This window comes from Helianthus annuus, chromosome 5, assembly GCF_002127325.2.
Source record: "Helianthus annuus cultivar XRQ/B chromosome 5, HanXRQr2.0-SUNRISE, whole genome shotgun sequence".
Classification (NCBI taxonomy): domain Eukaryota; kingdom Viridiplantae; phylum Streptophyta; class Magnoliopsida; order Asterales; family Asteraceae; genus Helianthus; species Helianthus annuus.
The window spans coordinates 103387305-103459393 of record NC_035437.2 but is presented as its reverse complement, the minus strand read 5'-3'; the positions used below and the strand labels follow the sequence as shown (position 1 = coordinate 103459393).

Here is a 72089-nt window from a genome sequence, read left to right as displayed (position 1 = left end):
ACCAATTGTAGGATCGTTGTGCCACCTTAACGAGTCGTTTAGAAGAGATCTCATCCAATACGAGAGGCGGAAACAGACGTATCGGAGTTATTTCAGCTTGTTTGCACAGAGAATCACTTAAACTATCTCTTGTATTGATTTGATAACGTTTTACAACCTGGAGATACTTCGGCAGAGCTTCGCTACCAGAATCCAAAACCTTACAAATGAAATGAACAAGCTCCCTATTTATAGAAGATCCATTTCGTGTGGAATGGACTCACATGAATTGACCATTGCCAATTCGTACGAAATGGACACATTCCATTTCGTGCGAAATGGAAAACCTTCTATAAATTTCCATTTTCTATTTAACCGAGCTTCGTTCTTTCTAATCTATCTACAAGACTCGATACAAGACGATGTCGACAGACATATGCACCAACAGACTCCCCCTTGGATGTTGACGAAGTCTTCGGTGTCGAGTCTTTAGAATGACAAGTCTCCAGTCTTTCTTTTCTTCTCTCTCTCTTCCAGAATCTCAATCTAACTCTATCTTCTCTTGATCAGATCTCTTGATTCCTTAAGTTCTTCAGTATCAGTAGCTGGCGTGAACATCAGGATTCAAACCTGGCTCTTTACCATTCAAACTCCCCCTTGAATGTTGATCTATAAACTTTATCTAGCTCTTATGACTTCAGACTCCCCCTTTCGATAAGCTAGGATCGCAGTCTGGAATTCACAAACTCAGCTCACACTTTGCAGCTTTTACAGACTCAGGAACATTTCCTGGCTCTCCGTAGCAACAGGATCTGAAACCTGGCTTAAATCTGCATATCCTCATGCTGAAAGTCCACAAGAATCGAAACCTGGCTTTCGCATGGCTTTCTGGAGTCGTAACCTGGCTACTTCTACCTACACAATCTCTTCCTCAAAATAAATTTCATAAATTTAAAATTTGACAAATTTATTCTCTACTTACCACTTGACAAAATCAATCTCAAACCATCATTTGTTAGATTTCGACAATTTTTCAGATTTTCTCAAACTTTATCTTTCATTTTTCATCACTAACAAACTTTTCCCATACCTGTTGTTCATCATGTTTAGCACTTGGAATTTTGAAAATCAGCTTTCCAACATCATTTGTCGAAAATAAGATGAAATAAAATCCTTTTGGATTTTCAAAATTTTATCCTAAAACTCACTGAAAATCTTTTTGGATTTTTGTTTTTAAATGAAAAGCAGTAAAGAAATATTTGCAGACAATATTTTTGTAAGTTTGTGTAAGAGGATCATATCAGTTTATGAGACAAATCACTAACACCATTAAGATTTAAACATTTTAAGTTCATTCACTTATATTGTCAGTATACTGATCCACTTAAATTTTCACACAAAGTTCAATTGTTTCGAGATACGAAATTAGTGTTTTAAGTACTAAAACTTATTCGCATGTCCCACCTCAGAATATACTCCCGTATCCAGACTTCTATATTCAGTCTTACAGGTGAATGTACACTAATGATATCTGTAAACGGGTAATGCGAGACCATGAGAGCTCAGGTTAGAACTTCCGTTCAGACAAAGAGATGATGGCTCGTCTTTAGGTGTGTCCCGTTTGGGGATCTTTTCTTCAACAGCACATGATTAGCATTTTTCAATGTTTCATCATTTTTTATGCTGAGGGTGGGCTTTAAGATTAAAGCAGTGCAGAATATTATACGAGGACTAGGCTATTGCTTCCGCAAAATCAGAAGTCCTGGTATAATACCCCAGATATCATCACGCACAAAGACCAAGTATGTCAGAAATAGAAAGCCCTTCAAACAAGATTTCATGGGTTACCTATATATCCAAGAGATGTTCCCCACGAAATAAGTAAGTATTTGATATTTAGGTTTGTATCTCGAAAACAATCTACTGAATGTATAAAAACCTACTGGCATATCCGCAGTGAGGTCGTTTATCACATTTGACTTTCCAATTCTTTAGCGTGTTGTGATTGTCCACCGATGTACTATCATTTCCTCTTTTCACAACAAAACTCTTTTTCATTTTTTATGTTTTTGGATTTTTCAAATTTTCTAATGTTTTTTGATTTTCTGAAACTTTTGAAGTTCCTAAAATTTTTACTCCCCCTAAAATTCAAAATCATTTAAAGAAAATTTGACAAACCGATGTGAATTGCTTCAAATCTCCATTCACTTGGCATAAACAATCAGAACTCCCCCTGACAACAAACTATTTTCCCATTATGATTTCAAAACAGTTAAGTTTGTTTTAATTAAAATGGTTTATCCAGAAAATTAGTTTTGTTGTTACCACTTGTAAGATCGGGGATTAATTCATCACATTGTTTTTCTTAACCATTTGTATGAAAGTTAAATCAAGTTTAACTTAATGACCTTGATTAACCACTTGTAGGTGAAAACCTCTTTTTCAACCACTTGGAGGTTCATTTATCAACAATACCATTTGTAAATTGAAATATGACAATTTTCAAGAATACTACCACTCGTAAGTCGAAATATCACTTTCGTGAATTTCTCAAGAAAGATGACGATTCATGCTCCACGATTACCAACTTGGGAGCTCCGGCAAGTCCGGATTTTACTCTGAATAGGTCCTATCCCATGACGATACGTACATGGGCGAACCATCTTCATCTGGTTTACTCTTTTTCATTTCATAAAATTCTTTCACCCCTTTGACCTTTCCGTCAATCATTTTTTCAAAAATATTTTGAACTTTGGGGTTAAAGGCTTTTTCAACATCAAATTCTTTCTTTTCAGAAAAGAATTGATTTGAAATCTCGACTTTTCCAACTTTTTGTTTAAAATTTTCAGTCCGCAATGGTGGAAAGTTGACATCATCCATTGGTGGAACTGAATTTTCACTTTTTAACTCAACTTGTGGCTCCTCTAACTTTGACGAATCAGATTCATTGCCAGAAAATAGCTCCTCTGACTTTGACGAATCAAAATCATTGCTAGAACTATCATCTGATTTCTTAACAACCCACTTTTGGTTGTTAAGTTTCACCTTCCTTTTGTAAAAACTTTTTAAACACTCACCAACCTCAAATTTTGAGTTCTTAAACACTTTAAATTGTTTGGTTGGTGGTTCATTTTCAACCATCTTTTCTTTCAGTTTTTCAGAAACTCCCTGTTTTATGTTGATTGCCTTTGGATAGTTCAAGGCAATGTGACCAACTACTTTGCATTGATAACATGTTCTCGTATCCTTTTTCTTCTGAGCAGCTTCATTCTTCATTCCTTGTTGCTTCTTAGCAAAGAATTCTTTGTTTTATTGCTTCCAGAATGAGCTCTTTTCTTCTTCTTCTGAGCTTGACCCTGAAACAAATACAGTTTTTGGTTTATTAATTTTTTCATTTTTATGATTTTCTAGAGGAATAAAACCTAAACCTTTCTTTTTGAAATTACCGTTATGGTTTGGTTTCTTTTGAAAACCAGAACTGTAACCTTTTTTCTTGTTTAACCTTTGTTGAACTCTTGAGGTGTATTTTTTTAGGTTTTTCAGAAAGATTTACATCTTTTATTTCAGAAATATTAATTTCTGTCAGTTTGAAAACCTTGTTGATCATTTCAGTTTTAACACCTCTTATTGGAAATTCTTCATCAGAATATAATTTGTCAGAATCATTCAAAGTATATGCCACTTTGAATGTTTCGTCATTCAAATTATTTTGTAATAACAGAAAATCTTTATTGTAAACTCTTTTGTCCCTTTTGACTGTTGGACTTGAAGAATCGGACTCGGACTTTGACTCTGAATTTGACTCCTCCGTTTCATCTTTATCCAACACCTGATCGACCACTTTCTTAATTATCTCGGACTCATGATCAGTGTCGGATGATGTGAAAGTAACATCAATGTTGTCTGGGAAGTTATCTGAATGCTCAGATTCCCACTGTAAATTGGTTACCTTTTTTACTCTTTCTGAATTAGGATTTCGTGGAGAATATCCATTTTCAAGCGGAGGTGGACACTTGTTAAAGTTAGTACTGTGTTTCTTACCAGAAATCTTCACTTCAGTATCCTCTTTTGTTTCGGAATTCTTCACTTCAGATGTTTCTTCTTCAAACACTTTCATACCTTCAACTGTCAGGTATATCCTGTCAATCACATAAGAAGCACATGAGTAACTTCTCAATAATCTATCAACCCTTTCAGTTTCTATTCTCTGGGTTTCCAATTTTCGTTCAAGTTCAGCACATTTCTCAATGTAATGATTGATGCCTTTCTGCTTTGACATGAACGCTCCTTGAAGTGTCTTCATAGTTGTTGCTTGTTCACTGCTTGATTCGTTGTATTGATTCATAGCTTTGTTCAGAACGTCATAAGATTCTTTCACGTTCATGTTATGAATCAATATGTTGTTTTGCTTTTTCACAGTCTCACAATTTTCACATTTCTCGGGCATCTTTGTTGTATCAGCTTCCTCTTCAATCTTGAAAGCTGGAATTTCTTTGACCTGCTTCTTTATCACTCGAGCATCTTCATCATCATTGTTATCTTTCTCGGCTAGAAATTTTAAGTGCTCTTTCATTCTTTCTGCATAATATGAATTATCATCATCACTATCATCTTGTTTTTTAACCTTCTTCTTTGTCACTCGAGCATTTTCAGCATCTCTCTCGACTAGATATTTTAAGTGCTCTTTCATTCTTTCTGCATAATACGAATTATCATTAGCACTGTCTTTAACGATTTGAGCAACAAAAACTTTAGCCTTTAAGATCTCTTCATCCGGACAATATTTGTCCCAGCTAAAACCTTCTGGCAATCGTTCATCCTCTTGATCTATTATACCATAACAAGCTTTTCTTGATGACTCTTGATCGCCTTCTTAGCATGAGCAATTTGTGGTTGTTGTTGATACGGCTGTTGAGCAACTTGATGATAAATCGCTTTCCGATAATAATCATTGTTTCCGAAAGGATTTTGAGCTCCACTTGCTTCGCGGTTTGTGCATTCTCGCTTGAAATGCCCTTTTTCCCTGCAACGATAACAAGTAACTTTAGATTTATCAAATGCTAAAGTAGAAACATTAACATCACGGAAATCATCTCTTCCCATAATTTGTTTAAACTTTTCAGCTCTTCTTAACACACTAGCCAAACACCACTTTATATCCATTAATTCCATCTCCTCAGCATCAATTTGATCGTAATCCTCTTTTGTCAATAAGACTCTAACACAGTCACCAACAAAGACGTATGACTTTTGGCTACTTCTTCAGAGTAATTTTGATCATTCTCAAGATTTAGTGCAATGTTGCATTGTAGAACTTTGCCATTATTGGTTGCTGAAAAATTTGGATCGAATGATGGATATGAAGAGAATCCCGTTTTGTTAATTGATCCTTGAGATGATTCTCCAAAAGAACTTTTTGCATTGAAAGGGTTTTCAATCTTTGGTGCAATGTGGGTCTTATCACTAGTACCTCCTTTGTAATACAGACCAATGTCTTGTTCACCATCAAAGTCCTTCATTCTCGCTATCTTTCGTTGTTCCATCTCTTAAGCTTCGAGTTGTTCAATAAACATGCTCAGCGTTAGATTGTCAAAGTCAGGTTTATTTTTCAACATCATAAGATACGTGCCCCAGATATCTTGTGGCAATGCATCGGCCAACTTTTCAATCAATTCTTCTTTATCTTTCATGATATTCAATCTCTTCATGTTTATCACCAAATTGCAATATCTTTCTATAATCTACTTGGTGTTTTCAGTTTTTAATCCACAAAATAGATCAAATTCTTTCTTCAAAAGCGACATTTTGTTCTTGGTCATCTCTTTACTTCCAATAAACTTTGATTTAATTCTTTCCATATTGAATGTGCACTTCCTTGTGTTGTAGTAAAATCAAGATTTCTTCCTTAATAGCTTACTGCAAGAGACTAACCATCATCTTTTCATTTTTGTATTTCTTTTTCTCATCAACACTTAGATCTTTAATATCAACCTTCTCTTCGTTATCCTTAACCGGTCTAATATATCGATATTCAGTACATTCCCATGCATCTAAGTAATATGCTTGAACCCAATTTTCAAAACGTTCCGCCCGTCCACTATACTCCTCAATACTCATTAGCTTAGGTGGTTTTTGCATGGTGCCCGTTTCATTTTCTAACATCGCATTCTGAGTCATAGTGATCGGGGTAGCAAAGGCATTGTAGAATTCGTTTTCCATGTTTCGGTTTCAAAACTTTCACAAACTTAGACTTTTAAACGAACTGGTCACTTTTCAAGTGAACTGGGTTAAAAAATGCTCAATCCGTGTGAACTGGAATGTTGTTTCAAACGAATTGGCACTTTCAAACGAAATGGAAATACTTGGTGCGAAATGGATGCAATTCGTGCGAAATGGGATCTACAATGTCCAATCCGTGCGAATTGAGATCTACTGAGTCCAAACCATGCGAATTGAGAGGTCAAATCGTGTGAATTGGATCCAATTCGTGCGAGATGGACTTGTTCAACTCGTGCGAAATGATGATGATGATGTCACACGATCGGATGGTTTTTGACAAAATTGATCAGGTTTTAGTTCGAATTAAGGTCTGATTCTTTCAAGGATTTGTTAAAACAGTATTTCGCATGTTATATGTGAAAATCAAGGCATTTTATCCGTAAAATTTTGATTAATTTTGAAAAATGTGAAGAAAGTGAGTAGAAATCAGAATTTTTGATGAAATCAAGCTGAAAATGGTAAGAACTCTTCCTCCTGAGCTCTGATACCACTTGTAGGATCATTGTGCGACCTTAACGAGTCGTTCAGAAGAGATCTCGTCCAATACGAGAGGCGGAAATAGACGTATCGGAGTTATTTCAGCTTGTTTGCACAGAGAATCACTTCAACTATCTCTTGTATTGATTTGATAACGTTTTACAACCTGGAGATACTTTGACAGAGCTTCGCTACCGGAATCCAAAACCTTACAAATGAAATGAACAAGCTCCCTATTTATAGAAGATTCATTTCGTGTGGAATGGACTCACACGAATTGACCATTGCCAATTCGTACGAAATGGACACATTCCATTTCGTGCGAAATGGACAACCTTCTATAAATTTCCATTTTCTATTTAACCGAGCTTTGTTCTTTCTAATCTATCTACAAGACTCGATACAAGACGAAGTCGACCGACATATGCACCAACACCAATACCTTAGTCTGGTTTCATGGTGTAAACAAAGTTTACAAACAAGTGATTAATCAAGAAATAGTTACCATCCCGCTAACCACAGATTCATTATCCAAGACATCAAACATAATCAGGAACTCAACATCAATGAAACATTCATTATATAATCATGAAGATTCAAACATGAAAAAGTACTAAGTTTCATACAAATGAGATTACAACATAAAGATTATTCAAGAAACAAGTTCATTACTACTATTACATAAACTACATAAAACAATAACTATCATCAGCTCATAACTTGCAAAATGATCAGAATACATGTTGAAGAACAAGGAATCGAACCATAAACAAGCAAGGAATTGATGGGTTGTGTCACACCCCCAAAATCCACCTGCGGAGTATCACCGCTTGGGAGCGTGACTGACCAGGATCAAGCCACCAATCATTATCGAACATGTAATTAATATCAAATATAATAAATGTAAACCAATCATTCAATACGATAGGTGTTCAAAACATAATCATAGTTTATAAGTATAGCGGAAGCATAAGTACGAAAGCCCAAATGTGTAACATAAGTTCAATAAGTTTCAAAACATAATCCATGCTCCACAACGACCTGCTCCTCCCTGTGCAAGCTCCATAAGAATCTAACGACCTGCAAGGCATGCAGCAGAGAGTCAACAACTAGTTGAGCGAGTTCACAGTTAACAGTTCAGTAATAGTACAGTGTGAGTAGTAGTATGTTCGTTCGTTATGTCATGTATCGTATTAGTTCCCATCGCGGCCTCCCAGGCAGGTATGCGAAGATATTAGGGGATGTTCCTCCCGAGTATTCTAGACTAGGTTTATCTGTATCGCGGCCTCCCAGGCAGGTGTGCGAAGATTAGTAAATTTCAGTTCGCGGCCTTCCAAAGGCAGGTGTGCGAAGTCAGTCATAATATCGCGGCCAACCCTTGGCAGGTGTGCGAAGATCAGTTCAATAAGTGTTACTAGTCTAGTCGTAGTTCTATCGTTAGGTTCTATCAACTGAGTATGTACAATAAAGTAATCCAAACCCATTCCCACCCTGGGAACCCCATGCCTTGGCTTGTGTGAACTCACCTTGGTTTGCTCGGTATGACTAACTACCCGTTTGTTACTGGATTACACACGCCCTATCATGGTTACCATCAATAATCAGTTTCGAGTGCACATGATCCACATATTTCACGTACAAATAATTCAGGCACACTATGCTTACATATCACACATTTATTGATCGTGTAACATGCAGTTCAAGTCATTCGTTCAAGCTAGCAAATTAATACTCAAAGGAGATCATCTAACACGTATTCGATTCATAATCCGGTTTATGTTTACACATACATAACTCTTTTACTCTTAATCACCAGTACATGTACAATTAATAAGTTAATATCTTATATGAGTTATGTACAGTCCAAGATAGTTTTTATGCCCCAACATAATATCCAATCCATGGTCCATTATTTACTACCCAAACCAACAAATCAGTTTATATGTGTGTGTCCAACATTTATATGCGGCCCAACTAAACAACCTTATAATCCAGTTAACATGTATCGGCCCACGTTATAAACAAATTCAATTAACACACTAAAACATGAGACTCGGACCTCATTAGCATACCAAAGTCGACCTCCTTTCATTTCTAAAGTCTGACTTCCTTCACAATATAAAAAAAAATATCGGACCTACATGCATATACTAAAAACTCGGACCACATGGTGGGGGGGGTTTCCCCTTTCCTAAAAGTCGGACAAGGAGTCCCCTCACAAACTCGGACAGGAGCCAAGCCCAAAACTCAGACCCTTATCAACATCAAAAAGGTCGGACCATTTGGCTTTGGGGAAACTCGGACCCTAAACAATCAAACAAAGTCGGACCATTTGCCAACCTTGAAAGCTCGGACCTAAACCCCCTTAACTTCTTCGGACCAAATTTTAATTCAATACAAACTCGGACACTTGATGTTGTGCTTATAAAAATTCGGACCAAGGGGAGGCTCACCAAACTCGGACATCACTTAACAAGTAAACTCGGACCTTCAATCATTCAAGAAACTCGGACATATAACATGATTAAAGGTCGGACTCTTTTTAACTTAAGAAACTCGGACATCAATATAAGCATGAAGGTCGGACCTATGCACTATGAAAAACTCAGACATCTTGTATCATATAAAACTCGGATCCCTTTTGCATTATACAAAACTCAGACTACAAGCACATCATATACAAAACTCAGACACTGAATACAAACTTCGGACCTTACATAACATACTAAACTCAGACTAACATAACACATTAGCTATTCGATTCCAATGTAACGATTATAGTAGTTACGTATCAAGAAACCCTAACTCTTGCTGTGCGTAGAAGAAATCAAATCAACGATTACCATTTTCATCATATTAGGCATATCTCGATAACAAGCAAACAATTACACAACTAGTCATCTTTATATCACAATAATCAACGTCAATTGAAAACACAGAACTATCATATGATGGACTAGGGTTTTCAAGAATACCAAAGCAAGAATCGATGATGATCAAGCAATCGATTAGGGTTTACAAGTATTACAACAATCAATGGCACTTACCTTGAATAATTCTAGAGGAAATGTAGAATCAAAGTGTTGAATGTCTTGTGCTAATGATGATGATTGCCAAGGGATTAGAGAATAATAGTACGTGCTTTGGTTTTTGGTGTGAGGTTTAGTGAAGGATTAGGGTTAATATGATTAGAGTTTCACTAATTACTCAATACACCCTGAATAATTATATTTTACACAAGCATACCATCTTACAAGCATTTCACAGTTTCACCACCAAGTTCACATAATTGACAAGTCTATCACAATTAATCACACAACCATGCACAATCACACAATACGATTTATTGTAACAAAACGTATACCCTTCCATAGCAATCAATTGCAAAATAATTAACTACACGAACAATTAACGTGCAATAAATGCGAAATAGAAATCGTGGAAATTCAAGTTGTCACATTATCCCCAACTTAAAAGAAATTTCGTCCCGAAATTTGGTACGCACTCACTGAGAAAGCTAGGTAAGTTATATCGTTCACTGGTTTTCCTGGGGTGTCACATCATCCCCCCGTTGATTTGGAATTTCGTCCCGAAATTCAGTAGTAGTAGCTTCAGTCTCAGTAGTGGATGCATTGGTTCTGAATAACTGGGGGTACTTTTCTTTCATTTGGTTTTCGCGTTCCCAGGTGTACTCTGGGCCACGTCGGGAGTTCCAACGAACTCGAACAAGAGGGATGCTCTTGTGTTTGAGGACCTTAACATCCCGGTCCGTGATTTCAACTGGTTCCTCGACGAACTGCAACCGCTCATCGATAGTGAGTTCCTTAAAAGGAACTATGGGGGTCTCATCTGACAGGCACTTCTTCAGATTCGACACGTGAAATACATTGTGAACTGCACCGAGTTCAGCTGGTAGGTTCAGTCTGTAGGCTACTGGGCCTATTCTTTCTATAATCTCGAATGGTCCACCATACCGTGGATTGAGTTTTCCTCGTTTACCAAATCGAACCACACCCTTCCAGGGTGAGACTTTAAGTAAAACCCGGTCCCCGACCTGAAATTCCAACGGTTTCTTACGCTTATCCGCGTAGGCTTTCTGACGGTCGCGTGCTGCCGCCATGCGTTGTTGTATTTGTGCAATCTTTTCTGTGGCGTCCACTACAATCTCTGGACCCGTAATCTGACTATCCCCCACCTCTGCCCAACAGGGAGGTGACCGGCATTTACGTCCGTACAATGCCTCGAATGGAGCGGCTTGTATGCTGGTGTGATAACTATTATTGTAAGAAAACTCCACCAAAGGGAGGTGCTTTTCCCAGCCGTTGCCGAAATCGATAACACATGCTCGAAGCATGTCTTCAAGAGTTGGGATTGTTCGCTCAGACTGCCCATCCGTCTGAGGATGATATGCTGTGCTCATGTCTAATCGTGAGCCGAAAGATTTGTGCATCGCTTGCCATAGCTCTGACGTGAATCGTGCATCCCGATCCGAAATGATGGAGATGGGCACCCCGTGCCTCGAAACAACTTCTTTAAGATAGATGTCTGCGAGAGTGGAGAACTTATCCGTTTCCTTTATAGCCAGGAAGTGTGCAGACTTGGTGAGTCGATCCACGATCACCCTTATAGTATTATTCCCACGCTGGGATCTGGGTAGGCCTGTAACAAAATCCATGGAAATCTCTTCCCATTTCCACTGTGGTATCCTGGGTTGTTGCAGTAGACCCGCTGGTTTCTGATATTCAACCTTGACTCTTGCACAGGTCAAGCACTTGCCATCATAAGTGGCGATGTGGGCCTTCATGCTAGGCCACCAATAAGTAGTTCTGATGTCGTGGTACATTTTATCCGACCCTGGATGTACCGAGTAGCGAGACTTGTGTGCTTCGTCCATCACAAGCTCTCGTAAACCGCCATAAAGTGGGACCCAAATACGCCCCGTTACATAGTAGGCGCCGTCTTCCTTTTGTTCCATACGTTGCCTTGAGCCGCGTAAGGCTTCAGCTTTGACGTTTCGGGTTTCAATGCTTCTATCTGAGCAGCTCGTATCTGTGCAGGAAGACTGGACTGAATTGTAAGCTGTAGCGCTCGCACGCGCTTAGGTAGGGTGTCCTTTCGACTGAGGGCGTCAGCCACAACATTGGCCTTGCCTGGATGATACTTGATGGCGCATTCGTAGTCGTTCAGTAGTTCAACCCATCTTCGTTGACGCATGTTCAAATCCTTTTGCTTAAGAATATGCTCGAGACTCATGTGATCGGTGTAAATCGTGCACCTGGTACCGTACAGGTAGTGTCGCCATATCTTAAGCACGAAAACAACAGCTCCCAGCTCTAAATCGTGCGTCGTGTAGTTCCGTTCATGAATCTTGAGTTGCCGCGAGGCGTAGGCAATAACTTTATCACGCTGCATCAATACACAACCAAGCCCCTGTATCGATGCGTCACAATAGACCACGAAATCGTCTATGCCCTCTGGCAATGAGAGAATAGGTGCGCTGCAAAGCCTATCCTTCAAGTACTGAAAAGCGGTTTCCTGGGAATCTCCCCAACGGTAGGTGACACCTTTCTGTGTCAGCATGGTAAGTGGCTGCGCGATCTTCGAAAAGTCTTTAATGAATCGTCTGTAGTACCCCGCCAAACCCAAGAATTGGCATATTTCCGTCGGTGTACGCGGTGCAGGCCAGTTCCTGATCGAATCTACCTTGGATGGATCGACATGAATCCCATCCCTGTTCACCACATGGCCTAGGAAATGGACTTCACGAAGCCAGAAGTCGCATTTTGAAAACTTTGCGTACAGTTGCTCCTTTCGAAGAAGTTCCAAGATAAGACGTAAGTGCTGCTCGTGCTCCTCCTGACTCTTGGAGTAGATCAGAATGTCGTCGAAGAAGACAATGACGAACTTGTCAAGATAAGGTTTGCACACCCTGTTCATAAGGTCCATAAATACGGCAGGTGCGCTCAATAATATCAAACCATCCATCATATCAAACATAAAGTATAGTAGTTAAAATAATTCATAAAACCCAATACAATTGATGTTCAAACCAAACTTTGTTTGAGTAGCGGAAACATAATAATGAAAACCCAAAATAAGTTATAAGTTCAAATATCGTTCATTGCATCTCCTCGTCCTAACACGAAAACTCGACCTCTTGCCTCGTTGCCATTGTTGTTGTCGTTTCCCCCGTTGTTGTTGTTGTTCCCGTTGCCCTGGTTATTGTCGTGGTTCTGATTCTGGTTCAACTGAGGACAATCGCGTTTGTAATGACCTTCTGCCCCACACTGGAAACATCCCCGGTTTCCACGCTGTGGTTGCTGCTGCTGGTTCTGTGGAGCTGGCGGTGGGAGTTGCTGGTTCTGATTTGCTGGCCGTGAGCTTCTACAATCCTTAGCCTCATGACCCATCTTGAGGCACCTTTGACAACGTTCCCTGCGACATCTTCCGCTGTGGTGTCTGTTGCACTTATTACACAGTGGGTGAATTCCCCGATATCCACCCTGCCCCTGACTGCCAGATGATTGCTGACTCGGATTCTAGTAGTCATTTGTCTTGCGCTGCTGAGACTGAACAGAAACTGATCCCTTGCTGGAATCCCCCTCCCATTTTCTCTTGTTGTCACTGGGAGTAGCAGAAGTAGTGACAGCAGTAGTGGTAGCCTTGACACGTTTTGGCAGCCTGTTCTGATCCACTGCCTGATCTGTAATACGATGAGCAAGGCGCTGAATAGCCTGGATATTATCAAGATTAGCCGATGTCACATGGCTCTGGATCTCTGGCGCTAACCCCTTGAGATACAACTCAATGCGCTTGTATGGAGGGTCCACCATGGTTGGGCATAGCACGGCCAGTTCATTCGACCGTTTGGTATAGGCTTCGATCTCTGACCCAACCATTTTCAAGTGATACAGTTCATCTTCCAGCTTGTGAATATCTTCACGAGTGCAGTATTCCCTTTTGATCAATTCCTTGAAATCATTCCAAGGGGTGGCGTTAGCAGCTGCCAACCCTAGGATCTGTACTTGCGCGTTCCACCAAGTCAACGCGATTCCTTCCAAAGTGCCAGTGGCGTACTTAACCCTGCGAGCCTCAGGGCATTCACACATTTCGAACACAGATTCTAGCTTCTCGAACCAATGGAGGAGTCCCACTGCCCCCTCGGTGCCACTGAAAGTACTTGGACGACAGTCCATGAAGTTCTTGAAAGTGCAGACGGGCTGCTGCGCGTGTTGACCTATTGTGTACGAATAGGACAAAGTTATATACGAGAGTTAATGTAGGATCCAAGGATCCTAGTGTGTGTCTAAACTGCAGGGTATACTACCTGCTTGAGCAGCTGCAAGTGCCGCAGCAACTTGAGCTTGAACGAGAGCCTCTAGCTGAGCTTGAGTTATGTTAATTCGTCCGGCCATTGATCTTCACATCAAGGGCGACATAAGTGGGAAAGGTTCACGAATAGTGCGATGACAGAAGAGTGTAAGCACGTAAGTGTTCTCAAGCAACAACAAGTAGTGAGCAATGTAATGTAAGCATACTACGAGCAAAGTTCTATGCAGTTCTAGCAGGCAGGTAATAAACATAAACCTTATTACCTAGGATGTTGAGTCTTGCACGTGGAGCGAAGCGTCGTTGTGGATCGTTGAGAGCACTGTTCTGGTTATAGTCTGGTTTTAGTAAAAACGTTTTCCCCCATATTAAAACCAAGTTCTCTATAACCAATGGCTCTGATACCAATCTGTCACACCCCCAAAATCCACCTGCGGAGTATCACCGCTTGGGAGCGTGACTGACCAGGATCAAGCCACCAATCATTATCGAACATGTAATTAATATCAAATATAATAAATGTAAACCAATCATTCAATACGATAGGTGTTCAAAACATAATCATAGTTTATAAGTATAGCGGAAGCATAAGTACGAAAGCCCAAATGTGTAACATAAGTTCAATAAGTTTCAAAACATAATCCATGCTCCACAACGACCTGCTCCTCCCTGTGCAAGCTCCATAAGAATCTAACGACCTGCAAGGCATGCAGCAGAGAGTCAACAACTAGTTGAGCGAGTTCACAGTTAACAGTTCAGTAATAGTACAGTGTGAGTAGTAGTATGTTCGTTCGTTATGTCATGTATCATATTAGTTCCCATCGCGGCCTCCCAGGCAGGTATGCGAAGATATTAGGGGATGTTCCTCCCGAGTATTCTAGACTAGGTTTATCTGTATCGCGGCCTCCCAGGCAGGTGTGCGAAGATTAGTAAATTTCAGTTCGCGGCCTTCCAAATGCAGGTGTGCGAAGTCAGTCATAATATCGCGGCCAACCCTTGGCAGGTGTGCGAAGATCAGTTCAATAAGTGTTACTAGTCTAGTCGTAGTTCTATCGTTAGGTTCTATCAACTGAGTATGTACAATAAAGTAATCCAAACCCATTCCCACCCTGGGAACCCCATGCCTTGGCTTGTGTGAACTCACCTTGGTTTGCTCGGTATGACTAACTACCCGTTTGTTACTGGATTACACACGCCCTATCATGGTTACCATCAATAATCAATTTCGAGTGCACATGATCCACATATTTCACGTACAAATAATTCAGGCATACTATGCTTACATATCACACATTTATTGATCGTGTAACATGCAGTTCAAGTCATTCGTTCAAGCTAGCAAATTAATACTCAAAGGAGATCATCTAACACGTATTCGATTCATAATCCGGTTTATGTTTACACATACATAACTCTTTTACTCTTAATCACCAGTACATGTACAATTAATAAGTTAATATCTTATATGAGTTATGTACAGTCCAAGATAGTTTTTATGCCCCAACATAATATCCAATCCATGGTCCATTATTTACTACCCAAACCAACAAATCAGTTTATATGTGTGTGTCCAACATTTATATGCGGCCCAACTAAACAACCTTATAATCCAGTTAACATGTATCGGCCCACATTATAAACAAATTCAATTAACACACTAAAACATGAGACTCGGACCTCATTAGCATACCAAAGTCGACCTCCTTTCATTTCTAAAGTCTGACTTCCTTCACAATATAAAAAAAAATATCGGACCTACATGCATATACTAAAAACTCGGACCACATGGTTGGGGGGGGGTTTCCCCTTTCCTAAAAGTCGGACAAGGAGTCCCCTCACAAACTCGGACAGGAGCCAAGCCCAAAACTCAGACCCTTATCAACATCAAAAAGGTCGGACGATTTGGCTTTGGGGAAACTCGGACCCTAAACAATCAAACAAAGTCGGACCACTTGCCAACCTTGAAAGCTCGGACCTAAACCCCCTTAACTTCTTCGGACCAAATTTTAATTCAATACAAACTCGGACACTTGATGTTGTGCTTATAAAAATTCGGACCAAGGGGAGGCTCACCAAACTCGGACATCACTTAACAAGTAAACTCGGACCTTCAATCATTCAAGAAACTCGGACATATAACATGATTAAAGGTCGTACTCTTTTTAACTTAAGAAACTCGGACATCAATATAAGCATGAAGGTCGGACCTATGCACTATGAAAAACTCAGACATCTTGTATCATATAAAACTCGGATCCCTTTTGCATTATACAAAACTCAGACTACAAGCACATCATATACAAAACTCAGACACTGAATACAAACTTCGGACCTTACATAACATACTAAACTCAGACTAACATAACACATTAGCTATTCGATTCCAATGTAACGATTATAGCAGTTACGTATCAAGAAACCCTAACTCTTGCTGTGCGTAGAAGAAATCAAATCAACGATTACCATTTTCATCATATTAGGCATATCTCGATAACAAGCAAACAATTACACAACTAGTCATCTTTATATCACAATAATCAACGTCAATTGAAAACACAGAACTATCATATGATGGACTAGGGTTTTCAAGAATACCAAAGCAAGAATCGATGATGATCAAGCAATCGATTAGGGTTTACAAGTATTACAACAATCAATGGCACTTACCTTGAATAATTCTAGAGGAAATGTAGAATCAAAGTGTTGAATGTCTTGTGCTAATGATGATGATGATGATGATTGCCAAGGGATTAGAGAATAATAGTACGTGCTTTGGTTTTTGGTGTGAGGTTTAGTGAAGGATTAGGGTTAATATGATTAGAGTTTCACTAATTACTCAATACACCCTGAATAATTATATTTTACACAAGCATACCATCTTACAAGCATTTCACAGTTTCACCACCAAGTTCACATAATTGACAAGTCTATCACAATTAATCACACAACCATGCACAATCACACAATACGATTTATTGTAACAAAACGTATACCCTTCCATAGCAATCAATTGCAAAATAATTAACTACACGAACAATGAACGTGCAATAAATGCGAAATAGAAATCGTGGAAATTCAAGTTGTCACAGGTTGGACCGGTTATGCTTCCACTCGATCTTTAAGCTTCAAATGGTTCTGATCAGGACTGCTTCGGAACCCAGAAATCGCCTAGAAACATGGAGAAAAACCCAACACTTGAATCAGTAGCGAATGGCTGTATTTATAGGAGATTTCTTGATCGGCACAGTCAGGCCACCAGGTCGCACGGTCGTGCGACAGGTGTTGTCGGGTGACGTCAGTTTCTCCGATCCTAAGTCAGCCAAGTGGACTAGTGGACAAGTTGTCTCGGTCACCAAATCGGCACGGTAGTGTCGCTGGTCGCACGGTAGTGCGGCGTCATCAGATTGTTGATCAGAAACCTTGGTCAAGCAACGGCACGGTCATGCATCGGGTGGCACGGTAGTGCGGCCCGAGAAAAAGTTGGCACTAGCCTTTGCACTGGCAGTGCTTCCGAGATTGCTTAATCGGCGCGGTAGTACCGATGGATGGCATGGTCGTGCCACACCTGGCAGTCATCAGATTTTTGCCATTTTCATCAGAAATTCATCAGAATTTGTCCGTTTTCATCAGAATTTTCCTTTATGCTCTGTTTAAGACCTGAAAATATAAAAGTACCGAATTTGGCACCTAACCGTCGTGTTTTCGGTCAAAAACGCTTAAAACGGAAGTGTTTTGGGCTATAAAAACATGTATAATTTAACGCATATCAAACATCCCCACACTTGAACTTTGCTTATCCTCAAGCAAACTTAAAATAAAATACGGAATCAAATCTGAATATTTACAAAGTTACTAATTTGTTTGGTGGTCAAATTGGTTTTCAAAAAGTCATCATCAAAGATTTAAAACAAACAAGCTTGGTTGGATGTATGAAAGAATAATTATAAACCAATGACTCTGCGTTTGATTGACTTAGCATGCAAATCTTTACATTTCTCACAATGTTCACACACACTCAGTAAAATTTCTGAATCATACATATAATGTGTATGTTTAAACACTCGATGCCTAGTCAATGAATCATGCGATATCACAAGCTTGTCAAAAGATCTAATTTCCACCAATTAATATGTGAAAAACATAAATCAAGAGGTCTTTGATGGGTTGTAGTGTTAGGCTATGGTTAAGGGTATGGAATGGATATTTGAAAGTGGCAAGAAAGGTTAAAACTTGGCCAAAAACTTGGTGCTTTATTTTTTAGGATTCTGAACATGTTTCTAAGCTACTTGTGTAGGTGTTCGGAGTTTTATTCTTTTTCACACTTCTACTCTCTATTTTCTTTCTTGATAGTTTTTCCATAATTCCCTTAGATAGTGTTAACAAACGTTTTTTTTAGCGTTTTAAATTAATCTATAAAGCTTCGGCCGAATTTTAACAAAAAGGGCGAATAAGAAAAGGTTATATTTTGGGTAAGTGGGCTTAATATTTGGGTAAAGTTATGAAAAATACAGAAAATAGGCTCAACATGGCGAACTAATGAATAGTGTTGGGTGCGGGATATAAACAAAGAAAAAGGCTGACAAAGGGATATCCTAAATGCCTCTATCATTTCTATGTAATTTCACATATTCATGATTTTGAAAAGTATACAAATGACAAGTTCTAAATTACATAAAACATTCGACTCACTCAATTTTCCGAAAAAACAAATAAGCATTTGACAAAAAAGCTGTAAAGGCTCAAAAATATGCTCACGTAAACGGAAGGAATGGGTATAAATATAGAGATAAACATGTTAGTCTTTCGTTTTGTTTTATCATGCTTTTTAGTTATCTTTTTCAAAAATCAATTTGGCTTGTTGATTTTTATCAAATTTGATGCTTTCTAAAGAACACAAATTGACCATTTTTGTTTTATTTTTCGAAAATATATACAGAAATGAGAACAATTAAGGACAAACAAAGTTTAAAGCCTTTTTAAACCCCTCCCCACACTTGAACTTCACATTGTCCTCAATGTGAAATACATGTTAGTTAAGCAATTATGAAGAGCTAAACTAACAATGTGAAAAGGGAAAGAGGTACTCCCTCAGAGTTGGAATCGACTTGTTTGAGTAGACTCTGATTGAAGTCGTCTCAACTCTGTGTGCATTTCTTTATGAATCTACCAAGTATGTCACTTGCTAAAGCATTCAACATTACCATTGATCAAAATGTTAGATAACCAAACCGTATCCGTTATTCAAACAAAGCAAACACACTACTTAAAATATTTTAAAAACAAACATAAAGTTTAAAAATCCCAAACAAAGTACTAAATAGAAATAAGATAAAACATCAGTTTCTGAACTGTTCCGCCCTACCTCCTCCTACTCTTCATCATCATCATCATGGTGGTGTGTTCCAGATGAACCTGCCCCATAGTTACTTGTGTTTCTAAACGGAAACTGTGGAGGGTTGCCGAAGTGGCTGGGGTATACGCTTTGTAGCCCTCCGAAGATGTAGGAAAAACCTGCATACATTTCTTCCATCGTTGTGTGTTGAGTTGACCGTATAGCTTCTTGGTCGGCTCTCACAGCGTCTTGAGTAGCTCGCATAGCCTCCTGATTGGCTCTCATAGTGTCTTGAGAAACCTGCATATGCTGGAACTGCTGGTATAACTCAGGGTAGGAAGGTATACTTGGAGGCCGGTTTGGCTGATATTGATACTGGCGCTGCTGCGGTTCGGGATCTGGCTGATCATGTGGTGGCTAGTCCTGTGGTGGTGGCTCTAGTACCGGTTTCTCCTCCATGTTGACGTCCTCGTCCTGTGGTGGTAGCAGATCCCATATCTCTCCATTTAGACCCCTCAATCTTGGGCCATTATCTGTATCAAATACCAGACCCATCGCTCTCAAAGATCGCATATCTACGTCTCCTCATGCATGCACCATTGTGAGACCACTGACTACATCATCCGTCATAATACCCATGTTGTATGCCAACTGAGTCACATATTCACCACCATGGATTTCACTACTTGCAGTTCTCCCCGCGCTGTTTACGAAAAATTCTGCCATTCTAGCTACGTGGTTAACGTGCACTCCAGTTACTAAGGAATATAAGAAAGAAGATCTGGAGTGGGACAATTCCCTGCACTGTCCATGCGCCCACAGATGGTGTGACTCATGACCTGATGAATAACCCTGAGTAGCGGGTCTCGTAGTCGTGAAGCTTTAGCTTTTCTAGCTTCATAGGGTGGTTCAACTGCCACTTGTGCCCAAAAGTTAGCCCATTGCTGATCATTATCAAACTTGTAAATATTGGTGAAAAGTTCTGAAACAATGTCTTCAGCTGAGTATATGCCCAATCTTCTTCCAAGTCTAGCAACTGACCACTTATGCCACTTTCTACTCAACCTGAACTGTATTGATTCCCTGTTTTTAAAGTCTGGATTTTCGCTTCTTGGTTTTTCATAAGTGTATGAAGAGAAAAATTCCAACGTAAGCTCAAGATAAACTGGTCGTGCAATGTTGAACAACCTTGACATGGGATGTGACATCATGTCTGATAGCCTTTCTTCTTGGTTTAGGGTTGTTAAAGTGTCCCAGTTGATTCTTCTCGGTTCACCGATTTGTCCCCGTCTGTTCCATAAAGCTTCTAATCTTGCAATACAGGGCTGTTCTTTCGTTTTGTTTTCGCTGAACTGGAGGAATTTGTGATTCATTTGCATATAGGAATACAACAAAATAAGAGCAGAATATAAAAGTTTCATCGCCGCCACCGGAACAGGCTGTTCTCGACATTCTATTGTCGTTTCAGCAACCGCACGGTCGTACGTCTGGTGGGACTGTCGTGCCATTCCCTGATCGGTCAACAGCTTGTTTCTGGAAAAACCATATCGCACTATCGTGCCAAATCGGCACTGCCGTGCGACTCGACATCGCAGTTTTGAATCAGTGATCTGATCTTGATTTTTGACCAGCACTGTCATGTCGTTTCAACGGCGTGACCGTGCGACTACTAACTTCATCAGAAAACAGTTTATTTCACTTATTTAGACCTTTATCTTTCAAATTTTAACTTGTAATTGGTGAATAAACTTTAAATCAAGGATCAGAACTACTGATTTAGCACCCAACACTCAAGAACAAGGGTTTATTTATTTTTTATGAAGAAAACCCCAAAATTTCTTGATTCAAACATCAGATCTACATCAGAAACTAAGTGTAATCTGCAAAACAAGTAGGAAACATACCTTGGAAGATGATTGAAGTGAAATCTAGGCAAAAATTAGATGATTTTTGGGTGTAGGCGACCTGGAACTCCCGTGCGACTGCTAGGGCTTCGAAAAAATGATTGGTTTTTACTGCAGAATCGTATTTATACCCTGTTTTTACTGTGCAGATTTTTACTCGCACGGTCGTGCCATCCCGAATCGCATTTCGGTCGCACGGTAGTGCGGGCCGATGACTGCCCTATGTACGAGCTCCTGGTCTGTTTTGATTACGGAGTGCACGGTCGTGCCAATTTGGCACTACCGTGCGGTACCTGGGCCTTTTTGTGTTATTTTTAACAGTAAGCTTTTAACTCCGAAATTTCACCCAATTTTTCCATTTTTGCATTATTTCATATATTTTAACAATAAATCATCTTCAAATTTCCAAAAGTTATGGATCAAGCTCATATGTACCTACGTTTAAGATCGAAAAAATACCGAACTAGGAAATAAACATAACAAAATAATATGTACAAATTTATTCTTAGCGTGTGAAAACACGCTCGCTAAATTTGTCAGCGACTCGATAGCTAGACTCATTCTCCCCACACTTGTTTTAAGCATGCGGGACATGGAGTTCGAGAATTTCCTCCACCGAGTCAACCGGTCCATTGATGTAACGTTTTAAATGATGACCGTTGACCTTGAAACTTGCCCCGTTTGGATCCTCGATAGTTACGGCCCCGTATGGAAATATTTCTCTAACTGTGTATGGACCCATTCATCGGGATTTCAGCTTCCCGGGGAATAAACGTAGTCTTGAGTTATATAACAAGACGAGATTTCCTACACAGAGATCCTTATGGCCTCTCAACCTCTTGTCATGCAATCTCTTGACTCGCTCATTGTATCTGCTAGAACTCTCATAGGCATGACTCCTTAGCTCCTCAAGCTCGTGGATTTGCAGAAAACGGGCTTCACCTCCGCTTTTCAAATCCAAATTTGTCGTTTTTAAGGCCCAAAATACCTTGTGTTCTCGCTCGACAGGTAGATGACAGGCTTTTCCATAAACTAACCTAAAGGGTGTGGTCCCAATAGGTGTCTTGAATGTCGTTCTAAAAGCCAACAAAGCGTTAGCTAACTTGTCTGACCAATCCTTACGGTTGTTATTAATGGACCGCTTAAGGATTCTTTTCAAACCCCGATTTGTGACCTCCACTTGCCCGCTTGTTTGAGGATGATATGGCGTCACCAATCTATGGTGAACTCCATAACGGGATAAGGCTCGTTCTAACTGCGCATTACAAAAATGCGTTCCTCTGTCACTGATTAGTGCTTTTGGAGCACCAAATCGGGCAAATAAACTTTTTAAGAACCTAACAACCACCCTAGCATCATTTGTGGGCAAAGCTTGAGCTTCAGCCCATTTTGAGACATAGTCTACAGCAACTAGGATGTATTTGTTACCTCGTGAGGCTGGAAATGGTCTCATGAAGTCGAAACCCCATATATCAAAGACTTCACAGACTTACATTGGATGTTGAGGCATTTCGTTATGTGCGGAGATATTGGTTGCCCTTTGGCAAGAATCACACGCTCTAACCCATTCATGCGTATCACGAAAGATTGTGGGCCAGTAAAACCCAAAGTCTAACACTTTCTTTGCAGTGTAGTTTGCTCCATGATGTCCTCCGGTTGGCCCTTCGTGACAGTGGCTCAGAATGCTAGCTGCCTGTTCTCCAAATACACATCTTCGGATCACCTGATCGGCTCCGATTCTAAACAAGTATGGTTCGTCCCAAATATAGTACTTCAGATCCGCAAAGAACTTTCTCTTTTGCTGATATGACAATCCTTTGATAAGGATTCCACATGCGAGGTATTTTGCAAAGTGGGCGAACCAAGGTGACTCGTCCTTTATCTCGATGCTTAAGAGGAATTCGTGGGGGAAATTGTCGTTTATTGGCTCCTCCACTGAATCTTCAGAATTACCATGCTCAAGTCTCGAGAGATGGTCGGCTGCAACATTTAAAGCTCCCTTTTTGTCTTGGATCTCAATGTCAAATTCTTGTAACAACAAGATCCATCTGATAAGACGCGGCTTTGCGTCCTGTTTGCTAAAAAGGTATTTGATTGCTGCATGATCCGTATACACAATTGTTTTGGACAACACAAGGTATAACCTGATTTTGTCGAAAGCATATACTACTGCCAAAGCTCTTTTCTCTGTAGTCGTGTAATTCTCTTGAGCATCATGTAGAGTCTTGCTGGCATAGTAAATAGGATGAAAATGCTTCTCCCTTCTTTGTCCTAAAACTGCTCCTATTGCGTAATCACTAGCGCCGCACATTATCTCAAATGGCAATGCCCAATCTGGTGCAAAGGGGCTTCGATAAGTCTTTGTTTCAGCTGCTTGAATGCTTTCGTGCATTCTTCTGAAAACACAAATGGAGCATCCTTTTCTAACAAACGGGTCATAGGTCTTGCGATTTTTGAAAAGTCTTTTATGAATCGCCTATAGAACCCTGAATGACCCAGGAAACTTCTAATCTCTCTGACCAAAGTAGGGGGAGGAAGTTTAGAAATAATATCCACTTTTGCTGGATCGACTTCTAACCCGGCTTCAGAGATTTTGTGTCCAAGAACTACCCCTTCTTTCACCATGAAGTGGCATTTCTCCCAGTTAAGCACAAGATTAGTTTCCTCACATCTCATTAACATTCTTTTTAGATTTCCGAGACATTGATCGAAAGAACTCCCGAAAACGGAGAAATCATCCATAAAACAGAAAAAAGACTTCCACGACAGACGTTCCAACATTTGATCAATGAATGGAAGCGAGAAGTGGTCCTTACGGGTGGCATCATTGAGCTTGCGATAATCGATGCAAACTCGCCATCCGGTGATGGTACGGGTAGGAATAAGTTCATTCCTATCGTTTGGAACTACAATAATACCACCTTTCTTGGGTACTACTTGCACTGGACTTACCCAAATAGAATCACATATAGGATAAATCAGCCATGCATCTAACAACTTGATTACTTCTTTCTTTACAACGTCTTGCATATTTGGATTCAAACGCCTTTGATGCTGTGCACTTGGCTTGTAGTCGTCCTCCATTAGAATCTTATGAGTACAAAAAGAAGGATTAATGCCTTTGATATCCATAATCTTCCACGCCATGGCCTTCTTGTGGAGCTTTAGAACTTCGAGAAGCTGTCTCTTTTCCTCTTTTGCTAAAGATGCTGAAATGATGATTGGTAAGTGACATTCCTCGTCTAGAAATGCATATTCGAGATGCGGTGGGGGTTCTTTTAACTCCAACGACGGTGGATCTTCAACCATGGTTTTGACTTTTCTTCAGCTTCACGGTCAATCTCCACAAATTGATCTAGACTTTGAGAACCATCTTCACCGATTTGGACAGCCGGCTGCTCAACTTTGTGGCCCTCCTGCGAAATGTCATTTTGGTTCTCTCATAAAAGATGTGTGTTTGTATCAATTTCTTCAATCGTGCCTTGGAAATGAGAGCTTACACAAGTATCGAAAATGTCGACATAGTAAAGCATGTCATCGTGACTTTGCGGATGTTGCATTGATCTTTTAATATCAAAAGTCACGTGCTCGTCATTTACTCAGAGCGTGATTTGGCCAGCTGCCACATCAATAATCGTCCTCGCAGTATTGAGGAACGGGCGTCCAAGTATTAATGGCACTTTTGAGTCTTCGTCCATGTCAAAGATAACAAAATCCACAGGGAAAACAAATTTATCGATTTTAACAAGCATGTTTTCAACGAATCCACGCGGATACTTGATTGAATGATTTGCGAGTCGAATGCTCATTCTAGTGGGCGAAGGTTCACCCAGATCTAATTTAGCAAAGACCATATATGGCATAAGGTTTATGCTAGCTCCTAAATCAGCTAATGCGTGACTGACATACATGCTGCCAATGAGACAGGGAAGAGTGAAACTGCCCGGATCTCCCATCTTTTCAGGTAGACGGTTTTGGAGAAGGGCTGAACAGATTTCATTCATTAACACACAAGACAAGCTTTCTAGTTTCTGCTTGTTTGTGAGGATGTCTTTCAAGAACCTTGTGTATTTAGGCATTTGAGCCAACGCTTCAACAAATGGTATGTTTATGTGTAATTGTTTAAATATCTCTAAAAACTTACCATGTTGTTCATTGTCCTTTTGTTTCTTCAGTCTGCTCGGATATGGGATAGGAGGAATGAAATCTTTAACTGGCTCCTGGAACTGTGTTGTACTTGCTGGGACTCGCCTAGCGTGCACCTCGTCCGAAGCGTCAGTTTGGATTGTCTCAGTGATCGGTGGTGAGTCCGATTTGTCAGGTCCTGTTGTTTTACCACTCCTCGTCATTACTGCATTAACGTGCCCTCTCGGGTTTGGTTCTGTGTTACCTGGAAGACTGCCTTGTGGTCTTTCACACAACATCTTGGCCAACTGGCCGACTTGATTCTCAATGGTTTTTATTGAAGCCTCTGGCTCCGCATTTCCCCCTCTTGCTGTCACACCCCAACCGATGGCGGAAACATCGAGGCGTGGCACTGAGCGAAACAGATTGTCCAGAAGTTTCCATAACAATTATCATTACCAATCAATTTAAAATAACATGTCCCATACCATGTCTCAAAAGGCAAATAAATTATTATAGACAAAATCTAGACAATTAGTTCTGTTCTGACAACTCAGATTCAAATTGTACAGACAACTATTTGTTGGCCTCTAGAACCTTATTCTAGCCTCGCTTTCCTAGCAGATAAGCATCCTAAACACCTATCACATACGTTAAAATAAAGTCAATACACATAGTGTAAAGGCGAGTATACAAGTTTGATAATAACATATAGAGTTCGAAATAGTTTACGTATAACCAGCAAGTACACAGAGGAAAACGAAGCATGTTAGTTATCGACATGAACCTATCGATACCAATGACTGCAGGTTGACTGCCAAGGCAGTTCGTAATACATGATCACCACTGTAATCTATGCAAATAATTGTCCTTAACAACCCCCGTGTGAACGGGTGCTGAGTCCAAACTATAGTACTATCGTCGTTAAGGCAGGTAGACAGCATTCCATGTTTAAACATAACAAACAAGCATTCATTAAGTCACGTATAACATGCGGTAACGGTTAGCGTTTAAAGTATTGCGTAGTGTGTTCGATTATGATTTTGTATAAGTAACGTATGTAACACCTAAAAGTGCGTAAAGCAAAAAGGGATCGAGTATACTCACAGCGGGTGATGGATTGAAGGGAGCGCTTAGAGATTAGGGTTAGCCTGATCAGAACGATAGCACAACGATAAGAGACGCGTAAAACGATGCAAGTGTTTGTGTGTCGGATAGCTCTTCGGTCGGATGGTAATCCGGTTGGACAACCGATCGTGCAGTGACAATCCGGTCGGACAGTTGTCCGGTCGGACGGTAGTCCAGTCGGATGATTGTTCGAGTGGATTGTTTCTTCCTTTGAGAAGGATGTGTTTGTGTACGATGGCTTGACTTTTGAAGTTTTTGTTGAAGCATTTTGAAAACCTTGAAGTATCCCTACCCTTCAGGTGGGTCGATCGGACGGCAATCCGATGGGTTGACACTTCAGTGAGAACAAGTTCTCAGCAAGTTGTCACTCGATCGGACAGTAGTCCGGTCGGGTGGCATCCTCAGTGCATTGAACATGTTTGAAAAATCGATTAAGTGTTAAAGTCAAGTATCTCATGATCCGAAGAGTAATCCGGTCGGACGATAGTCCGGTCGGATAGCAATTCGTTCAATACCCAACTCTGGATAAAGTTGGTTAAGTGTGGGACCCAAAGTGTCAGCCGTTCAGATGGCCAGTCGCTCGGATGGCCATCCGTTCGCAGTAGTCCGGTCGGATAGCACTCCGTGCTGGTCATCTCGTTCGTTTTTCACTTGGCCGTTTTGATTGTCTGTAGTTTTATCGAGACGCTTTGACAACGCATTAACCAACAGAACCCCATCTCGACCTAGTAACCCGTCCGAACAGGAATCACCCAACTTCAATCAGTTAACCGGTTCAAGACGGTTGTTCTTGATTAACCCGAAATCGGTGGTCTCAGGAGTAAAATCCAGATCTCGATCTAGCACTTCACTGAGAATGAGTGGAAGACTAGAACAAGGTCCGATTCTATCGGTTTTGAGTGCATTGAGTGTAAAAGAGTTGAAAGAAAGTTAGTAACCATCTTTCAATCCTTTTTCACCATGAAAATGTTCAGATCTATGCAAGATCTTTGTTTATTTATGTGGAACTCGAGTAGATCTAAGTTGTTCTTGGTGGATTGAAGCCAAAACATGAAGTTCCCAAGAACACCTTGACGACATCATCCTAGAACACCTCAAATCTAGTGATTTCATGGTTAAAAGTTATGATTTAAAAGATAGAAAGGTGTAGGAGTGCGTGTAGATTAAGGAAGTACAAGATTTAGGACGAGATCTTACCGAATTTGAGAGAAATCGAAGAAAAGGTGAGGAGCACAGGCTGTTCGGTCAGAGAGTTGCCAAAAGTAGAAAGAATGAAAGTGACATGGGTATTTATAGGATTCCAAAATAGGAAAGAGCTGGCCGGTCGGATGGCATCCCACCCGGATGACAGCTCGGTCGAATGGCACATCGACCGGATGGCAGCCCGGTCGGATGGCGATCCGGCCGGCTGGCATCTGGTTCGAGTACCCGGTGCGACGATTTTTGATATTTCGATTTCGATTTCGAGTGACGCGAATGCGATAGAGTTTCCTATTCAATTTACTTTTAATCCCAACTATATCATAGTTCGATTTCGATTGCGTTCGATTACGTTTCGATTACGATTCGATTGATTACCACACATAACATAAATAAACACGCACAAGTAACACATAAGGCACACACACACGTATAATAACCACCAAAATGCGAATTTCGAGTTGCGGGCGCGATGTTGATTAGATTAGTTCGATTAGCGTTTAGATGACTTTATCGCATTGTTACTTCCTATAATTCACAGTCGTAAAGCGATTCGTACAATTACTCCACATAATACAACTAACGTAAATCATAAAATATACTAACTACGAGTCAAAGAAGTCAAAACAGGAATTGAGCAAGGAGAGACAGATTGCAATTAGCAATTTTTTCTTCCTTTGACTTCAATCTTGACTTTGACTTTGACTTTCGAAACACTGGGGTGTTACAGCCTCCCCTTGTTTAGGGAATTTCGTCCCGAAATTAGGCCAAAGCCGTAACAAACAACTGTGGGTACTTCGTCTTCATGTCGCTTTCGAGTTCCCAAGTGAACTCTGCGCCTCGTTTGCCTTTCCATCGGACTTTCACAATAGGAATGCGCGAGCGTCTGAGCTGCTTGGTTTGGCGATCCACGATTCCGACAGGCTTTTGGAAATTACACCGGTGCTCCTTGTGGTTTACTTTTTGTTACTCGGATGGTCCCTGGAGTGGTTGTCTGTTAGATTTCTCCATTAAGTCCATCTGAAATTACTTATTTACCCTTCCGTTTAAAAAATAAAAAAACAAATACCACTCTTCTTCACCTTCATCTCTTCCTTCTCTATGAACAAACCATTGCCATTACCATGTGAGCCAGCCATCAAGTAGCCAGGGAACCACCACACCGCCAAACAGCCATGGAAGTTGTGGTTTTGCATCCGAGTCACCCTCGACCACCGCCGCTACAGCTATGGTTCAAATCCAGCATCACCGTCGCTACCATCAGAGCTAGAATCTTTGGTGATGTGAGTTTCGAATAGAAGCCAAATTTTAAAATCACCATCAAAATGGTATCTTATTCGTACTAGATTCACTTCAAAGTTAATTCCAAGTTGTAATCAACACCAAAAACCATTGATGAATGCTCCCAAATTCAACAAAGCTCGCTAAAGTGTATGTTGTGTGTTCCAAATAGATGATAAAGCAGATAATGCGTAAATCAATTCAATTTCAGTGGATAATATACCTTCCATGGGAATGGGCGAACATAACTTTGTGCAAATTCCACAATCCCTCAGTAGTAACTTACCCCTACTTGTTGTATCCCTATTCACTTAATACGTGGCTCCCCTTTTTGAATGTTGAATGCATCTTTGGTGATGTGAGTTGTGACCTGTTTGAATTTAACAAACTACGGAACAGAGCAATGGACCAATCAGCTGGTACGTCTAGAGCGGGATGCTCGTCGGCTGAAGACGGGTCCGGTAGGGTGTCGTGGAGGTGGGGTTTCAGGTTTGGGTGGTGCTTGATGGAGAAAATGGTGATGGTAGAGGGTTGGGTGATAGTGGTTGAAGATGAAGTTGGGGGTGAGTGGTGGGTCGACGATGAAGGGGCGAGGTGGGTGTTTGTCCGGCGGTCAAGGGGTAGGGTGGCTATGGTGATGGTGGGTGTGGGTGGCTGGTTGTTTGTAAGGGATGGGTAAATAAGGTAGGAGGTGTTCATCAGATTTCTTGGCGGTGATTGTGGAGAGGTTAAAGAAGATGAAGTTGAAGATCAGGGGCGGAGCTAGTATGGATGAGACAAAAAGCAAAATGGAAGATGTGTCAGATATCCATACTAAATATTAAAAAGGATAAAACACGTGTAGTTAAGATAGTTAACATTATTTTCTATCAGTGTCCAAACCTGCTCCAGTAGATGCAGTGGTGAAAGATGAATAAGAAACTCTTGGTAATTGTTTTTATAACAATCTCAAATATGAAGAATGGTGGACGGGAAATCTGGATGTGATAATTGAAGTGTGTAAGGCTTAGGCTAAGTTACAATTTATCACGATTCAAGTGCTTGACAACTAGATTTTTGTTTCAAATTGTGTTTATAACTGCTATTGTTGTATTTGTGTGTACGTTTATTGAGATACAACAATGGTTTTTATATGTACTTGATACTTTTTATGTCAAATTATTATTTAATTGACATGTTAAGGCTATTGGTAACACTGCGACCAGGGGCGAACCTAGGTTGTCCCCTGGGTGGGCGGGCGCACCCCATGGATTTTTTTTTCAGTTAGTGTATATGCATGACGCGTTCTTTATGAAATTTTGACATCGCACCCCATGAAATATTATCACCTCACCCCATGAATGAAGAAGAAAGAGTAGAACAAAGAATTTTTTTACCGACGGGCTGTGGACGAAAAGAATGTGCAGAGGATAACATTGGAGCTCTGCAAATTGAAAAAGAAAAAGAACTTGAAAGTGAAAACAGAGAAAGATGATTTTTAAATTCAATTTAATGCCTTTCGCATCGTAAAGCGTAATGTGAAAACTGTAGTACTTCGGAAAATGTAGTAGTAATTTTTCTTATATTATATTTAATTTAAACAATTTAAAAGCACAAGGAAATGATTATTATTAATTTACTTTCTGTGTTATTATTTAGCAATTTTACTTCATAACACTAGCAATGTGAATTATATTATTGATGTTTCATTTTACCTTTTATTTTATTTTATTTTTTTGTTTTACTAATTTGTTTATAACTAGGATTCCGACCCGCCGCAATGCGGCGGGGATTCTTTAGTTATAACTAAGTCGATCTAGGACTCGCACGTTATGTTAAACCTGTCAAACGGCTAAAAACAGATGATGTAAAAACGTTCACCCACACACGCACGTTGCGTGATGTTAACTCGCAAAATTTAGAACGAAACGTAACGTTAAACCAAAGACGCGCTTTGCGATGTGTTAAGTCATAAAATTTAGAACCAAGCATAAAGCGAAAAATTTGCGGAAGATGAAAACTATAAAGGAACAAAGTTGAAAGTAAAAAAGTTATGAGGATAGATTGCAAAAGATATAAAGTTTTGTGTTAAAAGTAAAAAAATAAATAGTTTTGGGTTAAAGATAATTTATGAAATACTTTTGGGTGAAAAGTAAAAAAAAAAAATCATTTTTTTGGAAAACCCCCCAAACCAACGTTACGACAACCATATGCATAACCATTTTTTCTTTGAAAAAACCCCAAAGCACACCCCGCGTTGCGGCTAGGCGTAAAACGGTGTCAAATAGTACTAATGTCATACAACCTTCATCGACCACCAACACTAACTCGACCTAGGATATGCGTGTTGCGACAAACCTGTCAAACATGGAAAAATAGAGGTAAAAACGTTGAACCACATATGCACGTTGCGTTGTATTAACTCGAAAAAATTAGAATATACGTAAAACGTTCTCGCGGTTCTTACAACTCGAGGTGGTTCTTATTTTAGCGCAATTCTACATATATATATATATATATATATATATATATATATATATATATATATATATATATATATATATATATATATATATGGGATCGCTAAAATGAAAACCACCTCTAGTTGTAAAAACCATGAGAACCACTTTATGGCCCTTAGATCAACTAGATGGATGGATGTGATTAAAAGTAGTTAATATTAATATTAAAAGCTTTTTGTCTTATTATGTTTTTAATATTATAATACAAAAGGGTATTTAAGTAAAATAACTCTATTTTGTCTTTTTATATATATTAATTTTAAATTACCTTTTTGTCCTATTCATTAATTACTTTTTATTACTTTTATTTTTTAAACATAATTTCTTTATTAAAAACATTTTTAAATTCAGATTTTTTTAAAACATTTTTATACTTTTTACAACTTAAGTTTTACGTTAAACTTTTTACGTTTTTTTAACGCGCCGTTTTTTAACGCGCCGTTTTTAACGCCGTTTTTTTACGCGCCGTTTTTCAAGCGTAACGCGCCGTTTTAACGCTGTTTTTTAACGCCGTTTTTTAACGCGCCGTTTTTAACGCCGTTTTTGACGCGCCGTTTTTCACGCGCCGTTTTTTACGCGCCGTTTTTTTTAAGGCGTCGTTTTTCTTAATCGGCGTTTTTTTAACACGCCGTTTCTAACGCGCCATTTTTTAACGCCGTTTTCTAACGCGCCGTTCTCAATCGGCGTTTTTTAACGCGCCGTTTTTAACGCATCGATTTTTTAACGCGCCGTTTTTTAACGCCGTTTTTTACGTGCCGTTTTTCACGCGCCGTTTTTCACGCGCCGTTTTTTACGCGCCGTTTTTCACGCGCCGTTTTTCTCAATCGGCGTTTTTTTAACGCGCCGTTTTTTAACGCCGTTTTTTACGCGCCGTTTTTACGCGCCGTTTTAACGCGCCGTTTTTTTAAGTCGTCGTTTTTCTCAGTCGGCGTTTTTTTAACGCGCAGTTTTTTACACGTTTTTTACGCGCCGTTTTTTTCCATGTTTTTTAACGAGCCAAATTTTTTACACGCTTTTTACACGCCGTTTTAACGCGCCGTTTTTCCAAAGTTTTTTAATGCGCCGTTTTTTTGAAGTTTTTTAACGCGCCGTTTTTCCGAAGTTTTTTAACGCGCCGTTTTTTTACGCTTTTACGCGCTGTTTTTTCAAGCGTCGTTTTTTTAAAACGCGTCGTTTCTCCACGTTTTTTAATGCGTCGTTTTTTTACACGCCGTTTTAAACGCGCCGTTTTTTTCACTTTTTTAACGCGCCCCTTTTTGTACACTTTTTACGTTTTTCGTTAAAAATTTAAACTTTTTACGTTTTACGTAAAAGTTTTTACGTTTTACGTTAAACTTTTTACGTTTTACGTAAAACTTTTTACGTTTTACGTAAAACTTTTTACATTTTACATTAAAAAAATTAAACTTTTTACGTTTTACGTAAAAGTTTTTACGTTTTAGGTTAAAATTTTCACGTTTTACGTTAAACTTTTTACGTTTTACGTAAAACTTTTTACGTTTTACGTAAAACTTTTTACCGCGCCGTTATTTACGTCCCGTTTTTACGCGCCGTTTTTACGCCCCGTATTCACACCCCTTGTTTACGCGCCGTTTTACCACACGGTTTTTTTACGAGCCATTTCTTAATTTACATAAAAAAGTTTTACGTTTTACATATAAGTTTACGTTTTACGTTTTACGTTAAAATGTTTACGTTTTACGTTAAAATTTTTTACGTTTTACGTTGTACGTTTTACAATTCACATAAAAATTGTTTTACGTTTTACGTTAAAAAGTTTACGTTTTACGTTAAAAAGTTTACGTTTTACGTTAAAGAGTTTACATTTTACGTTAAAAAGTTTACGGTTTTAACTTTTTTTACAAAAACTTTTTTTATACACACGTTTTTTAAACTTTTTTACGTTTTTTAAGAAAACTTTTTTTACGGTTTTAAACTTTTTTTTTTACTAAAACTTTTTTACCAAAAAGTTTTTACAATTTTTTTTATAAAAACTACTTTTACAAAAGATAAAAGTTTATACGAAAACGTTTTTACGGTTTTAACCTTTTTTTTTGCAAAAGCCTTTTTTTTACAAAAGCCTTTTTTTTTACAAAAGCCTTTTTTTACACACACGTTTTTAAACTTTTTTACATTTTTTACGAAAACTTTTTTTACGGTTTTAACCCATTCGATTGGAATAAACTGATTTTTGGTATATATAATTGTATGAAGATTATAACTATAAGACATAATAAAGTGATTTATGTCGGCCACAATGTTATTTTAACGCGTTAAATTATATGTGTGACAAACAAACATAGTGGTTAATACAAATAGAGTAAAAGATGTTTATTTATAAATATAATATTCTTAACAGAACTTGTATTGTAATTAAATAAAGTTATTTTGCTCGTGTTGCAACTTGCAATCCTCAAATTAAATTAAAAATATGTATATAATAAAGTTATTTTATTATTATTTACTTGGATTAAAAGACATGTAATATGACAAGTCGTGCCTACCAACTTTTTTACAAATTTTTTTTTAAAAACTTTTTTTCAAAATAACAAAAATTTACAAAGAGGAGAGAAAGATGATTTGATGTGAAGAGAGAGAAATTGAAATGACTTTAAAAAGGGACTTTAAAGAGGAGAGAGATGATTTGATTGTTTTGATTAAATGACTATATTACCCTTTTGGGTGTCATTATCTGATTGGTGGAGAGTAGTTCTCGTGGTTCTTACAACTGGAGGTGGTTTTTATTTTAGCGATCCCCTATATATATATATATATATATATATATGATCAGGTTCAAGAATGAACACTAGTGTAACTTGCGAACTGAGTGAACTAATTCTGGCCATACACGTGTGTAGATCAATGACCAGGATTTGATGTTGAAATACACTAGTGTATTTTATGATTTGATGATGAGATCCTGGCCATACACGTGTATAGATCAATGACCAGGATTTTTTCACTCAGTTCGCAAATACACTAGTGTTCACTCTAGAACCTTACCCTATATATATATATATATATATATATATATACAAAAGATATATTTAAATTTCAAATGATTTATTACTATGCATAAAAGCTAAGGATTTTTGTAACGATATTGTAATAGAGATAATATAATGGTTTTTATATGTACTTGATACTTTTTATGTCAAATTATTATTTAATTGACATGTTAAGGCTATTGGTAACATTGCGACCAGGGGCGGACTTAGGTTGTTCCCTGAGTGGGCGGGCGCACCCCATGGATTTTTTTCAGTTAGTGTATATGCATAACGCATTCTTTATGAAATTTTGACATCGCACCCCATGAAATATTATCACCGCACCCCATGAATGAAGAAGAAAGAGTAGAACAAAGATTTTTTTTACCGATGGGCTGTGGACGAAAAGAATGTGCAGAGGATAACATTGGAGCTCTGCAAATTGAAAAAGAAAAAGAACTTGAAAGTGAAAACAGAGAAAGATAATTTTTAAATTCAATTTAATGTCTTTCGCATCGTAAAGCGTAATGTGAAAATTGTAGTACTTCGGAAAATATAGTAGTAATTTTTCTTATATTATATTTAATTTAAACAATTTAAAAGCACAAGGAAATGATTATTATTAATTTACTTTTTGTGTTATTGTTCGATAATTTTACTTCATAACGCTAGCAATGTGAATTATATTATTGTTTCATTTTACCTTTTATTTTACTTTTTTTTTTACTAATTTGTTTATAATATATAGTTTACACTATTTTCATAACTTCTTTAACGTTATATATATATATATAGGGTGGGGTTCTAGAGTGAACACTGGTGTATTTGCGAATTGAGTGAACAAATCCTGGCCATTAATCTACACACGTGTATGGTTAGGATCTCATCATCAAATCGTAAAATACACTAGTGTATTTTGCATTTTAACATCAAATCCTGGTCATTGATCTACAAACGTGTATGGCCAGGATTAGTTCACTCAATTTGCAAGCTACACTAGTGTTCACTCTTGAACCTAATCCTATATATATATACTAGGTTAAAACCCCGTGTTTTACACGGTTTAAATAAATAAAATTTTATATACAAAGTAATAAAAAGTTACATTTTTAAAAATCGTTTATTGCATGAGTTGAACAAACACATATATTACACATGTTGAATAAATATATTGTAATCATTTAATACATATAGTGTTTTGGGTTGGTAAAATACCCAGGCCCGACATGTATACATGAAACCCGAAACATCCGGAACGGGTATACCCAAAACTCGACGGGTATTAGGCTGAGTATGGGATTAGAAAAAAGCAATATTCCGCGGGTACGGGTTAGGTGATACCCGATATATAAATGTAATATTTTCAATCCGATAGGGAATTTATTTTTTTAGGAAAAAATAAGGATGAAAAAAACATCAAAAAGTGATATGTGTCCGAAAAAAATTTAATGAGGAAATGTTTTTAAAAATAGGAGACAATAATTTAATGTTAATTTAATAATATTGACTTGTTTTTTTTTTACCTATTTGTGATATAATAAATTTACCATTAATTTTAAAATTATTTTATTCATCTTATATTAATATTATATTAGTATTTCTTAGGGGAACGTTAAAGTCAAATAAATTGAATTAGTTTGGATTCTACTAAAAGTATTAAAACATAAAAATTGAAATGCATAATAATCCTTGAAAAAATGGATTAATTGTATCTAAAAGTTTATCCGCGCGGAAATTCGGTTGGTAATGGTTCAGTTTATTATGGTATCGAAATGATACTGACACTTGGTATAGCAACTGAAAGATAAAACCCAAAAAAATCATGATATGCCCAAATGGATATGGACACGTGTTTACATCTATGGAAAACCATAAAAGTGAATATCTTGTTCAGATGGAATCGATGTGGTACCGATACTGTTGGGGAGATATCAGTTCGGTTCATCGCAATATCGGTATAGTACGGACACTCGCTATAGATTACGATATAAAAAGTACTTTGTATCGCTACGGAAGTTGTTCGCACGGTGTCGATATTGTTCGTCACGATAAAAAAGACTCCATTACATTTGACCCGTTAAATTTTGAATAAAAATTTTATCTGTACGTAAATAAAAATAAGCGGTATAACTAAAATAGAAAATCATAAATCATAGTTTCAAAGGCCTCTAACTGAATTAAATGTAAATGGAGAGTTTTAGTTTTAAAATACAATAAGAACATGCTTAGCAATCAAATGTATTTCATGTAAATCACTATGTTGAATTAATGGGACGATCCATTGACGAAGGTAAAACCTTGGTTAGGGCCAACGGACGTAGGTATAATGAGTTTTACAAATAAAGGATTATGATTGTAATTATTGAAGTTAAAGAGTTTCCATTGCAATTCGATATAAACACAAAGACGAAAAGTGTAACTTACCCTTTAATATATATATTAGTGTTACTATTTATAAGCACAAGAATGGCTTTTTAATATATAGATAATTTAAAAATTAACTTTTAAATTACAACAAATAATGATAAGACACTGATAATTAAGTAATTAACACTTTGACGTTATATACCTATCAAATCAAGAATTATATCTCTATTTTACATTTGAGTGTATGAACACATATCCGAATTTTTATTAGATATATTTATATTAATTAAAGAGATGTTAATAATCTATTAGATATTAGATATATTAAAGTATTATTAATTAATATTTAATAAGTTGAGGAGAAAATGCCATGTGGCATTAATTGGAGTCTTTTATTAATATTTAGATTAGATTAGATATATATATATATATATATATATATATATATATATATATATATATAAGATATATTTAAATTTCAAATGATTTATTACTATGCATAAAAGCTAAGGATTTTTGTAACGATATTGTAATAGAGATAATATAATTGCTACATTTCAAAAAAAAAATATAAATCCGTAAGAATATTTTATTTTCTGTTATACATTTGAACGACGATTAATGTACTTTAATAGTAAAATCAAATGACATACGGAGACTATTAAATACGTTAAATACATATAAATAAAATATCGAAAGAAATCAAGAAAAAAACTGAATTACTAAAAGATATTGATAGGTATTTTTTTCTATTATGACCCTCCAATAAAAAAAATTAGTTCCACCATTTGACCGTCTCCATAAAACTTTTAAATTGATCCCTAAGAAAGATTACATTATTATTGATTTACAAAAACATTTAAAAAATAATATAAACAATAGTTAATTAACTTAATTTTATTAATTACCAATTACCCATTACTCCAATTCAAGACCTAACCCGACCCGATCCGACCCAACACACTACAAAACGAAAACAATTTTTATATACCTAGGAGACTAAAATTCTTAAAAATTTTCTGCACCCCAAGAAAAAGATTTCTGGGTCCGCCACGGACTATGACTTAAGTGAACCTTCGAGTCATTTGATTACATCTTCTCTCCGAATATGAAAATATTACCTGAGTGTTGTGCTCCCGCGTTGCGCGCATCTTGCTAGTTATGTGATAAATGGCTGTTTTATAAGTAACCAATATTGTCTACGCAAATGCAAAGAATTTGTGTTGCTCAAATCATACATGTGAAATAACTTTTGCAGCAATTAAAGGATATCACCACCTCTTTTGAGGACTTAAATCAGAATATTTATATTTAAATAATATCCTATAAAATAAATTCAAAATTCACAAAATAAAAACAAAGAGATTATGGGGATTGTGAAAAGCAAATTTCACTTTATGTACAATACAAGATGAGGCATATACTCTAAATAAAAAACATTTTAATACAGGAAAATATTCCTTTCTTGCAAAATATATAATGTTTATTTAGGTATAACGAATATATTAAATAAAGTTTTTTTATGTATTTATTAGTAGTAAAAAATAGTTTTTATTGTATCAAAGTATATTAAGCAATAAATGCCAATGGAGTGGTGGTCAATTAGTAAAGACAAAACCTTTAAACACCTGAGTTTGTGAAGGAAGTTCTTAGGTTCAAGTCTAATAGACGACATGATTAAAAGAAATTAGCCATAAAAAATTTATTAAGCAATAAATTTAGCAGGATTCATATAAATTCAAAATGATCATGTGTTAATTTATTTTTGGGGATAATTATTGGAGAAACATATAATCTTTATTAGGGGACCCGGGGTGGTCTTCCTTTTGCGCGTGATGAAGTTCTTCCATGCGTGTAAGTTTGCAAAACACCACCGCCACCCTATATAATTCACGCGTGGAACATGTTTCGCGTCATAATTTTGACGCGTTGAGTTTTATCCATTTCTATATGGTGGGTTGTACTCTAGTGTTGAGGAGTTGTACGTTGATGGAATAAAAAAAACAGGTTGTGAGTGATGACCATTTCCACTAAAAAATGTTGTGAGTGATGAAATAATGGTTGATAACATGGCGTAACTTGATTGGATGTTGTAAGTGATGAAATTTTTGCAAGTGATAACCACCTCTACCCCCTTAGTGACTTACTTAGCTTTGCACATATTTATGGTGTTCAATCTAAAATTTATCAAAACTCATTTAGTCTAAGCTTAAACTTGTAAATTTCATGTAGATGTACGTCTATATTGTGTCTAAATATCACATTTATATATAAAATATATATGGGATCTTCACTTTTGATGATACCTAAATTTTGCAAACAGAAGTTATATGGTTGTGAGCATTTGTACTTTAAGAAAAAAAGGAAAAATGAAAAGCTATACGTTGGTTTGCAAGACAAGGCAAATTCTTCTAAAAAGGAGGCATATGAAGATAAAATAAAATAAGAAAATGAAAGTGGTATAGTAGTAACATGTCCGCAAACTCATATATTTATAAAATAAAAAATGAGTCATTGGGTAAATATTTGGTTAAGTATACATCACGATTACATAATAATCTTTAAATTTATCCAAAGCAAATATATAATAATCTTTAAATTTATCCAAAGCAAATATAATTCAAACTGTTTATCGTCAATATAATTTGACTCCCTTTTCTACATTGTGTTATTTAAAATTTTTATTATATTTATAAGAGTTAACTATGACTTGTTTTAGTTGTGTAGCATATTAACATCTATATCTATACTATATAATAAAAGAAATCATTTAAAGGACACTTGTCATTATATTAGGTCATATCTTACAGATAATTATTATTTTAATTTAATCTCTTTTTAAATATGTATTTAAAAACACAATATTATTAAATTTTGATATTAATCTACTATTACGTAATATTTCTTTTAACTTAATAATAGATTTACATTTTAGATAAGACGTATATAATATTATTAATTTTGAATATGTATTTAAAAACACAATATTATTAATTTTTATCATAGTAAATTAATATAATAGTTTTAATAATTTTTTTTCTTTATTTTAAAATTAACACTTTGATTCATCGATAAGTAATAATTTTATATAGATATAGAAAATAACATAAGAGTGGCAGGTAGACATGCAACAAGCTGCGCCATAACTCCTTTTTTAATAGCAAATCCAATTCTATCGAAAATAAAACTTTGATTCCTCGATGTTGAAAATTGTTTTGCACGACATTTTGCACTTTGTCCATTCTACTTAACTATTAGTTTAAATTTAATGTATACTTCTCATTTATAATATTATTTATTTGATTTTCTATATCATATGACAGACACCTACTTTTTATTTGTAATATATACAAATTTGCTCTTATTCTTTTCGATGATGTAATTATCTCTAATAAACTTTAAACTTTTACCATAATAACTTAAGACATAATATAATTATAAGTATAATATGCACTTTTTACTAAAATAATACCAAACAAAATTACAAATATAAAATCATTGATTTTGCTAATAATAACAAAGTCTTAAGTTTTTTAAATAATTCAAAAAATATATAACTAAAAACATATGACATTATAATACAATTAACACATTTATTATCATACAACCTCCCAAATATTCAATGATATTTTTTCTATCTTATATTACTAAATAAATAAAAATTAATACTAAATGTTATCCTACTTTAAATGTCGAGTAGAATATATTATTTATTTTTATTTTCATTATTAAAAAAATATTATATCGATTTTATTACATAATTTTTAAACAAATTGTATATAAATTTTCAATATTACTTTATATATAAAATTATATTTATTACGGGTTTTTTTAAATATAATTTATATTTTATCACTCAAATGTTTGACCACTGTATCTTCTTTTCAATAATCATCTCCGCAATCATCATATCTATCGCGTACCGAGTTATATCCATTAGTTTTTTTTAATATAATTTTCTTATTACTTGGTATGTAAAATCGTGTATATTCAAGCCGTGTAATACACGAGGGTTTTTAAAGATATAACTTTTTTTATTATTTGGTAAACAATATTACATTTATTCAACCTTTGTAATATACGTGGTTTTAAAGATATAACTTTTTTTTAATTATTTGGTATATAAAATTACATTTATTCAACCTATACAATATGGTTCTTATAGATATAACTTTTTATTATTTAATATATAAAATTACATTTATTCAACATGTGCAATGAAGGAGGTTCTTAAAGATCTGTTGTTTTATTATTTAGTATACAAAGTTAATTTATTCAACCCGTGTAATACACGGGGTTATAACCTAGTTTCATTATTAACATATCAAACTTGCAAAATGTTTCATATTACGTAATCTATCTATACTATATAATAAAAGAAACCTGTTTTGGGACACTTGTCATTCTCTCATTTAATTGATTAAAATTATTAATAATACTAATAATAATAATATTTAATCTGATCTAATACAAATAATAATAATATTTAATCTAATTTAATAAAAATTCTTATTATTAATTCAATAACCTATTATTAAACTAAAACTTCAATAGAATCTTAAATCCTAGCTAAACAAGTTTCGAAATTCATAATAATATTAATATGTTAGACTAAATATATTATTGATATATATATATATATATATAATATTATTGATATATATAACTAAAATTATCATCAATAATATTAATAATAGGTTTAGAATCAAATACAAAGATTCAAAAAATAAGAAGTCGTACAAAGGGTATCAAATAGACTCTAATTGACCTCATTCAACCAACATTAGAGTCGTCTTATCGAACACTACGACATTAATTAATATGTACGAGTTGATGGGTTACATTTATATTAACTCATTTATGTCAATATGGTATGTAAATGTCTCTGTCTTTGTTTTGCATTTACAGGAAATATCTATACTATATAGTTTAAATTGTTCAACCCGTGTAACACACGGGGAACTAACCTAGTGTTTAACATATAACCATTAAACATAGATGAGTAAACCGCCTAGTTATGAAATTCATGATGCTCATTTTCTTAACTATTTTTCGTTAAATATTATATCATTGTATCATATTATATGTCATTATATCACTACACCATACCCAAACAAATCAATAACACACACCATAGCACCTCTAATATTATACATGTTTTATGGGTCATACAAGCTGAACAAAAAAAAAAAGAATGTATCATAATTTTTGGCCTAATTCTTCTTCTGATGATCGATTCAACCTCTGATCAAAAAGATATACCTTGGTTATATTTCATCTCTTCAACAAGTTTAGTAATGAGCATAACGGCCCTATTGTTCCGATGGAGAGAGGAACATCTAATACATAATTTAAATGTGAAAATTTGTCCTCTAAAAAAGAAAATATGGAATGAATTGTTGGTAAATTATCGGATTTAACTACCCCTTTCCTTTCTAGGGAAGATATTAATCGCATCTGATTGACCTCATACAACCGACATTAGAGTCGTCTTATCGAACACTACGACATTAATTAATATGTACGAGTTGATGGGTTACATTTATATTAACTCATTTATGTCAATATGGTATGTAAATGTCTCTGTCTTTGTTTTGCATTTACAGGAAATATCTATACTATATAGTTTAAATTGTTCAACCCGTGTAACACACGGGGAACTAACCTAGTGTTTAACATATAACCATTAAACATAGATGAGTGAACCGCCTAGTTATGAAATTCAGGATGCTCATTTTCTTAACTATTTTTCGTTAAATATTATATCATTGTATCATATTATATGTCATTATATCACTACACCATACCCAAACAAATCAATAACACACACCATAGCACCTTTAATACTATACATGTTTTATGGGTCATACAAACTGAACAAAAATCCAAAAGAAAAAAAAACGAGGCGTATGTGTCATATCATATGTCTCGCTATTGATTCTTATTGTATGAGTCGTATAGCCAGTTTAACTCTCTATACAACTCATAGTGGGTGAGCAGAAAACAAAAAAAAAAACCGAATCCCGACCGAGAAAATTGACCCGGAATTTACGGTTCGGTTATGCTTTTACATTTTTTGAAAACAAAAAAAAAACCGAACCGAAGCAAATAACCTAATTTAGGAATTATTAGTTTTATTTTTGAATATTAGGTATTTATAATATAATAAAAATATTAACACATTTATCTATCTTTGAAATTTTTTATCCATATTATATAGAAATTAAAAAAAATTAAGATATAAATTAAATGATTTTTAAAGTATTATAAAATAAAATGTCTTAATAAAAACTTTAGAAAACATAAAATAAATTAGAATATTAGGTTTACGTAAACAATATTAATTTAAAAAATTAAAATAATAACTTAATTGTAAACATCTAAGAAACATTTTTGAATCTTGGATTATAGTTTCAATTTTAGACTATTACATTTTGTTCTAAAAACTGAACCGTACCAAACTATTACTAAACCTTAAAAAGCCGAAACATATATATATATATCTGAAACCAAACGATTTCAACAACTGAAAAACAAACACTTCCATTACAATTTCGATTTTACCAAAATACCAAACCGAACCATACACACCCCACGGTTATAGTTTAAATTGTGTACCGATTGCACTCACATTTATATTTGTTATTATACAATGAAATGATTCATATATCAAACAAAAGATGACACAAGTACAACACTTGAATAATTTTTAATTATCGAATCACTATTAAATAGGGTTTGTCACTTTGTCATATTAAAATCTTATAAAACCCTTATTTACAAATAGCCGGCTTCTACTCCATACATATATAAACTTGGCCTTCTTCTTCTTGGTCTTGTTGCAGTGAAAATGGCCCTAAAGATACGTACATTCTTCCTGTACGTATCCATCTCCATCGTCTCATTCACCGCCACTTACCACCTCCTCTCACCAACTGTCTCCGATCAGTTACGCCGCCGTCCCCCCGTCTACTTCCCTAACCCTCGCCTCCGCCCTTACGCCAGCAAAAACCATATCATCAACGAACAAGACACAATCACCAGTCAACCTTCAAACGACGTCGAATCGGAAACACTTCAGGTACACATTCCAGTTAATAATGATTCCATGCGTGTGTTTCGGAAACCTGATTTATCGATTGCGAATGTATCGGTTTTGTTTCCGTCTTGGGAGGCACTAGTCATTGTTTCAAACGACGTCGTATTTGATAGGAATTATACGACGCCGTCGTCCTTGTTCTGTTTATTTGATACCGACGAGATTTCTCCGGCTAGGTTTACTGGAACGATGTCGTTTCCAGATCGGAATACGTACACGTGTCCGTTGCCGAAACGTGTTCTCCGCCGACTGCCGTTTCGTCAGCCGGTTTTAACTAAAACGCCGGTTCAGTCAATTCAGCCGGTTCAGCCGGCGCCGGAGCTTCTCCGGTGGAACTTTATTGTTTACGAGATTGTTGAAACGGAGAACGACGTCGTTTTGCTTGCGAAAGGGATTAATAATCGTCAAGGAGTTAACAGAAGTCCAACGGAATTTAAATGTCTTTTTGGTGACGATATCGTTAACGGCGTTACTACTTCTGTTACTAGCTCTGTGCAAGAAGTCTTCAGATGTCAACGGCCTGAGTTAACGGAGTTTGGTCAAAATTTAGTCAGAGTGTCTCTTCTTATTGTTCAAAACAAACAGGTGGTTCCGTCCTTGGCGTATTATACGCCCCAGCGCAAAATAGCAATAGGTGGTACAAAGTCGCTATTGTGCGCATGTACCATGGTTTACAATGTGGCTAAATTTTTGAAAGAGTGGGTGATTTACCATTCCAAAATTGGGGTTGATAAATTCATTTTGTATGACAATGGAAGTGATGATGATTTGGAGGAAGTTGTGGATTTGTTGAAATCGAAAGGGTACGATGTCGAGACTCGTTTTTGGCTATGGCCAAAAACCCAAGAAGGAGGTTTCTCGCATGCGGTGTTACATGCAAAAACCATGTGTCGTTGGATGATGTTCATTGATGTGGATGAATTTGTTTATTCGCCATCATGGGCGTCATCTAAACCGTCAAAATCACTTTTACAATCACTTTTGCCAACGAATCTGTACGGTCAGTTAATCATTCGTTGTTACGAATTTGGCCCATCGAATCAGACGACACACCCGTTAGCGGGAGTGACACAGGGTTATACTTGTAGAAAAGAAATTGAAAACCGACACAAATCAATAGTGCTTCTTGATGCGATTCATGAGTCTTTGCTCAATGTGATTCATCATTTCAAGTTAAAAGACGGGTATAAAAGCAAGAAAGCGAATATTGGAACCGTGGTTGTGAACCATTATAAGTACCAAGCGTGGCCCGAGTTCAAGGCCAAGTTTAGAAGAAGAGTGTCGGCTTATGTTGTGGACTGGACCCGTTCGGTTAATTTGAAATCAAATGATCGGGCTCCTGGGCTCGGGTATCTAGCGGTTGAGCCCAAAGGGTGGGAGGAAAGATTTTGTGAAGTTTATGATAACCGGTTAAAGCATTTAACGAGAAGATGGTTTGGGAGTCGAAAAGGGCAATCCGAGTTTGGTATGATTTGGCAAAATATATAATAGTAGAATTTATTTTTTTTGGGCAAGATAATAACAGTTTAGAGGAAACGGTGATGTGTAAATGAAAATTCTCTGACTTTAATTTTAGTGGTCAAAGCCCGAAACTTAGGTATTATTAGTAAATTGAAATGGATTTGTGTGGGCTTAGGCTCATTAGCTACCAGACTAGCTGTTTTGGCCCAATAGTCTGCATACTTGCTATTGTTTTGGGCCAGAATTGCTTTGGACTAGGTCATTGGTTAAAACATTTTAGGTGATCCATCGAATATTTTCTCACCTTGGCCCAAGATTCTTATAATATAAAAAGAGATGTGTTCTCCTTTTGGTTGATATGGTGGACATAATAATCGGTTCCAAACCCGACCTGATAGACCCAACCTAGAACCGGTTTCAGTTTCTACCCGCTTTATTGAAGAACCGGTTTCGGGTTCAAAAAACCCGTAGGTTTTTACCCAGTTCCACATTTTATAAAAAAAAAATTGGTTCGTACCCGGTTCCTACCCGGAACCACTTCCTCCGTAACCAAATCCAACCCGGTGCATTAAATTCTACCATTTAATGGTTATGCTACAGCTGGAATTGATTCCTAGCCGTTGCAAACCACCCATTTAATGCATTGTTACCGTTGGAATCGATTCCAGTTAGTATATATACTGGTTACAATGCAATATATACACACGACAAGTAAACTGTCAAAGAAATAAACCGGTTACAATGCAATGTGTTTGTATTTTTTTAATATGTATTTTTTATTCAAAGTATTAGTGATTTTCTTTTGTTTTATGATATTAAGTTTTTATCAATTTAAGGTATTTTTTAAGAACCGATTCCTACAGTAATTTTGCAGCGTTTTTATTGACTTACACGATAGAACCGGTTCTTCAAAGGAACCGGTTACAACTCTACCCGGAATCGGTTAGTATCGGTTCCAGTATTAATGATCTAAAACTGGGTACGAACTGGAACCGTTTCCTACAAGAACCGGTTCCACCCACACTCATACAAGAACCGGGTCCGGTTAGAAACCGGTTCCGGATATTAAAAAAAAAAAACAATATGCCCATCTCTACACATCAAGCTAAAACCAAACCATATATAATTTTGGAATTTGAAAAATAGTAAAACCAAACCATCAGTTATTACGTTGTATTGGTTATTATAGTTAACTTGGTCTTGGTTTTACTAGAAGCTAAACTGGACCGGTCTAGGAACCGCCTACGCAATTGGTCCAGTTGAGTTGAGTGCTTTTGAATTGTGTTCGTTTTGTTTGTGGTTTGATGACTGATGAAACAATGGTTAACCGGGAGGGCTAAGTCACTAGTCTCGTCAAGTAGGGTTAATCCCTTCTTTCCGAGATCAATGGTCGAGTCGTCCTCTAACTTGTCTCCTGTACAAGGAAACACACCGTGACTCGTAACAAGGAGGATGGGGTGGGGGTGCTCTTTGTTACCACTCTCCGGCATGAGAATCAATATTTGCTTGAGAGCAAAGTGTGTGTTTGAGTAGTATGTGAGAGAGAGCAGATTAGTAGTACCTCAAACCTGGTCCAGGATGGGTATTTATAGCCGAAGAGCGAAGGAGAGTAATTGAGTGGCTAGACCGATAACGCGTAGCCTTTTGCAGGTGTGTCAGAAGCGCAGGTCATGGAAGCGTTGGACGCTTCCTGAGGTGATGCCACGTCCTGCTGCGGCTGTCAGTCCGTCTGCCAACTTTTTATGCAAGTTGGCTGGACAGCTGACCGCTGTCACTAAAGTCAAAGTGGCAGTGCCACTTGTGGGACTACAGGATCCGGTTTTGGGCCACATTGTTATGTGCGATAACCGTGATGGATACCGCATCCCTTGTGGTGACGAAAACCCATTTTCATATACAAGGTTAGTCTTCTCATTCTCCGATTGGGACAACATACTGGGTCCGCACGTGTCCGCACGACCGCAGGTGAATCTTTGTCGGTAGGGGCAACGAACCGAGTTATGGTCACTTATGTACAGGTATGATGCGAGATTTAGGACCATACCTCTTCAATGACCTGTCGGATTTAAAAACTCTGTGAGGCTGAATTTCTAGATTTCATTAACGCAATAATAATAGTTTAAATTGTTGTTTATTGCACATGGGCAAAAGGAGATACCTTTTTCTAACAATAACCAACTATTAAAGAGCAAAAGAAGATTCCTTTTTCTAATAATAACCAACTATTAGTAATGTTGTTCAATCCAATTCTACACTTGTAACTTGTAGCTTGACCAAAAGTTTCGTGTTATGTGGGGTTTACACTGAAGTCTGGAAAGGAAAAAAAAAAACAAAACCGAAAACCATTTCTAGCATGATGGAAAGACGAACCCGTTCTTGATCTTGTATTTTCATTTTGGGGCTTGACTCTCAGTTTATTGACTTCAAATTTGAATTACATGGTCTGTTTGGAAAGTCAGTCAAGGTACACAGTCTTGACTCCAAGAACTTGGGAATCTTCAGGACTGCGGGCCCGATATTAGTTGCGAAACGGGCCAGATACATATATCTTCTAGTCATATCTTTATCCATTGGTTATTGAAATCACTTATGAAATTGTAGCCACAAATGTGTAGAGCTGAAGTTGGGTAGTGATTTAAATCCACATGCAGAAAAGTTATTCCTTTAATTACAAGTAATTAATATGATCAAATATGGGTGGTGATTTACTAGTTCACATGGGTGTTTTGTACTAGTCAGGACCCCTTTCACAACAATAATGTTTAGTTGGTATAGAGGGTAATTTCGTAATTCATATTATGTATATTGTAAAGTTTATTAGTGGTAGATGCTACAACGTGAGGTGTTAAACACAATAGATTAAATGCACATAAGATAATCTGTTAAATTCTAGAACCGTCCACAACGGATGCCTAAGGGGATATGCAACATTTGTTATGGATGGTTACGTTTTGTGCGTCCACTATGAACTTGGGAAGTGACGGGCCCCAACACTATGAATCGTGTAATAGAACAAATATAAGCTACATTATTGTTTTTTTTTTTTTCTAAATGTTTTACATAATAAGTAGCTTTGCTATTTATAGGATTTACTGGATATGACTGTTGTTGTTGTAAATATTTTACATAATAAACAAATTTATAATTTAAAAGTTAAGCCCAGATACATTTTAAAGGGTAAATTTAAATCATTAAAGGCCGTGTGTTTCTAACTTTTTTTAACCCAATAACTATTATAGTCTATATTCTATAAGTTAATTCAATTGTTAAACCTAAATTAAAAAAAAAAAAGAAAAGCCACATGATTGCGTGAATCGCATTGGTGAATTATGATCATTATCAATCAATAACATGAGTAAAGGTTAGTTCTTTATTCATTTGTGATTATTCAAAGATTTTATGCATGTTTTTTTGAGCGACAATTTTTTTAAATCCTTAATGTCTCTTGAACTTGAATCCAATGTCCCCCTTTCCCAAACTAAGGTGTTTAAAGGTTTTGAGCCTGAACACTACAAGAAAAAACCCTTATAGGGACGACACATTTAGAGATGACATAAGAATCGAAAATATAAAAGAACATAAACATAAATATTTATTAGAATGAGCTTTGGTTCGAATTTGCCGTTTAGGAACGAGTGGTAGCGAGAACAAAGGAAAATTTCCGACGACCACGACTGATTTCTTGCGAATTTCCAGCTCAAGTCAAAACGCAGGTTCGTTTTTTTGATGCAGTTTCGCATGTTCACTTTATGTGCACATAATTTTTTAACAAGGTTGATCCGGTTATGCAATTTCATCTTTAAATTGCTTGGATATTAGTTATGTTGGTTGGACTTTCTCTGTCATCTGCTAATTTGGGTCGTATGTTTATTGTTTTTGTGAGGGGAAGTTGTTTGTTTATATTTATTCAAATTAAAAGTTTACAATACTTGTTGTAGATGCCACTGATCCCGTCTTGAATCTCTGAGACTTTGGAGCTTGATACACATACTAAGGTACGCATTCTTTTCGTTAACCCGCTGGATTTAACCGAATGCGACCCGTTGACCTGGAAGTTTTTTTTATTTTTCCCCTAATATTATTTTAATTTAGCATAATGTAGCTAACCAATTTAATTTATTACATAATACGTATTGAAAAAATAAAATAAAAAACAAACGGGTTAAATTAACCAATGTAATAATATACCTATTAAAATATACCCGCCGGGTTTGACTCAAACACGATCCGTTAACTTAAACGGGTTCACGGGTGATGTAAATGGCTTGCTAATATACCTTTTAGAATATACGGGTTTGATATTTGGGTTTATAGGACCTATAGAGACGACATGTTGTCTCTATAGGTGAAAATGTTTTTTTTTTTAATTTTTAAAAGTAAACCTATAGAGACGACATGTTGTCTCTATAGGTGAAAATGTTTTTTGAAAGGAAATCCTATAGAGACGACACGTCTCTATAGGGTTTAGATGTTTTTTTTTTATTTTTTAAAAAAAAAAACTTACAGAGACGACATGTTGTCTCTATAGGTGAAAATGTTTTTTTTTTTAATTTTTGAAAGTAAACCTATAGAGACGTAGGTGAAAATATTTTTAAAAAGAAAATTCTATAGAGACGACATGTCGTTTTTATAGGGTTTAAATGTTTTTTTTTTATTTTTTTTTCAAAAAAAGCTTATAGAGATGACATGTCGTCTCTAAAGGACTTAAAAATATTTGAAGAAAATGTTTTTTTTTTATTTGGTAAATATTAATTTATTTTTTATTATTTTTTAGCAAATACTTGTAGAGACGACATGTCGCCTCTATAAACTCATCTATAGCAAGGACACTTATAGAGACAACTTGGGTGACCTATAGGGACGAAGCTGTAGAAACAATATGTTGTAGAGACGACATGTCCTCTCTACAGGTTAAAAAGGCTTATAGAGAGGACATGTCCTCCCTACAGGCCAAAAAAAATCGTCCCTATAAGATCTTTTTCTTGTAGTGGAAGTTCAAGAATACCTAGTTTGTGAGTTGAAGAAATCCATATACGGGTTGAGCAAGCATCACGTCAATGGTATCTAAAGTTTGATGAATTCATGAAGAAACAAGGTTTTACGAAGAATCAAGTTGATTAGTGCACCTACTACATGATGAGTGGGAGCAGATTTACTATACTTGTCCTTTACGTTTATGATATTCTATTAGCAAATAATAGTTTGGATATGTTGCATGAGTCGAAGCAAATTCTTTCACATAATTTTGACATGAAGGATCTTGGGGAAGTCTCTTATGTTATTAGCATCAAAATACACCGAGACAGACAAAATGGAATTCTGGGATTATCTCAAAAGACCTATATTGAACGTGTCCTTACCCTCTACAACATGCAACAATGCAACCCTTCTATAGCTCTAGTAATTACGGGAGTTGTTTTCGGCTTGTTCCAATGTCCGAAAACAAAGGTCGAAAAGGAGCAAATACGATTGATACCTTATGCGTCAGTAGTCAGGAGCCTTATGTATGCTCAAGTCTATACTAGCCAAGATATTGCATATATTATTGGAACAACCATTATCAGACTAACATTGCCTCGATCACTAGAAAGCAGCTAAGAAAGCACTTTGATTTCTGCAAGGGACAAAAATAAACAGATTTATAGAAGAAGTGATAATTTAGAAGTGGTAGGTTACTCTGACTTTGCTAAATGCAAAGATGACAAGAAATCCACATCAGTGTACATCTGTATGTTAGCATACCGACCTATTTCATGGAAGAGTCATAAACAACAGTTGACCATAACTTCCACCATGATGGTAGAATACATTGTTATTTATAACACAATGTGTCATGGAATGTTGCTTAAAAATTTGATCACTAGACTCAAAGCAGTGAATTACATTTCTGGACCATTGAAGCTTTACTATGATAAATAATTTGTCGTTAACTTCTCGAAAAGCAACAATTCGACTAGCGCTGGTTTATATCTTGATACAAAGTACTTGTTCATTTGTGAGCGAGTTGAGGAAATTAATATTTGTATTGAGTATATAAGTACTAAGAATAAGCTTGCGAATACGATGACCAAAGGTTTCCCACCTAAAGTATTCGAATAACTTGTTTTGAAGATGAGATTTACTAAAGACCTTGTTGATTGCATATTGTATTGTTGTTGTTGTTGTTGTTAAATTTCCTCACTTATTTGATTTGTTGTCTTTAAATATATATCGTGTAGCCTAGTGAACATATAGACAAATAATTGTACAAACGAAATGTTAAGACTTACTTGTCAATTGGACCTAACTACTTAGTTTTTAAATTGGGATTATAGTATGATCAATGAGGGTCTTGAATTGAATATTGATTCAAAGACTGTATTTCGCTATTGTGATTCCGATTTAAAGTTAAAATAAGTATGAACTCCTGATTAGGCTTACATAATACTCATAATAAATGATAACTCGACCAATTAGAAGAATGTAAAAATATATTTAAAAACATATCTTCATATGACAATTATTATCATTTATATTATAAGGTAGAGGATCCTGTAAAAAAGGCCTAAAGTGTGAGAAGGGTAAGAAAGAATCTCAGCCATTAGATCTTTTGATATAATGGTTGAGATCAATAGGGACCAAATTGTAAAATATTTTCATTAATTTGAACTGATTTGAAATATCTAGGGGCAATATAGTCTTTTAAAACCACTAGAAATTAGGTAATGCACATGTAACTTTCCCCCGTCTTTTTTAAACGTCAATAACTTTTTATACGTAACTTTTTTTTAAAAAAAAAATTACACCATAATAACGAGCATTTTTTTTATCTTTAATATGAGTACCATATTGCTATACTTATATAGAGAAAAAAATATGTTTCGATCAGATGTTTAGTCAATGAATGGTGTTATATACTTGCTGAATGGTGTTATATAGTTGCTGAATGGTGTTATATACTTGCTGAATAGTGTTATATACACTACTAGAAAAAACATCTTTCTTGACATGCATTGCGTGTCATGAATGGGTCTTTATGACACGCAAATGCGAGTCGTTGATTGAGGAGTCATAAAATTAACATGACATGCATTTGTGTGTCATGTTTTTATGACACACATTTAATGACACGCATTCATGACATACATTTAATGACACACATTTAATGACACGCATTCATGACACACATTCATGACACTCATTTTATGACACCTTTTAATGACACACATTGATGACACTCATTTTATGACACTTATTAATGACACACGTTCATGACAATCATTTATGACACATACGTATGACATTCATTTACACGTGTCATGCTTTTAATTGTATAATTTTTTTATAAAATTACTAATTTGCCCTGGATACATGTATAATAACAAAAACAATAAATCTTTTTCATAAAAGAAATACACATATACATATACCAAAACAATCCATTACATAATCATTTGTCAAGTATACTACAAATATTTTAACGTTAACAAAAAAAGAATTGTTTGTCAATACATTATCAACACCTAAAATACGATTTATAACTTAAAAATAGAGTTAACCGCATAAGTCGATCAATCTTCACGAATGCCATCCATATCCGCAGCCGAGTATTCCTCTACTCCTTTCCAACCTGAGACAACAATTAAATAAAATAAATCATAAAAATCAGAATTTAATCCTAATATATGAATTTAAGCATTTGTTTGGATATATAACAACATGCATAATTTCATGTCCCTAAACTATTTAGTACTTAATAAGTATATCATGTCCCATAAGTTCATATATCAAGTTTTGTGACTCAAACTATTTAAAACTCAATAAGTATGCCATGTCCCTTGGGTCCCAAAACTTGACGTATAACAAGAATTAGCAAAATAGAAACACATACCTCAATACACAAAAATTGTTTGTTCTTCTTCCAAAGACGATTTACTTGACCTGCTAAGGATCTCCTTCTCATATTTTGTCCAGTATTAAAGTTATGACCCGTATTTTCTGCACATAACGAACCGCTCAATTGCATGTGAATCCGTACTAAAAGCTACCTATTTGGGCAAGGACCCATTTTGACATGTAATCGAACCGGACTGACATCGTCATATTTCCGCTTCTACTAATGTATATGTATGACATAAAAAACATACAAGTAGAAACTATAGTAAGCATACCATTAGAATGGCTATAAATCATTTAACCATGTTGCAACCAACTTTCAGCTTATGTTCTTTAAAACTCCAAACCTAAAACAAAACATAATTAGATAATAGATAAGCAAAAAATTGTAGACAAATCTAGTACTTAAATATATAGTTACAACTTACAACAAATAAATTAAATCATGAAATTCAATAACATATACAACTAGTTCTATACCCGCTCGGTGGACGAGGTATATTAATGAGCTCCAGCAGATGGATGAGCACAGCTGTACTGACCTGATGTTTAAGATCCCTAAGCAATTTTTTAGTTTCTGATGCGATACCTTTAAAAAGTTGGACATCAAATAGAACTTAAGCTGACATTTCAATATACGAAAATCCTTTATCATTTACCGTGGTAAGAGATGAAAAAGTATCCTACATATCATATCATATGCTGACTGACATGTAGAGCACTGCTGAGTGCCACTGAACCATCACAGAAGCATATTGACAGCCATAATGAGCTCTAGCAGATGGATGAGCAGCTGTACCAAGAACTGTGTCAAGGAGAAGCACATTTCTTTCTGTACAAATAGAAATTAATGTTGACCTGCTTATTTAAAGGAAACCATCTCAACACAATGTAGTCAACCAATTAGAGGCTTGTAATTAAAGAAGGTAATACGAGTTCCTTTGGGATACATCTGCAACAAAACATTAAACAATGGTTACTTTCTTAAACAGTGGCCATTAAATTTTAGGATTTAAGACAAATTAATGTCCAAGATGCACCGACTTAACAAAGCTATAACAAACGCTCTTTCATGAATTGAGTGAAATACCAAGCTAACCGCCTTCATTGGTAATCCATGACACCTGAGCATATTCAAAGTCCCTGCACCATACGGGTATAAAACTACAATGGTAACCACCTTCACCAAAGTCTTCAAAACAAACATTTAAATTTGGTTTAGTAGACTCACCCTCACTATGTTTATGGTTTTAAGTTATAAACCTAGAACGAAAATACGTTAACGGATTTGAATTTTTGACATGAGAATATCAAAATCCTCAACAGTTCGAGAGCACCTACAAGGTGGTAGTCTGACCATTGAACAAAGAAAAGGAAAACTTGTGCATGTTTATTAAAAAAAAGGTTCAAAAACTAACCCAAAATAAGTTGAAATCACTAATGTTAGCTGAAAAAGTAATCTAGATTTGATTTAAGAAACAAACTTGGAACTGTAGTTGCAAAGTTACCAAAATGACTACTATTTTCTTAAAGGAATCTACGGAACCCAATCCATTTTCATCTACTTCAAGTTAATAACGCCATTTGTACAATTGTACTACGGTAATTTTTTTACTGAAATCAATTAGAGACACTTCCTGACTTGAAGTAGCATGCAAAGACACATAAACTGTGATTCTATTGATAATTAATTTGTTCGATAACATAAATCATGGTGTATACCACTAGTGATAACAATCTTCACATTTATTTTTATATTTTATTTTTTTGTTAAAACACTAGTGTAATCTAGCCATAGTTATCAACGTAATCTCATGAAAATTAGGAACGCCAAAATTCTTAACCTACAACACCTAGGGGTGCAAACAAGCCGAGCGGCTTGTGAGCTACTCGAGATCGGCTCGAGAAAAAGTTCGAAACGAGCCGAGTCTTATCGAGTCCGAGCCGAGCTTAAGCCTAAAAATAAGATTATTTAGTAAACGAGGCCGAGCCCGAGCTTCACTTATCGAGCTCGCGAGCCTTAAAAGTCTATTATTTGTATTATTTTTATTTAATTTATTAATTAATAGATAATAAACGAGCCGAGCTCGAGCTTGAGAAAATACAAACGAGCCGAGCTCGAGCTTTGAAAACAAAGCTCGAATCGAGCCGAGCTCGAGCTTTGAAAACAAAGCTCGAATCGAGCCGAGCTCGAGCCTGAGCTCTCATAAGTTAATCAAGCTCGAGCCTGGGCTCGACTCGACTCGTTTGCACCCCTAGTCACATGGTCTGCACCCTAACTGTACCCAATGTTAGTTCATATCCAAAATCTGTTTGAAACATCTCTTCAAACACTTGGAGCATAATATTATTAAGTTAATTTCACATGGAAAATCAACCGGGCCCCCACCAATTCTACCAAACATTTCAATTACTAGTTGACATCATCGAGCTTTTCTCATATTCAGAACAAACATCTCTTTTTAATCAAGAAAACTTGAACAAGCATTTTCCAAGCTAATAACAACAAGAAATTTGCTTTTATTTATAAAACAAGATGCAATAAAACCTTAAAATAGTTCTGTAATTTGGTTGAAGCATTTCAACGAACAGTTGGTGTGCATCTTCAAACCTTCGAGTTTTGAACAACATAGCTATTAAACATTATCCCTAAAATAGAAATTATATGAGAAACTCATAATCAATTACCTTCAAGGCTTCGACATAGAATAATTATACATCAAAAGAGAAATATACCATGACTAAATAGCTTACCCAACCGTATCAAAGTGACAGTAGCATGAGGCGAATGTTGAGTAACATGGCGCGCCACAACCGTATGACGTCGATGGTCTAGACTAGTGGTATAGGTATCGTTGAACAGAGGAGGCTGCCCGTCTGGTGGCGCATTGATTCGTCGCCAAGTGATAGATTAAATGGAGGTGGTCTGAATCGGTAGGTCATCACGTTGATGCATAAGATGGTCGATTTGGTGGAGGGACAACACAACTAGAGAGAGCAGAGTGGTGAAGATGTGGAGAGAACTTCTAGTTTGGTGAGGGAAATTCATGGATTTTGGGAGGGAAACGAAATTTGCAAGGAAGTTTTAAACTTTTCTCTGGTAGAAATTTGGGGGAACCAGTGATCGAAGAGAAAAAAAATTAGGAGAAAAACTAAAAAATAAAAATAAGTATAAACACTTGTAAAATCTATAATGTTCTCTGTTCTTTTATGAAGATATAAAAGATAGTGAGTTACAAATTTTTACTTTTAACAAATAGAAGATATCATATATATAAAAAATTGCATCACAAAAATTGTGTACAAACCAAGTAATATACATCGAGTAATTTAAAAAAAATTATATGAAAATTATATGTATAATAATTTAAAAAAAAATATATATGAAAATTATATGTATAAAACAATGGTTTATAAGATTAAGTTTTAGGCACAACTTATCTAATCTAGAATTAGGTGTAACAAATTGTATTGGACTACACATGTCGTAACGAGCCTTATTAGAGATTAATATTCATTTTTTTAACGGTCAATTGAATCAATCCCGAGCACTTTTGAGGCACCAACTAAACCAAACGGAGTACTCCAAAAGTAACGCAGCTTGGCTTTGTTACAACATGAGTTGGCTTGGCTTAGATTGTTTCAAATTGAATTTTTTTAGCTAGCTTTTTTAAGCGATTTATGAGCCGGAAGCTTTATGCACAAAAAAAACCCAAAAGTAATGTATTAGAAAACCATAAAATATGGTATTAAAATCCCGAAAATAGGGTATTTATGTACTCAGTTTTTTAAGAACCATAAGAGAACCCTACCCGGACCCGGGTACATAGGGTATGGTTGTTTGGTTGAATAATCGTACCCGAAACCAAACCGGTTATAACAATAACCGGTTCCAACCCTTAAATAAAAGAAAAACAAATTCAGTTCCATACTCGAAATCGGGTATTAAAGATACCCAATTTGTGTACCTCTTAGAGTGAGTCTTAGTAGATTAATAGCGGACAATAATAAATCCTATATGCTTTAGTAGATTATATTGGGTCTTAATTATCATGATGGCCTTTATTAAGTCACATTATGTCTCAAAAAGTTCGATTGAGTTGTATTAGACAATGATGGGAAATAATAAATTATATGTTTCTTGATGGACCATATCGTGCCTTAATAGTGATGATGACTTTTAGGCTAGTTTTAGTGGACCATTGTGAGCTTTATTAGGTTATATTGTATTTTATATGGTTATATTGGATTGTAGTGGGTCATATTAGATCATAATGGACAATAATATATCATGCATGTCATAATGGATCGTATTGGGCCATGATAACTTAATGGCCCTGAATGAACCATGATGTAGTTTAATAGGTCAAATTGGGTTGTTGTTACTCGTAATGTACCGAAATGGATAATAGCAGATCATAAATTTCTTGAACCATAAATGTCTTAATGGACCATGATAAGCTTTATTATATCTTCCTAGATATTAAAATGTTATAATGGATTGTTGTGAGTCATATATAACAGACAATAAAAGATTATACATGTCTTAATACATTATTTTGGGCCTTACATGTCATGATAGCTCTTGATAAGGCATCATGGGATCTATTAGGTCTTAAGGGTTATACCGGGTTATAGTGAGTCATACTAAACCATAATGAGCGTTAAAAAACATAGATATCTTTATGGGCCATGGTGCACTTTATTAAGTCACATTAGGTCGAAAGGATTATAATAGATTGTAGTGAGTATAATATTACTTGATTATATCAGGCAATAATAGATGATACATATAACAATGGATTGTATTGGTCGGGTCTTAATTATTACATATATTAATAGACTGCATTGGGCCTTAATACGTTGACTCTCTTTTGGACCATGGTGGGATTTATCAGGTCAACTAGGTCTAAAAACACTATATTGAGTTGTAGTGAATCATACTAAATCATAACAATGGGCAATAATAAATCATACATATTTTAATGTGTTACGTTTAGACCTTAATAGTTATCATGACTCTTTATGGACCCGTTACAAGCTATATCGATATATAAAGTATAACTTGATCAGTTGATGTTCACATATTAATTTATAACACTTTTTGGTACATATTAAATTCATTAGTTTGATATTTACATACACGTAAAATAAAATAAAATATTAAATTTAAGTATTTTTATAATAAACTTATGTAATTGATTAATGTAAGATTTTTTTTATTTTGTCATATAGCTTAATATACTTTAAATAAAAATAAAAATAAACCATATCTCTTAAAACTAACTTCTCTCTCCAAATTTTCCTTCAATTTCTCTTTCCCTCCTAAATAGTCAAATTTCCCTCCTACTTCATAAAAGAAAATTAGACCTTGTTTTCTAATAGTGCGTCATAAAATAATCGTGTGTTGTTATTCGCGTGTCAAGGTAGACCTTGTTTTTTTATGACGCTAAAAGGATGACACAAAAAAAGTGTGTCATAAATATATTGAATTTTGTAAAACCATGACATTTTTTTTCTTGACATGCACTTTCGAATGTCATAAAATGAGCGTGTGTCATTGTTTGCGTGTCAAGATAAATCTTGTTTTTTTTATGACGCTAAAAACATGACACACAAAAATGAATGTCATAGATTTATTAAATTTTGTAAACCATGACATTTTTTTCTTGACATACGATTTTGAATGTCATAAAATATGCGCGTGTCATTGTTCACGTGTCAAGAGTAGTGTATTTTCTAGTAGTGATACTTACTGAATGGTGTTATATACTTGTTGAATGATGAATGGTGTTATATACTTGCTGAATGGTGTTATATACTTGCTGAATTGTGTTATATACTTGCTGAATTGTGTTATATACTTGCTGAATGGTGTTATATACTTGTTGAATGGTGTTATATACTTACTGAATGGTGTTATATACTTGCTGAATGCTGAATGGTGTTATATACTTGCTGAATGGTGTTATATACTTGCTGAATGGTGTTATATACTTGCTGAATGGTGTTATATACTTACTGAATGGTGTTATATACTTGCTGAATGGTGTTGTTATATACTTCCTATAATTAAGGTGGCGGTTATGAGAAGGTTTTTACTTAACTGAATTAATGATAAAATTACTTGTTTACCCTTTTCAATTAATTTAGATCTAATGGATGAGATTCTTTCTTACCTTTCTCACACTTTTGGTCTTTTTTTACGATAACCTTACCCTATATTATAATTGATCGTTGACTTTATTGCTCCTTTTCACTGAATTAGTAAAATATTTGATGGACGTATTTACTCTTACTAAAAAAAATAGATCTCATTATAGAGGGTCTAAGGTTGGTTACACACCATCATAAACTCGACTAGATCATATCATGGCTACTACGATATCTACAATATTGAGATTAACGGGTACATATATTCTTTCATCATATTTCTATTATGTTTATGCATAGAATTGATTAACAATATGCACTATACAACTAGAATACATTACCACTATGTGGTTCTTATTCAGGTTATTTGAAAATATTATAATATTACTTAAACGAACTGGACAATCACCTGACAACAGTTTATTCCCCTTAAAAGTTAAAACTATAGAATATATTTCATTAAATGATATGATTATTTTAATCGAATTCGTGTAAGATTTATAGGTTAACCCGAACTACAAATACAGGCACTAAATGTTCATAATAATAGGGTAAAATCTTAACCACCTAAAAACTCAAACTATTCATTGTTCACATAAATATGGAATAGCATTATTCGTCCACATGAAACTAATACCAAAGTAACATTCAATGGACTTACCATCACCACCCCTCAAAGAATACAATAATATACTAATGATCCCTTGACATTCCCTTAAGTAACAAGCTTAAAAATACGGTAAGAGTTGATTAGTATTCATGTAGATTTCTTCCAAGTTTGAGTTGGAATTTGCGCAGTAAATTAATAATCACACGGCTGCGCGTCGAGCTCTAACTCAACTATGTAGACGTTGTGTTTAATTAGAGATACCAAAACCGATACATATTTAAAATGAATAAATATAGACTAAACACGAGCAGTGAATGCTTGTTTATCCATCATGGTATACTGAACAAAACGCACGCTTTAGTTACACTTCCTACTAAGTTAGTAACTTGAAGTCACTATCATTAGTAGTTAGGATCGGTAAATTTGATTATGATTCTAATTATATAGGGCGAGTTGTAAATTTATGTGATTTTCCCTAACTTTAATCATGTTGTTACAATTAATTATAACTATACATGTTGAATGTAAAGTCAACCATTTCGAAAATGTACATTGAACTGCTACTTACTTTATACCAAAAATGTTATTTAAAAAAACCGGATAACAATTGTTAGGAAAGGTAATATTCAAGGGATCATTTTTGTAACTTTACATATCAAGGTGTGCATATATAAACACATGAACACCCCCTTGATCAAAGCCAGTGCTACATATCTAAGTATTCCAACTAAAAATAATAGATATGTGCATTGTAGTTTTTGCTTGGAAAGTTCACCCTCTCTACCCTTTTCTTCTCTTGCTTAATAGAGATGAGTATCACCACAGGTACATAAAGAAACACACACTACACACTTTATAGTTCACACACACTTTATGTTGTTTGCATTGTATCATATAAATCTTGTGACAAGATAAATGGGTTGGTTAATAAATCTTGTGACAAGATAAATGGGTTGGTTAATGGGTGATTTTTAAGGTCAATGTAATGATATCCTTGCTTTATGGTAATTTTTAATGTTAAATCATTTTTTCATATTAACTTGTTGTATTTATAAAACTATATTTTAGGAAGCTTAATTTAACAAATATTTAATAAATATCTGACCATAATTATATATTTGTCGAATTTGAAATTAAGGTTTCCAAAGTTATATTTAAAATACTTCGATTCAACATAACAACATAACTTACTTCAGTAATTCATTTTTTATACATTTACTGTTTTTATCTTTCCAAATTTATTTTTATAAATATCAATAACATTTTAGATTCAACATTACATTTCTACGACTATTCCAGTATCACGATCTTTGCTAAGTCTTCAACCACTTTTATGTTGCTTTAAATTTTTACTGATTTCTTTTATTCTTAAAAATTAAATTGTTAATAATTTTCTTTATCTTAGCTCAAAAAGTATATTAATTTCCATTCTTACTGATTAAACGTACTTTTAAATAAATTACAACAGTCAAATAATATAACTCAGTTGGTCAGAGGGTTTTTCATTAAATGGTTTACTTTTAGGAAGGTCTCAGGTTCGATCCCTACTAAATGCAAATTATGAAAATGCGGGTGAACAGCACTAGCACTAGGATGGATTTGAACTTTAGGTGAAAGTTTGAACAATATATGTTTTGTAGTAAGCTGGAAACCAGCTGATCTGCCGTCCAAAAAAATTATGTTGGTCTTTTGGAGTAAGCTGAAAACCAACTGATCAATCGTTCAAACAAAATTACAACAAATACAACTAATGCATCAGTATCGTTTCATAATCTCTATACTAATAATTAAAATTAAGAGTACATTTAGTTGTCCATCAGCCTTCTTTTATTATAGACTATCTAAGTGTCTTTAATTCCATAACACGTGACAAGCTTATGTTATTTTTTAGAAAATCATTTTTTTTTTTTGTCTTAATAGGATTCATGTTTATTGTGATGACTAATATTTGCCTATTAAATTTAAAAATATTAGAATTTTAAATTCGATTTGATCGAATCCATTTAATGATTTTCTTAAAATGAAAAGCATGTTCGTTAACACTCAAAACTTTACCTAATTAATTCGATTATATCCATTGACAAAGCTATTGCAGTTAAGGTGTTGCTAATTTTTCATTGGTTTCGTTAATTAAGAGGCTGTTTGTTAGATTCTGAATGATCATTAAGAGACTACCTCTTAATGGAACCATTAAGAATTTTACCAATGAGAAGGTAGAAGAATGTGACATGTGATGATTTACCATTCAGATGTTACCTCTTAACCATTCAGACTTGAGGTTACCTCTTATTCATTCAGAGGTTTTAAACCATTAAGAGATAGCATCTGAATGGTCATTAAGAGGCTACCAAACAGCCCCTAACAATCAATCAATTAATAGTTAAACTATTTCCACAATATTGTCAACAATATATTTTTTAGAATACACACTTTGAATAACTATTTATAGATTTTCTAACCTATCTCAAAATAATAAGTAGTTAGTTTATCTTTATATTTGTTACTATTTATTTGAGTCTTTAAATTTATGTATAATGTATAATGGTTTCGAATGTTTTCGCAAATAGAGAAATCGAAAACAAAATATAAGTTTGAATGATCTCGACGTCTTAAAGACCGACTTTACAATAAACTTTAAGATAATAAGGCTACGATGGAAACCGATGAATGACAACAAAAATAGCACCTACTCTGTCGAGATGATACTTAGGTATGAATATATATAATTAACATTAGAATAATATAATAATTTGTTCTTATTTAATACTATACACATGTATAATTAACATTATAATTTTGCTTTGTCCTTATTTAATGTAATACACATTTTTAGTTATCACTATTTTATTTATAGAGTTATTACTTGTATACTTTATATATTCTTCAATTTTTCAAATTTTATAAATCAAGGCTACTTTTGCAAAAGAGCAATATTGGCACAAAAAATAAAGCTCAAATTAATGAACGTTCACTTTCAATGTTTCTGGCAAAGAAAGAGAATACCTTAGTTCAAATAGTATTTTTTAGACATAACATCTTAATGATCTATTAAGAAAATTTATATTCTATTGATGTTCTTGACGGTCTTAACATATTCGTAGCCAAATTATAGGTTACTTTTGAAGGCTGGTGTTCCAATAACTTTATTAAGAAATGTTAACTAAAGAAGTGGTTTATGTAATGGGACAAGACTACAAATATTGGAACTCAAACTTTCATTCCAAGAATTAGCGTGATACCTTCAGATAAAAAGATTCATATCAAGTTTCAAATACGACAATTTTCGTTATCAGTATGTTTTGCAGTGACTGTCAATAAAGTCAGAGACAGTCATTATCTAGAGTTGTTTGTTTTTAAATGATCAAGTTTTCACGCATGGACAATTGTTTGTGGCGTTGTCAAGAGTTAAACGTATAGACATGGCTAAACTACTAATATTAAATGAAGAGGACAGTGTGATGAATAAAACAACAAATGTTGCATACAAAGAAGTATTTAGAGAGTTATGAATTATTATTACATTTTTACTTTTGTAAGTATTAATTCTAATTACAATCTTGTATTTTTTTAATCAATGTTCCATGTCGTTTTATTCAAAACATATATTTACATAACATATTATCTTAGCCCGTGTATCAAACGGGTAACTAACTAGTTCCATTTAATAAAATGATATAAGAAAGTGTAAACATTTGGATACATGATAAGCGACACTTGACCCATTCGACGTGTTTTATGTAATTATATTGGTTTTCAAATTAATGTAACATCTAATATGTTATCTTTGTGTATAATGAAATTTAAGGCCAACGAAGTCGATTGGGTGGTGGGAGGGTGGAGAGATATTAGGAGGTAGAGACGAGGTGGCCGGAGGGACGTGGTTGGCATGTACAAGAGATGGTAGAGTATCATTTCTTACCAATGTCTTGGAGCTTCACACTCTTCCTGAAGCCAAAAGTAGAGGGGATCTTCCATTGCGTTTCTTGGAGGTTTATTTTCTTTGATTATAAATCTTAATTTGCCATTTTTATTACATATATGATCAAATTGTTGACCTTTTGAGGTAATGTAATATATGTTAACATTTGATCATGATACATACACACGCTTACGGCTGATCTCTAGTGGGCTTGAGCGTGCAACATGTTAGGCTGCACGTCTTTCAAATGTCACTTTTAAATTAAAAAAAAAATAGATGTAGTTGTGGAAAACGTGAATTTTATGCAAGTTGAGTAACGGTATAATTTAATACTTGAACTCCCAACCTCATATAGAGAAACACGTTACAAAAAACACCTCGATACATGTAGTCTATTGATGTTCGACTTGCAAGTTCATGTTAAGTAGATTACTCGGATTAACGTTTTAGGGTTCATGGTTTAGATGCTTTTACAATTTACAACAATCCAAAAACACACATTAACTATTAGACTTTAATCACGTTGTTTGTATAACTAGTAAAATGCATTTATTTTATATCTATAAACATGCGATTGAAATCTTCTGGTAAATTTGTTACATTTTCACGTAACAAAACCCATGCTACTTTTTTTAATAAATTTTGGGAGTTAATATGTGAAAATTTTGCCTTGTAGAGCAAGAAGAGTTCAGAGGAATTTGCAAAGGAAATAGTGAAGGAGGTTCATGAGTACAATGGGTTCAACCTCATAACTCTTGATCTTTCTTCAAACAAGATGTTTTACATATCAAACAGACCAAAAGGTGAACCACCAACGGTTCAACAAGTTCAACCAGGCATCCATGTTCTCTCCAATGCCAAGCTCAACGTCCCTTGGCCCAAGGTCACACATTCTCTTGCCCTAAACAGAACAATCAACCTAATCACATTAACCATAAACCGACTATGTTTAATACGTGTACAAGATCCATAATTACCTAGTTGATTAATGCAATCATAAGGTCTCATTAACCACTCATGTAATATTTAGGTGTCATTAATTGACAATAATAAAGCATTAATTTATGTTTTCAGGTTCAACGTTTGAAGTTGAATTTCAAAAGATTGCTAAGTACGTATGATGATGACGAGGACATACCCATTAAGGATATGATCGACAAACTGATGAGAGACGACACAAAAGCGGACAAGAGTCAACTTCCTAATATTTGTTCGATTGACTGGGAATACAATCTAAGCTCGATATTTGTCGAAGTAGACACTCCACTTGTACGTACTTCACGTTATTAAAAATATAGCTACAAATTATGACAATTTAACTCATGTTTGTTTTCGTTGACCTACAGGGACGTTACGGTACTAGAAGCATGATTGCACTAAGCATAAGAGATACCGAAGAAGCAAGTTTACATGAGACCTACGTTGAAAAGGAATTATGGTGGGAGAAAACCATCAACTATTATATCAATTCTAAAGTTAAAATAAATGATATCACTTTAGTATGACCAAAAAAGGATACTTTTACATTTAAACTACAATATTTGAATTTTTATATCTTTCCCATTATAATATATATACAAAAATAAATATAGGCACAATAATTCCCATTGTAAATACATGTTCATCCCATATGTGATCATGGATTTATTGTAGTGGAATAAATGCTTGTATAAATATTACTACAATCGAATGAAAAAGACGAAACATTATATAAAGCTCTTTGTTGATATGTATGTAATGTTAGAAATGCTGAATGTTGTGCACATTAAATGCTATCGTTTTATATTTGTTGTAACAACAACCAAGGAGGCTAGTTATGTTCTAGTTGTATCCAACATTAGATCATAATTTGAGCCCTAGGGTCCATTATTCGATAACTAAATTGGTAACATGGTGAGGTTTGTATTTGGGATGGGTGAGCTAAATATAGGGTACTACACGTCGTGCACGAGGGTGGGTTTGTGGGACGATAGCGTATACCAGGTTAATACAACTAAAATCAGCGCCGTCCTCAAGAACTTACAAAAAAAATTTGGGCCTCAGGAGACAAAAATAATTGGGCTCAAAATTGTGGTTAAGGTAAATGAACTAAAAAAAATAAAACTTCGTTGATAGATCCAAGACTTGAACTTGAAACCTATATATTATCTCAAGATGATTTTTTCCAGTCCACAACCAACATTATTTTGAATAATAAATGGATACATATACTAAATATATAATTTAATAAATATATAAAAGGTTATAAAATCTTTCGGGCCCTTTGGAAATTTGGCCCTCAGGCGAAGGCACGGGTTAGCCGGCCCAAGAGCCGACCCTGACTAAAACAAAAGGTATTTGCGACAATTACCATACAAGATTCACATATTTTACTCTAAGGTGATGTTTGACTTGTAAACGATACTAACATGATCAGTGGCGGAACCAGAACGATTTAGTTAGGGGGTCATCATAAGCTTATATTCTATACTGGTTCAAATTAGGGGGTCCATTTCTAAGTTTATTCTTCAAAAACTCAAAATTTATAAATAAAAATTCAAAAAGTTCCGGTGACCGGAGGGTCAACGGACCCTCTTGACCCCCCTCTGGTTCCGCCTCTGAACATGATGTAAAATGTGATGATCAATTATTGGTGAAGGAATAATATTGTATGGGGCAATATAATTTTATTTTATTTTTTTATTTTTTTTGTGTACAATACTAAATTGGTTGTTGGCTTGTTGCTAACACCTTATTCAAGCTCAAGTATGCTTCATGGGGATCCCCTCGTAGCTACGATGGGCTGATGACTTAGAACTTCCATAACGACGAACAACTTAGATCACTGACCAAACCATTAGATTTACGTAGCAAAACAATCCATTAGTGTAAAAAAATCGTGTATGATAATATTGACATGTCTAATATCGAATTTATCTAAGAAATATTTCATTATCTTTGTAAATAAGACGGAATTTTTTTTTTATCGTTAAGATGTACACATATAGAACTTCAGAAGAGAAGTTACAATATTATTGATTAAGATAACTTCCTAGATAACCAGAGGCTTGAAAGTTGCTAGGAAAAGTTGATGACCCCATTAAGTGCTATCGATGTGGCCAGGGGCGGAGACATCATATTACGAGCTGTAAAAAAATACGAGAATACCCTTAATTAAAAAATAGGATACTCTTTTTTATAAAATCTAATTCTTTTTATAAAGTTTAAAAGTTAATTTTTGAATTATGAAGATTTTGTAAACCAAAAAAATGGATATTATTATCGATTGCAAATTTGCAATGTCTGGGTAATTGATGATATCATGATAAACCTCCTAGCCTATCATTAGCCCAAACCCAAATCAATTTTATTATTGAAAGAGGCCCAGTTATCATTGTTCGTCTTAAGGTGGAAACCGGAACATATCGTTCTTGTCCTTTGGTTTATCGGGTAGTGAAGCTAGCTTTGGTTTTATCGGTTGCAACTGCAACCGTTAAAAGATGTTTTTTTTTCTAAATTGAAGCTTGTCAAGACGGATTTACGCAATCGAATGGGCCCGAAATATTTGAAACAATGCTATTGTTTGTGCGGTCGAAAAAGAAATTTTTGATAAATTAAAAGACGACGACATGATGAAACAATTTCAAGCTATGAGAAAAACAAGAAGGCAAATCTATTAGGTATTATTTTTTTTATTATTGTACTTATTATCGTTATTTATTATTGTATGAATACACGGTAAAAAAAAAAAGATACCTTTGGTTTTAAGGTCTAGCTCCAGCTCCACTGATGTGGCTCTTGGGCCGCATGATACAATCAATATATTAGGAAATAGGTATACAAGACAACACATTAAAATCTCATAATATCTCTAAGAGTTAATGTCATTTTAGTCTCTGTGGTTTGGGTCATTTTGCCAGTTTAGTTCAAAGGTTTCATTTTTAACCTGTGGGTCCAAAAAGGTTTCACAGTTGCCATTTTAGTCCACTGGGTTAACTTCATCCATTTTTTCTGTTAACGAGAAGGCCAATTCGGTCATTTTATATGGCTGAATTGCCCTTTTAGTTAACAGAATCACATACAAAATGACCGAATTGGCCTTCTCGTTAACAGAAAAAATGGATGAAGTTATCCAAGTTGACTAAAATGGCAACTGTGAAACCTTTTTGGACCCAGAGGTTAAAAATGAAACCTTTGGACTAAACTGCCAAAATGATCCAAACCACAAGGACTAAAATGGCATTTAACTCTATCTCTAATATAGACAGCCCGTGAAACTAACAACTAACAACTAACGTCGATAACTAACACGATATTTACATACATGCATGCTACTTTAGTACTTACACTATTTTTGGTACACCTTTTCTTTTATTAAATGTCAATAATGTCACACCCTCGAAATCCACAAGCGGAGTATTACCGTGAAGCATGTGATTGACCAGGATCATACCACCAATCATACTGAACATCTAATTAAAATAAAGTAAAACCATGGCAAACCAAATGTTTAAAATTCACCAAACCAAAAATCCAAAACCAAATTTAAAAGTTAGCGGAAGCATAAAGTAATAAAACCCATAACACAGTTTATAAATCATAAAGTCCATCAGTAGGAATCCAACTGTGGATTCCTGGCCACAACGCCCCCTCCGCGTGCAAGCTCCATCCCAATACCTAACGACCTGCAAAGCATGTGGTAACGTGTCAACAAAAGGTTGGCGAGTTCACAGTTTGTTGCCCGTTTTAATGTTGTTCCAAAAACCATAAGTTGTTAATTGTTTCGAAAACCAAAAGTTATCCAGTTCCATTTTCCCATAACCATATACCGTGGGGGCTACCCCATGTAGTAAACCACTAGACCCGTTACCATATCGACTACTGACTTAAGTCATGTTTATGTGCCCTGCGTCAATGTCTATCATCATTGACTAGTGCCCAAGTACATTAGTCCACTCCCGTCCTCTGCGGAACGGTGTGAGGCTTGTCAGACCTAATAGCGCTATTTAACTAATGACCCGTTCGCCAATGGCCCGATGATTAAGTCGATATAAAAATGAGAGACTTCAGATAGAGTTTTGTCTAGTAAGTTCAAGGTTATCCTACCCAAGGAGGACCGAGGTACGTATTTTACCCAAGGAGAATACGCAGGTTGCATCCCACCTAAGGGGGATTGTTGTTAATTAACCCATTCCCAACCCACCGGGAATCCTTCATTCCCAAACCACTGGGAATCCCATGCTTTGACGAAAGTGTGAACTCACCTTTGGTTGCTCGGTTGAACTCTTAAAAATAGCTAACAGTCAAAGTTGGCCAATCACATCCTAGTATGATTACCATTAGTTTATTAGTGATTTTAAATAAAGCACAAAGTTATTACACGCATCTACCACATAACATGCACTCACTTTGGCAGTTCACACCCCTATATACAATCCACCTATAACTACTCAAGATCAAGCATACGGTATTTCACATGACACTTTCATTGACATATAACAAGTTGAATCATTATCATATAACATAACCGACATTTAGACATGCAAATCACTACTTATATCGTTTCAGCTTAAAAATCCAAAACTGGGATGTTTTCAGATATTTTAATAAAATAGTTAACTTGTTCCAAAAATTCCTAAATTTTTACAGAATGTTCTAAACGGTCCAAATATTATTGTGTAAAAATCTAGGGATCCAATTCATTACCAATTATTTTATAAAAATCATTTACCAGGCTGCAATCAGGTTCGTCACTTTCTGACTGCAATCCACAAAAAAATTCATTTAAAATTCATCGTAAGTCCGATTGATGAAATTCCAGTTGGAGAATTACAAAGACACCCGTGGCCATCTGTTGTATGAATTTCATGACCTAACTCTATCCAGATTTCAAGTTACGACGAAAAATATAACACACATTTTCTGTAGAAAAAACGCAGCTTTTGCTGCTGTACAAAACGGACCTTTAAAAATAGCAAACGATCTCGAAAAAATGCGATTCCAGTTGGGTTTGAAAGACATTTCCTGGAAGTTCATCATGGACTCAAGAAACATCAGCTTTTTATAAATTTTGACCCGGTTACAGCCGATTAAAGTCGGCTGTAATTGTTTGACAGCTTACTGTTTTCATTACCCGATCCCGCAAACAATTGAATAGCGAACCCGTAACACATAAACAATAATTCACAGCAGGTTTATATCATAGATAGGATCATATAGTAACTAATTTATCACTAACCACCGGGTTAAACTCATAAACAACACCAGAGAGACATACCCGAACCCATGATCGACCATAAAGCCAACAATTATGATTTTTAACAACCCAAGTAACCCTTATGCCTCAAGATTCATTAACTAACCAGAAAACGCAGCCTAGTTAACATACTAAGAGTCACGTTTGAATATTTATAATCATCACAAGATAATATACAACTCACAATTAAAACCCTAGTGACTTAACCGAACGTATGGCCGCATCATAACATCAACAACAATCACAACTAGTCCCCTTATACTACTAGTAACCATTAAAACGCTAATTATTACTGTCAAACCTGAAAACACAGCCAAGAAACAAATAATTAAGAAAAGGTTAACGACACGGAACAAAAGCTATAAAGTTACCGAGATCTAGGAGATGGTGTGAGCCAATAGGATATGAAACGAAAGTCGCGAAAGAATCCCTTGGAGCTCTTGCTTGCATCAACAGGAAGAGGGGTAGGAGAAATCGCACCTAATAGAAGTTAGGTTTTGGGGAGTTGTGGAACGTTAATGAAGATATGCATAAATTACGTATATATCAAACTGAACTAGTGGGGCGGTTTGGGACTACATATGGTCCGAAAGAAAGAGTTGTGCTGGATGTTGGGCTGATTACAAGAAAAGAGGAAAAAAAAACAAAATAAATGAATTGTGGGCTTGGAAGTTATTGTTGTGAACGTCTGTTCATACATACAACACAATGAGAATATAGTTGTTAGCCAAATGGTTACCATTTGCTGCACATCTATTAATATATTATATATTTTTTTAATTAATCAAAAGAATATAATAAATCATCTAATAAAAAAAATATAATGATCATGCTCTGGTTCGGGACTCATAAGTTTCGGGTTATACGAGTGGGTTGATTCGCCAAGCGAGACATGTGCTTCGGTTCAAAGGGTTCGGGTCGTACAACACAATATAGATTTGGTTTCGAATATTCATTTGCGCACTATAATTTAGATAAGTATATAATTAATCCATCAAATAAAATAATTATAAGATTTGATTTATAAAAGCGAAATAGATGGATTTTTACCTCGAAGTTATGGGTTGTCACATCATCTCCAAGTTGTAAGAAATTTCGTCTCGAAATTTGCAAACAGTCGCTAAAGAAGGTAGTGCAGTTGAGCATTTTCGTGGGGTGTTACATCATCCCCCAGTTGGTTTGGAATTTCGTCCCGAAATTCATTAGCAACTTCAGCATTTGATGCATTATTTTTGAACAGTTGGGGATACGTGCGCATCATCTGATCTTCCCGTTCCCAGGTGAACTCTGGTCCACGTTTTGAATTCCAACGAGCTTGAACAATGGAAATTTTGCTACGCTTGAGGGTTTTGACCTCCCGATCCATGATTTCAACTGGTTTCTCGACGAAGCGCAACTGGTCGTCGATAGTGAGTTCTTTGAAAGGAACAATGAGGGTCTCGTCTGATAAACATTTCTTCAGATTTGATACATGGAAGACGTTGTGAACACCACTGAGTTCTTCGGGCAAATTCAGTCTGTACACTACCTTACCGATTTTCTCAGTGATTTCAAAAGGTCCGACATATCGTGGATTAAGTTTGCCCCGTTTACCAAAACGGACCACCCCTTTCCATGGTGAGACTTTAAATAACACTCGATCCCCAACCTGAAACTCGAGAGGCTTTTACGTGTATCCGCGTAACTTTTTTTACGGTCATGAGCTACCGCCATTCTTTGTCCGATAAGAGCAATCTTTTTCGTTGTGTCGACAACGAGTTCTGGGCCAGTGATTTAGCTATCGTCAACTTCTACCCAGCATAGAGGTGATTGGCATTTCCGCCCGTACAAAGCCTCGAATGGGGCAGC

At 35.6% G+C, this 72089-nt stretch overlaps 3 protein-coding genes and 1 long non-coding RNA gene across 20 annotated transcripts; 2 read left to right on the top strand and 2 right to left on the bottom strand.

Moving 5' to 3' along the window:
• Positions 1-23610: 23610 nt before the first annotated feature.
• Positions 23611-24609, bottom strand: LOC110943359. Its single transcript, XM_022185111.1, has one exon. It carries the CDS (start codon positions 24607-24609, stop codon positions 23611-23613), a length of 999 nt encoding a protein of 332 aa, XP_022040803.1.
• A 19022-nt stretch (positions 24610-43631) lies between these two features.
• LOC110940873 (glycosyltransferase family 92 protein Os08g0121900) lies at positions 43632-45639 on the top strand. The gene has a single exon (XM_022182446.2). The coding sequence runs from the start codon at positions 43740-43742 to the stop codon at positions 45474-45476; it is 1737 nt and encodes a 578-aa protein (XP_022038138.1). The 5' UTR covers positions 43632-43739; the 3' UTR covers positions 45477-45639.
• A 7214-nt stretch (positions 45640-52853) lies between these two features.
• LOC110940872 lies at positions 52854-56488 on the bottom strand. Of its 17 annotated transcripts, none has more exons than XR_004892648.1 (7): positions 56079-56488; positions 54415-55973; positions 54183-54276; positions 53805-54117; positions 53600-53671; positions 53320-53426; positions 52854-53058 (listed from the first exon to the last, which is right to left on the bottom strand). It is a non-coding gene; the product is annotated as an uncharacterized LOC110940872 (long non-coding RNA). The 17 variants fall into 17 exon arrangements; XR_004892651.1 differs by having other exon boundaries at positions 54275-54276; XR_002593609.2 differs by having other exon boundaries at positions 53805-54276; positions 54415-54467; positions 55873-55973.
• A 4285-nt stretch (positions 56489-60773) lies between these two features.
• LOC110940871 (transport and Golgi organization 2 homolog) lies at positions 60774-65737 on the top strand. Its single transcript, XM_022182445.2, has 5 exons — positions 60774-60912; positions 63893-64076; positions 64683-64889; positions 65081-65275; positions 65353-65737. The coding sequence occupies exons 1-5, from the start codon at positions 60830-60832 to the stop codon at positions 65509-65511; spliced, it is 828 nt and encodes a 275-aa protein (XP_022038137.1). The 5' UTR covers positions 60774-60829; the 3' UTR covers positions 65512-65737.
• The last annotated feature ends 6352 nt before the right edge of the window (positions 65738-72089 follow it).

Excerpts from the sequence above, each read along its gene's own strand:
- LOC110940873 (XM_022182446.2), top strand. The coding sequence starts at position 43,740 with ATGGCCCTAAAGATACGTACATTCTTCCTGTACGTATCCATCTCCATC.
- LOC110943359 (XM_022185111.1), bottom strand. The coding sequence starts at position 24,609 with ATGGTTGAAGATCCACCGTCGTTGGAGTTAAAAGAACCCCCACCGCAT.
- LOC110940871 (XM_022182445.2), top strand. The coding sequence starts at position 60,830 with ATGTGCATTGTAGTTTTTGCTTGGAAAGTTCACCCTCTCTACCCTTTT. Across the intron at positions 64,077-64,682 it reads TTCCATTGCGTTTCTTGGAG|AGCAAGAAGAGTTCAGAGGA; the intron begins GTTTATTTTCTT and ends TTTGCCTTGTAG. Across the intron at positions 64,890-65,080 it reads TCAACGTCCCTTGGCCCAAG|GTTCAACGTTTGAAGTTGAA; the intron begins GTCACACATTCT and ends TTATGTTTTCAG.